Source organism: Trachurus trachurus, assembly GCF_905171665.1.
Source record: "Trachurus trachurus genome assembly, chromosome: 8".
In the NCBI taxonomy this organism is placed as follows: Eukaryota; Metazoa; Chordata; class Actinopteri; order Carangiformes; family Carangidae; genus Trachurus; species Trachurus trachurus.
Window position 1 is genome coordinate 965,877 of NC_139905.1, and position 72,089 is coordinate 1,037,965.

A 72,089-nucleotide genomic window follows, 5' to 3' on the forward strand; every position below is an offset into this window, starting at 1 on the left:
CATGGGCGCTACCAACACACAACTGGGAGGGGGGTGGTCGCAACGCTGCAAGCTCTGCCCCCTTTACCTTTACCTCCATCCACTAGCAAACACCTGAGCATGAACGCACTAGCATCGTCACACAACAACAACACATTTGCTAACTTTCATGTTCAATAATCTTATTACAGATGTTACTGGTTCAAATTTGCGGACTTCACGCGTGGTCCACGCGAGACGGCACAAGACTCAGGCATTTTTTTTCTTTGGCGAGACAAGAGGTTTTAATGAAAAGCCTCAATGTGCCAAAACAACCGCCAGGTGGCATCTGTGAGAACGGAGGACGACAGGCGGATGACTCAGTGATCTGTGCAGTAATCCACAGCTTAAACTCTAGGCTATTAAACTAGAACTAACTACTGTATACACTGCCTAAATCACAGAAACTATTGTAATATGATAAAGCCTGTCTTGCTTTATGACTTGATGATTATGTATCACATATCGCCGCGATTAGGAGTGGCGCTGTTCATGATACAGAATACAAGAGGATGAAAGGAGAACTAGCTGCAGACAGTAAATAATATAGTAGCCTAGTTTTTCAATGACAAAATGTAACGACGGCAGCTACAGTAGACTATAGCCCACGTCTCACTCTCTTTTTTCGGTCATCTGTCTCGTCATCTCCAAAATGTGTTTTTAAAATGAGCCAACTACAGTACTGTGCAGTAGTGCCGCAGATTTCTCACTCCGCACCTTGTTTGAGAGTGCAGCTGGATGATTTCTTGTGAATGAACGGGTCTGTGTCGCTTTGGGGCTGGGCGATAAAACATAGGATAAATAACTTTCCCTCGATAGAAGACGCGGCCGATACAAAGTGACACCGTCAGCCATGCAGCCGGCCTGGACTTTTTATTTTTAATTATGAAGGATCATCTGCGCAAGGCAAAGATGATAGCATCAACAAAACACGGCGTAACACACGCGGCTGTATGGGACAGGCTTTTATTTAATTCAGAACAAACCGCTTAGCAAAAATGGAAAATATAGTCTATAATAATTAATTGATCTGTTGTTTGGCCACTGTTTGAAAATAACCCGAATTATGAGCAAATAATCTGATCCAGAACAGCAGTCATAATCAGACTTCTTCTAAATAAACCTAAACATTAAATAACTGGGTCAGGTCGGACCATGGGGTTATTTTTTCTCTTCTTCTTCACAGGAGAAGAGGAGGTGCGCTGCGCTCACGGACGCGTTGATGTTTTGTGATTTATCTGCTGCCTTGACTCTGCCCTTTATACATGTGCGTTCAGATTAACAATAAGACAAGCCATGGTTGAGTTTATTGAGTTTTAGCTGCTCAATCTCATTGTTTCAAAGAAAAGGGATTGATTTTTATAACGAAATGAAACGAAAACAATATTATATTGATACATTGTTGTAAAAAAAATCCAAAAGAAACGAAAATGAACTAAAGAAAATAACTTTCACACACACACATTAAAACAGTGCGATTGGTTGAAAGCTGATAATTAGCCATGTGCTTATAAGCTGATTGGCCGAAACCAAGAACAAAGCCGCGTGAATGGCCAATCGCCATGTGTTAACATTTCCATATTCCGCACATTCTGTGACAAACTGTAAACTGTTTTCTTGTCTGTAACAACATCTATTGCACGTCTGTCCGTCCTGGGTGAGGGATCCCTCCTCTGTTGCTCACCCTGAGGTTTCTCCTGTTTTTCCCTGTTAAAAGGGTTTCCATGGAGTTTTTCCTCAGTCGATGTGAGGGTCTAAGGACAGAGGATGTTGCTACGATGCCATGTGAAGCCCTTTGAGACAAACTGTTTGTAAAAACGGGCTATACAAATAAAATTGCCTTGCCTTGCCTTGCCTTAACGGCCGACATGTAAATCAGCTGTTTCGATGGGCGTTATATGAATAGAGATGTTAATGTGGTACTTTGCACATAGCCTCCTCTTCTCCTGTGAAGAAGAAGAGAAAAAATAACCCCATGGTCCGACCTGACCCAGTTATTTAATGTTTAGGTTTATTTAGAAGAAGTCTGATTATGACTGCTGTTCTGGATCAGATTATTTGCTCATAATTCGGGTTATTTTCAAACAGTGGCCAAACAACAGATCAATTAATTATTATAGACTATATTTTCCATTTTTGCTAAGCAGTTTGTTCTGAATTAAATAAAAGCCTGTCCCATACAGCCGCGTGTGTTACGCCGTGTTTTGTTGATGCTATCATCTTTGCCTTGCGCAGATGATCCTTCATAATTAAAAATAAAAAGTCCAGGCCGGCTGCATGGCTGACGGTGTCACTTTGTATCGGCCGCGTCTTCTATCGAGGGAAAGTTATTTATCCTATGTTTTATCGCCCAGCCCCAAAGTGACACAGACCCGTTCATTCACAAGAAATCATCCAGCTGCACTCTCAAACAAGGTGCGGAGTGAGAAATCTGCGGCACTACTGCACAGTACTGTAGTTGGCTCATTTTAAAAACACATTTTGGAGATGACGAGACAGATGACCGAAAAAAGAGAGTGAGACGTGGGCTATAGTCTACTGTAGCTGCCGTCGTTACATTTTGTCATTGAAAAACTAGGCTACTATATTATTTACTGTCTGCAGCTAGTTCTCCTTTCATCCTCTTGTATTCTGTATCATGAACAGCGCCACTCCTAATCGCGGCTATCAGGCTGTCAGCATTGTCCCCAAAACGTCTGAGCAGTATTTAGTACGGTGCTGCCACCTAGAGGAAAACAGTTGTGGTGAAAAGTCACGCGATCACGCGATCCTGCAGTGCAGGAAAAACCCCGCAAATTTGAACCAGTAACATCTGTATATAATCGATTTCTTTTATTTTATTTTATTCTTACTTTTGGTTGCTTGCAAATGAAAATAAATCAGCTGGTAGATATTATTATTATTTCATGCACCACCATTATTTGATTGAAGTACTTGAATGAAACTTTGTCAAAAGGTTCAGATTCCTGGGGCTGCCTTTAGCTCACTAGGTAGAGCGGCCGCCCCATGTTGAGGCTGCAGTCCTCACTGCAGGCGGGCGGCCCTGGTTTGAATCCCGCATCGGGCAGCCCTTTCCTGCATGTCATTCCCCCTCTCTGCCTCCTCATTTCCTGTCTATCTCTCGACTATGCTATCGATTAAAGGCAATAAAAATAAAAGGCCAAAGACATACTTAAAAAGGGTCCAGATTCCTGTGCATTGTTTTATATCAGTTTCTATTCCAAAGTTCCAGCTGTTGTAGCACGGGGGAGCTTAATTAGTGAAACACACAAAGGGCCTGTCAGTGACGTCACGTCAAGGTCAATGCTGATGAATTGAAATAAAGTTTGGTGTAAAATAAATAAATAAAAATAAAGCCTATGGTTTAGTAGTAGTAGGCTAGTAGGCCTAGTTTTTAGATATATAAGCCGTGTTTCCACTGCAGAAGTTCCTGGTAAAGGGAGGGGGTAGGAACTTCTACAGGAACCGTCCTCTCAGTGGCCGTGTCTCCACTGCAGAGTAGGACCCCGCGGCGACGTCATAAGTTTCGATCGCCGCTTAATCGCTGTGCGACAGTTTCGACCGTGACGTCACCCAGGCAGGTCACAAGCACATGCACAAAAATCATAACAACAAGGAAGAAGGATGGAAGGAGCTGAGGCGGTAGGCGCGCTTCTGGTTTGTGTGTTTGTGTACATGGCGGTTGATTGTAATCCTGCTTGAGTTTTTTTTTTTTTTACTTTTCACGGCGTTGTTTTGCAGCATGATGGATCCCCAGTGTGTCGAGGTGCGCTGATATTTTCATTTCGCCGTGATGACTCAAACCCCCTCTGAATCTCCTCGGTGCTGTAGACTGCATCAATGCCTGCACCTCACCGTCGGTCCATTTGTGTACATCTTCCTGCTGTTTTCTTGTTGTTTACAGCGGTGTCTGCTAGGCTAATGCTCCCCTTCTGCTCCCCCTTTTAAAAATGCCGGTTGTTTTGGTGCTTTCTGGTAGCGTCAGAGCTGCTCTAGCTTTAGCCAATCAGCGCCGGGTTAACCTCGAGCCCCACCCAGGAGCTTTTCAGGGCCGAACGGAGTACCTACCCTGGAGTAGGTACTCCGTTGGCCCCCGTAAAAGTTCCTGTAAATGGCCCTGTGGGGGAGGTTCCTGCAGTGGAGACACGCACCAACGGGGCTGGCCCCATAAAATTACCCCGGAGTTCCTGCAGTGGAAACACGGCTCTTGAGTATCTTTGGTTGAACTACGACAGTTTCTGTGGTGGAGACACGTGTTGTGATGCTCTCTGTAGGCTACATGCTAAGCTAACAGCATTTTTTTATTTATTATGCATCAAACCACATGTTGACGTAACAACAGAGCTTTATTAACGTTTTACTGAATTTTACTGACAGAAACTACGATGTTTTTCATTTGCATAGTCTGTGACCTGCAGTAGCGTGTGTGAAGAAATTCTGAGCTGACCCTGATCGTATCGTTTCAGGAGCTGCAACATTGCGACATCAAGTGTAGCTGATTAAAACAAAAAAAATAAACATTTCCGTGAGAAACTCTTTCAGCAGCAGCTGCTATCAGGTCGGTCACAGTGACAGAAACCACAGGGATCTGATGTCAGTCAGAAAAGAAAATTCAAATGCATTGGGTTTATTATATCAAGTAGCCTACATACATTTTATGCATTTTATTTAAATTGGATTTTATGCATTAACTTGTTTTAAGCATTTCAAACACATTGGAGTAGTTCAGATTGAATACATAAACTGGTTCTTTTTTTTTCTTTTCTTTTCTTTTCTTTATTTCTTTATTTATTTTTTAATTCAAGTTTTTATTGAACTTTCCAACATGCAAACTTGTTATGTTTCTCCATATGAGAGCAGGTAGTCATTATTAAAGTATTTTTTTTTGGTGTTTTTGCCTTTATTTGATAGTGAGTGAGATAGACAGGAAAGGGGGAGGCAGGGAGAGGGGGAATGACATGCAGGAAAGGTCTGCCCGACGCGGGAATCGAACCGTGGACGCCTGCGTTGAGGACTGTAGCCTCCACATGGGGCGGCTGCCTTAACCACTGCGCCACGCACCGCCCCGCAGGTAGTCTTTATTACGAGTTAACTGTTACAGACTTAGCACATTTTTGTCTCTCAAAGGGCAGAAAATGCAAAAGACAGTGAGTACAAAATGATATCAACTAAACATATATCATATCTGTACACACACACACACACACACACACACACACACACACACACACACACACACACACACATCATAAAGACATGTTGCTGGGGTACACAGTATTACCAGATCCCCCCTGGGGGAAGTACACATAAACTGGTTCTGAAGTATTTGAAATACAATGGATTTGTTAATGATAAATACATAAATCTGCCATTTATGTATTGGGTAAAACACATTGGGTTTATGAGTATTTTTCACATAATTTCATTCTTAATTGTTTCATTTACATTTGAGTGAGAAATATGCAGCACATGAAGTTTATTGGTTTGTTTAGGTTAAATCTAAGAAATCCAAATGGATGGAAATTTTATATATAATTGAAATACATAAATTACTTAAATGATTGAATAAATTAGGCCCAAATACTTGTGTGAGTGTGGAAAGTTGTTTCAGCTGCAGCTGTTATCAGATTGGCCACAGTGACAGAAACCTCAGGGATCTGATGTCAGTCGTTGAGCAACAAGCAGCAGCTTGAGGAGGTGGGGGTCGGGTGTGTGTGTGTGGGGGGGGGGGGTGTTAATCGTTTAAAAAAAAAATGCCCAAAGGCATCGTTTCCAGAAATATCTGTGTCCACACGGATCCACTGAAAACGCTAAACACTGTAGTACAGGCACCAGGCAGAAAGTCCCTCGCTGAAATTCAGTAGAAGACTGTCTTACTGTATGTCTGTATAGCTGTATTTGTGTGCTGTTGCCACTCTAACCAATCTTTCACAGCCCCCTTCCCCTCCCCTTTAAGAAGCTTGTGCTTTTTGTCAGTCAGGCCATCACTGTAAATAAGAACTTTTTCTTAATGGAATAGTTCACCCAAAATTCAAATTTCACTCATTATCTCCTCCCCCTCATGTGGACTAAGGGCTGGGAGAAGTTTCAGAGTCCTCCGTGGCTTCTCTGGGTTACAGGGGGTCTCGGCGTAGCAGTGCATGTCCATATGACGGTTGCAAATGGATACCAACTGTCTTCATAACAAAAAGACACACCAAAAAACATCCAGATACCTCCATGCTGCTCGTATGTAATGTCCGTCTTGTATTGAAGCCCCAACATGAGAAATTGTTCCGAAAAAAATTAAATAAGTCTATGGGCTCTACTTTGGTAGACTAGGTGCAGGCGAGGCGCATCTGCCCTGCGCCTCGCCTTCGCTTCGCCAACGGGGAGTGGCCAGGAGCAGATTGCGATTTTGCTTCGAGACGCAGCGGAGCGCATCCCGCCTACTTCCCTCCCACCGGCGCAAATGGCATAGAGGGAGGAGAGAAGGCGTGGAGTGGGTTTGACACAGCCGAGTCAGATCTTCACCAATCAAATGAGCTCCTCTCCTCGCCTTTAAATCCGCCGCGCGCGCAAGGCGGACGTTTGATTTCACCGTGGAAGAGAAGATTTGAATCAGCACCTACAGATTACAGCATAGACAGTACATCGATCGTATCGATTGTCCCGTCACACTGATGACACATCAAAGGCTGCACAGATGAAAGATGAGGATGGATTACTGCTGTGTTGACACTACACGATTATCTGCTATATTTATGTATTTACTTATTGATTTATTGAGCCGCATCGTCACGCGACCATAACAAATAAAACCGAAAACAAATAAACCACAAGCAGCCTGGCATCATAGTGAGCAGATATTCACAACTCCATCTCAGGTAAATTCTAAAGAAAAAAGAAAAAGAGAGACGCTCCGTGATGCCTCCGTTACGCACAGCTGTTTGTTGTGATCTGTGCACACCTGTTTAAATATAGGTTACTAAATATGAGTGTCTTTATTAATGGAAAAGGGGTGTGTGTGTGTTTTTTTTGTTTTTTTTTACTGGGCAACAGCTCTCAATCTGTCAGAGCAAGTGAGACGGGAGGAAACTGATGTTCTGGTCCGGTCCAAGCTGGCAGTGTCCGGTCGCGCGAACAGACCTCACGGGCTGATGATGCAAAAGTAGTCTGGGAGGGAGGAGGGAGGAGGAGGGAGCAGGTCTATCTATCTATCTAACCTATATTTAAACACGTGTGCACAGATCACAGCATAAACAAACAGCGCTGTGCGTAACGGAGGCATTTCAGTTTTATTTGTTATGGTCGCGTGACGATGCGGCGCTGGCCCCTAATAAATCAATAAGTAAATAAATAAATAAATAGCTGATCATCTGCAACGGCACAGTGTGTAGTGTCAACACCTGCTCTTGGGACATCCACGGCTGTCTCAGTCCCTCCCTGGTTTCATCTGTGTTCATTCAGTCAGGCTGAGTTTCCATTACGCAAGCCTTTGATGGTCATCAGTGTGACGGGACAATCTATATAGATATAGGTGTATGTGCTGATTCAGATACAATAAATAGGGGTTATTGTGATGATTATTAGGGCCACGGGCAATCGCACCGGGCACTGATCCCTACAGCTATGAAATAGCTGCAGGGACCAGTGCCCGGGCGAAGCCCGGGCACTACTGTTATTGTGTGGATTTTTTCTTATTAGTGTGAATGCTGGAAGCATTCACACTATTGTTATTCAAATCTTTATACTTATTAGTGTGAATGCTGCAAGCATTCACACTATTGTTATTCAAATCTTTATACTTATTATTAGGGCCACGGGCAATCGCACCGGGCACTGGTCCCAACAGCTATGAAATAGCTGCAGGGACCAGTGCCCGGGCGAAGCCCGGGCACTACTGTTATTGTGTGGATTTTTTCCTAGTTAGTGTGAATGCTGGAAGCATTCACACTATTGTTATTCAAATCTTTATACTTATTATTCTTACTTCTTCCACCCTTTTTCAGCAGTTTTCTGCTCCTTCATACTTTGTGCTATTTCAACAATTCATATATCAAAACGTGCAGCTTTCTCAGGACAATATTGCTATGACTTTTCTCTTTCATACTATTTATACTTTTTAAAATATTTAACTTTTTCTGCAATTTTTCTCTCATAGGAAATGAATTGAAACAGTCTTCAAACTCTTCAAATCTTCTGCTTCATTCAGCCTCTAATAGCTTCAGCATACTTTCAGCTACAGACTTCATTCAACTTTTAAACTGTTCACAAACCTTTCAACTATTCAGCTATATCTCAGCTTATTGATATCTTCAACAGTTTCAGATATATGTATAGTTTTAAAATCATTAAAATTTCTGACAAAATTCAGATTTAACATGAAAGTCAATGGGACGGAATGTTCGGACGTTGGCAGTTGGCAGAGTGACAGAGGGTCTAAAAATCCTCTCACATTTTTCTCTCTATCCTGTCAGCACGGCCACAGATTACACTCTACACACATAATTTCCGCCACGTTTGTAGACAAGCTCATCCTCCATCTCTTCATGTGCTCAAAAAACCAGAGAGACGAACACAATTTAAACTCGGAGCCTCTGAGTGTGGCCAGTTCCCTCTCCTCCTCTCATTGACTCCCATTCAAAAGTAGGCGCTGATTTTCTAAACGTCCCAAAGTTTCCAACCTGCGTCACAATCAACAATTTTTACTCTAGAAACACCAAAGTGACATGGACGCGTTCAGCAAGGTCTTATGGTTCGGAAAATGTAAACCTTTTGCTCGTACTAAGTACAGATTTGTCGTACATTAGATCTGTTTGAGGGTGTCACAGAGCAGTTAAAGCCTATGGTTAAAGCTGCCACCATACCTTAAAGCCACCAGCCACCAGTTACATGGTAACCTCAACATGGCAACCTCACCATGGTAACCTCACCATGGCAACGTCACCATGGCAACGCACACACATTCTCTCTGTCTGACTGTCTGTCGGTCACACACACACACACACACACACAAATGGACACACACTAACTACCACACACACACACACATCCAACACACACACACACACACACACACACACACAAATTGACACACACTCACCATACACACACATCCAACACACACACACAAATGGACACACACTGACCATGCATACACATCCAACACACACACACACACAAATGGACACACACTAACTACTACACACACACACACACACACACACACACACACACACCATACACACACATCCAACACACACACACAAATGGACACACACGCACACAAATGGACACACACTCACCATACACACACACCCAACACACACACACAAATGGACACACACTAACTACTACACACACACACCATACACACACACATCCAACACACACATCCAACACACACACACACACACACACACACACACACACACACACAAATGGACACACACTCACCATACACACACATCCAACACACACACACACACAAATGGACACACACTCACCATACACACACATCCAACACACACACACACAAATGGACACACACTAACTACCACACACACACACACACACACACACACACCCAACAAACATACAACCACTTAACAAACACATACACAATTTACACAATTACACACAAACAGACACATATGCACACACAACAAACACACACACAAATGGACACACACTAACCATACACAAACAGACACACACGTTTCATACAGTTGTCAGGTCAGAACTTTTTGTATATCTTCCTCACACACACACACACACACACACACACACACACACACACACACACACACACACACACACACACACACACACACACACACACACACTTTTCCTACAGTTGTCTATGTTAGTGCTGGTTCATCAGTTTTCCTTCCTGTCAGGTTATAGCTGCAGATTTCAACTATTTAACCATTACATTTAAACATGCAGAATTTCAATGTTTTCTTCTCCCTTTAGCATTTCTACTGCTTTTTACCTTTAAAAAGGCATTCATCTCACACTACAAGTTACATGTTTCAGCTTTTTCCCTCCTAGGGATGAATAAAGTATTCCTCTACTCTACTCTACTCTACTCTACTCTACTCTACTCTACTCTAGCATTAGTCTTTTCAACATTGCTTTAGCAGTTTCTTCAGCTAATTTAGCGTTGATTCAACAATTTCTTCAGCTCATTCAGCATTGCTTCAGCAATAGCGTTCAGCTGCTTTCAGCATTCACACGCATTTTCTGCAGGAAATGCTATCTTTTTCTAGTTTTTATTATTTTTCATCTTCCGGACGCTTTTTCGATTCACGACTAGTCCTGCAACTCGAAGAGTTGCAGGACATATTATATATCAAAACGTGCGTCTTGATCGGGATCGCTATGCTATTACTTTTTTCAACAGTTTACGAATTTTTCGCGACGTAAGTCGCGAAAAACTGCGCAAAATTTTGCATGTAAGTCAATGGGACGGGCGGGAAAAAAAGAGCGAAAAAGACCAATCATTGGAGTTTAACAAACGTCTACTGCTCAGGCATACTTTCACCTAGAGACTCCATTTAAACTTTAAACAGTAGACACAAGTCTTGTGTATTGTCGTATTACTCCACGTTTTGATAGGTCATATAGTTTTTGATCAATCCCTGTTCAATGACCATGATCATTTTTGGAGAAATTATGAGATTATAATGGGTGTGTATTGCACGGAATGTTCGTGTCAGAGTGCGTGACATCGTCGGTTAGAGTGGGAGAGATGCCAGAAAAACTCCAGATTTTTTCTCTTTCCAAACTCGGCCCGGCCACAATTTACACTCTACACACATAATTTTTTCAGAATTTGTAAGACAAACTTGTCCTGTCACTCATCATCTGCTCAAAATATCAGAGAGACTTACAGAATTTAAACTCTGAGCCTCTAAGTGCGGCCACGTCTGTCTCTGCTCCTCATAGACTCCAATACAAATATTTTCTGAGAGAAGCAGAACGGCCTGATGTTTTAAAACTGCCAGCGTCGCCAAAATATTTACTGTAGAAACACCAAGTCGTACCAAAATTTTCAGTAAGTCCTTAGAGCAACGTTGATCTGTGTTTTGTTCTGATAGGAGTTACCGTTTTGTCATGCTAAGCCTAAATGTGAGACCGATGCAGAGGCAGAAAATGGCTCTTTTTCTCCACGTTTCTGTCTGTCTCAGCCTGCGGGGGCCCCTATCGCCATGGTAACCACCTGGAGTTGCTGTGGTAACCAGGCCAGAGCTCGTTAACTTCATAAACAATCCACCTGGCGCTCGTTTAAATGTTTATAAACAGAGACACAGCTAAATCAGACTGACACAGGATGCAGCTACTAACTAACTATGTGTCAAGTCAGTCACACACACACACACAGACTCTAGAGCCAGCTTCATGTGATTACAGTTACACACACATCAAAACACACAGGTAACATACAAATGCGCGCGGAAGCGCGCACTCCTCTCCCACACTCTAACACACACAGGTAACTTCATGTGACACACACACACACACACACACACACACATACAGTTAACCTAATGTGGTTACAGCTCCTCCATATCAGTGCTTATAGAAAGATGATCATGTGTCTGTCTGATCAGCTCTGTCTTGACCTTAAGATCGTGGGTTTGATTCCCATGTTGACAGAGATGGCACAACCCGCAGTAGCTCCCGTGGCCCATTCAAAATTTCCCGAGAGGAAATTTTCTAGTTATTATTATTATTCTTACTTCTTCTTCCCTTTTTCTGTGTTTTACTACTTCTTCATACTTTGTGCTATTTCAACAATTTATATATCAAAACGTGCAGCTTTTTCAGGACTTTCATGCTATGTCTTTTCTCTTTTTAACTATTTATACTTTTTAAAATATTTAACTTTTTCTGCAATTTTTTTCCCATAGGAATACATTGAAACAGTCTTCAAACTCTTCAAATCTTCTGCTTCATTCAGCCTCTAATAGCTTCAGCATACTTTCAGCTACAGACTTCATTCAACTTTTAAACTGTTCACAAACCTTTCAACTATTCAGCTATATCTCAGCTTATTGATATCTTCAACGGTTTCAGATATATGTATAGTTTTAAAATCATTAAAATTTCTGACAAAATTCAGATTTAACATGAAAGTCAATGGGACGGAATGTTCGGACGTTGGCAGTTGGTAGAGTGACAGAGGGTCTAAAAATCCTCTCACATTTTTCTCTCTATCCTGTCAGCACGGCCACAGATTACACTCTACACACATAATTTCCGCCACGTTTGTAGACAAGCTCATCCTCGATCTCTTCATGTGCTCAAAAAACCAGAGAGACGAACACAATTTAAACTGGGAGCCTCCGAGTGCGGCCAGTTCCCTCTCTCCTCTCATTGACTCCCATTCAAGTGTAGGCGCTGATTTTCTAAACATCCCAAAGTTTCCAACCTGCGTCACAATCAACAATTTTTACTCTAGAAACACCAAAGTGACATGGATGCGTTCAGCAAGGTCTTAGGGTTCGGAAAATGTAAACCTTTTGCTCGTACTAAGTACAGATTTGTCGTACATTAGATCTGTTTGAGGGTGTCACAGAGCAGTTAAAGCCTATGGTTAAAGCTGCCACCATGCCTTAAAGCCACCAGCCACCAGTTACATGGTAACCTCAACATGGCAACCTCACCATGGCAACCTCACCATGGCAACGTCACCATGGCAACGCACACACATTCTCTCTGACTGTCTGTCGGTCATACACACACACACACACACACACACACACACACAAATGGACACACACTAACTACCACACACACACACACACACACACATCCAACACACACACACACAAATGGACACACACTCACCATACACACACATCCAACACACACACACACACAAATGGACACACACTCACCATACACACACATCCAACACACACACACACAAATGGACACACACTGACCATACACACACATCCAACACACACACAAATGGACACACACTCACCATGCATACACATCCAACACACACACACACACACAAATGGACACACACACACACACACAAATGGACACACACTAACTACCACACACACACAAATGGACACACACTCACCATGCATACACATCCAACACACACACACACACACACACACACACACAAATGGACACACACTCACCATGCATACACATCCAACACACACACACACACACACACACACACACACACACACACACACACACACACACACACACACACACACACACACACACACACACACACAAATGGACACACACTCACCATGCATACACATCCAACACACACACACACACACACAAATGGACACACACTAACTACCACACACACACACACACACACAAATGGACACACACTAACTACCACACACACACACACACCATACACACACATCCAACACACACACACACACACACACACACAAATGGACACACACACACACACACACAAATGGACACACACACACACCCAACAAACATACAACCACTTACCAAACACATACACAATTTACACAATTACACACAAACAGACACACATGCACACACAACAAACACACACACAAATGGACACACACTAACCATACACAAACAGACACACACGTCCAACACACACACATTTCATACAGTTGTCAGGTATATCTTACACACACACACACACACACACACACACACACACACACACACACACACACACACACACACACACACACTTTTCCTACAGTTGTCTGACTGTTTTGTATGTACCTCTCTATCTTCCTGTTGTAGTTAATGGACTCGTTGCTGTTAATTTTGTTCTTTAGCTATTTAAACTGAAAATACACATTTCCCCATTTTGGTCATGTTGAACACATTGTTTTACACGTATCCTAAACTACTGAGGCTCTTCTCAACCATTTCACACCATTAAACCCGCTGTTTACATGTTCTACTCCTCAGCTAATGCTCCATCTATATTATTCAACAATTTTCTTCTGCTGTCAGTTTACAATGTATTTCAGTAGGCATTAACTTTTTTCCTAATTCAGGAATTTTTCAAACTCTTCTTTGACAATTCAAGTAATTTCCAGCCATTTCATACAAAGTCTCACATCTTCTACTTTTAAATCTATTCTCAGCCATTGCTTCGGCTATGTTAGTGCTGGTTCATCAGTTGTCCTTCCTGTCAGGTTAGCTGCAGATTTCAACTATTTAACCATTACATTTAAACATGCAGAATTTCAATGTTTTTTTCTCCCTTTAGCATTTCTACTGCTTTTTACCTTTAAAAAGGCATTCATCTCCCACTACGAGTTACATGTTTCAGCTTTTTCCCTCCTAGGGATGAATAAAGTATTCCTCTACTCTCTACTCTACTCTACTCTACTCTACTCTACTCTACTCTACTCTAGCATTAGTCTTTTCAACATTGATTAAGCAGTTTCGTCAACTAATTTAGCATTGATTCAACAATTTCTTCAGCTCATTCAGCATTGCTTCAGCAACAGCGTTCAGCTGCTTGCAGCATTCACACGCATTTTCTGCAGGAAATGCTATCTTTTTCTAGTTATTAGTGTGAATGCTGCAAGCATTCACACTATTGTTATTCAAATCTTTATACTTATTATTCTTACTTCTTCCACCCTTTTTCAGCAGTTTTCTGCTCCTTCATACTTTGTGCTATTTCAACAATTCATATATCAAAACGTGCAGCTTTCTCAGGACAATATTGCTATGACTTTTCTCTTTCATACTATTTATACTTTTTAAAATATTTAACTTTTTCTGCAATTTTTCTCTCATAGGAAATGAATTGAAACAGTCTTCAAACTCTTCAAATCTTCTGCTTCATTCAGCCTCTAATAGCTTCAGCATACTTTCAGCTACAGACTTCATTCAACTTTTAAACTGTTCACAAACCTTTCAACTATTCAGCTATATCTCAGCTTATTGATATCTTCAACAGTTTCAGATATATGTATAGTTTTAAAATCATTAAAATTTCTGACAAAATTCAGATTTAACATGAAAGTCAATGGGACGGAATGTTCGGACGTTGGCAGTTGGCAGAGTGACAGAGGGTCTAAAAATCCTCTCACATTTTTCTCTCTATCCTGTCAGCACGGCCACAGATTACACTCTACACACATAATTTCCGCCACGTTTGTAGACAAGCTCATCCTCGATCTCTTCATGTGCTCAAAAAACCAGAGAGACGAACACAATTTAAACTCGGAGCCTCTGAGTGCGGCCAGTTCCCTCTCTCCTCTCATTGACTCCCATTCAAAAATAGGCGCTGATTTTCTAAACGTCCCAAAATTTCCAACCTGCGTCACAATCAACATTTTTTACTCTAGAAACACCAAAGTGACATGGACGCGTTCAGCAAGGTCTTATGGTTCGGAAAATGTAAACCTTTTGCTCGTACTAAGTACAGATTTGTCGTACATTAGATCTGTTTGAGGGTGTCACAGAGCAGTTAAAGCCTATGATTAAAGCTGCCACCATGCCTTAAATGCCCAATTACACACAACAAACACACACACAAATGGACACACACTAACCATACACAAACAGACACACACGTCCAACACACACACATTTCATACAGTTGTCAGGTCAGAACTTTTTGTATATCTTCCACACACACACACACACACACACACACACACACACACACACACACACACACACACACACACACACACACACACACACACACACACACACACACACACACACACACACACACACACACACACACACACTTTTCCTACAGTTGTCTGACTGTTTTGTATGTACCTCTCTATCTTCCTGTTGTAGTTAATGGACTTGTTGCTGTTAATTTTGTTCTTTAGCTATTTAAACTGAAAATACACATTTCCCCATTTTGGTCATGTTGAACACATTGTTTTACACGTATCCTAAACTACTGAGGCTCTTCTCAACCACTTCACACCATTAAACCCGCTGTTTACATGTTCTACTCCTCAGCTAATGCCCGATCTATATTCTTCAACAATGTTCTTCTGCTGTCAGTTTACAATGTATTTCAGTAGGCATTAACTTTTTTCCTAATTCAGGAATTTTTCAAACTCTTCTTTGACAATTCAAGTAATTTCCAGCCATTTCATACAAAGTCTCACATCTTCTACTTTTAAATATATTCTCAGCCATTGCTTCGGCTATGTTAGTGCTGGTTCATCAGTTGTCCTTCCTGTCAGGTTAGCTGCAGATTTCAACTATTTAACCATTACATTTAAACATGCAGTATTTCAATGTTTTCTTCTCCCTTTAGTATTTCTACTGCTTTTTACCTTTAAAAAGGCATTCATCTCACACTACAAGTTATATGTTTCAGCTTTTTCCCTCCTAGGGATGAAAAAAGTATTCCTCTACTCTACTCTACTCTACTCTACTCTCTACTCTACTCTACTCTCTATTCTACTCTACTCTACTCTACTCTACTCTACTCTACTCTACTCTAGCATTAGTCTTTTCAACATTGCTTTAGCAGTTTCGTCAACTAATTTAGCATTGATTCAACAATTTCTTCAGCTCATTCAGCATTGCTTCAGCAACAGCGTTCAGCTGCTTTCAGCATTCACACGCATTTTCTGCAGGAAATGCTATCTTTTTCTAGTTCTTACTTCTTTCACCCTTTTTCTGCGTTTAACTCCTTCTTCATACTTTGTGCTATTTCAACGATTCATATATCAAAACGTGCAGCCTTTTCAGGACATTTATGCTATTATTTTTCTCTTTCATACTATTTATACTTTTTAAAATATTTAACTTTTTCTGCAATTTTTCTCTCATAGGAAATGAATTGAAACAGTCTTCAAACTCTTCAAATCTTCTGCTTCATTCAGCCTCTAATAGCTTCAGCATACTTTCAGCTACAGACTTCATTCAACTTTTAAACTGTTCACAAACCTTTCAACTATTCAGCTATATCTCAGCTTATTGATATCTTCAACAGTTTCAGATATATGTATAGTTTTAAAATCATTAAAATTTCTGACAAAATTCAGATTTAACATGAAAGTCAATGGGACGGAATGTTCGGACGTTGGCAGTTGGCAGAGTGACAGAGGGTCTAAAAATCCTCTCACATTTTTCTCTCTATCCTGTCAGCACGGCCACAGATTACACTCTACACACATAATTTCCGCCACGTTTGTAGACAAGATCATCCTCGATCTCTTCATGTGCTCAAAATATCAGAGAGACTTACAGAATTTAAACTCGGAGCCTCTGAGTGCGGCCAGTTCCCTCCCTTCCTCTCATTGACTCTCATTCAAAAGTAGGCGCTGCATTTCTAAACATCCCAAAGTTTCCAACCTGCGACACAATCAACAATTTTTACTCTAGAAACACCAAAGTGACATGGACGCGTTCAGCAAGGTCTTATGGTTCGGAAAATGTAAACCTTTTGCTCGTACTAAGTACAGATTTGTCGTACATTAGATCTGTTTGAGGGTGTCACAGAGCAGTTAAAGCCTATGGTTAAAGCTGCCACCATGCCTTAAAGCCACCAGCCAACAGTTACATGGTAACCTCACCATGGTAACCTCACCATGGTAACCTCACCATGGCAACGTCACCATGGCAACGCACACACATTCTCTCTATTTGACTGTCTGTCGGTCACAGACACAAATGGACCCACACTGACCATACACACATATCCAACACATACACACACACACACACACAAATGGACACACACTGACCATACACACATATCCAACACACACACACACACAAATGGACACACACTGAAAATACACACATATCCAACACACACACACACACACACACACACATGGACACACACTGACCATACACACATAGCCAACACACACACACACACACAAATTGATCCAACACACACACACAAATGGACACACACATATCCAACACACACACACACAAATGGACACACACTGACCATACACACATATCCAACACACACACACACACACACACACACATGGACACACACTGACCATACACACATATCCAACACACACACACACACAAATGGACACACACTTAAAATACACACATATCCAACACACACACACACACACACACATGGACACACACTGACCATACACACATAGCCAACACACACACACACACACACACACACAAATGGACACACAAATATCCAACACACACACACAAATGGACACACACTGACCATACACACATATCCAACACACACACACACACACAAATGGACACACACTGACCATACACACATAGCCAACACACACACACAAATGGACACACACTTACCATACACACATAGCCAACACACACACACACACACACACACATGGACACACACTGACCATACACACATATCCAACACACACACAAATGGACACACTCTGACCATACACACATATCCAACACACACACAGACACACACTGACCATACACACATATCCCACACACACACACACACACACACACTTTTCCTACAGTTGTCTGACTGTTTTGTGTGTACCTCTCTATCTTCCTGTTGTAGTTAATGGACTCGTTGCTGTTAATTTTGTTCTTTAGCTATTTAAACTGAAAATACACATTTCCCCATTTAGGTCATGTTGAACACATTGTTTTACACGTATCCTAAACTACTGAGGCTCTTCTCAACCATTTCACACCATTAAACCCGCTGTTTACATGTTCTACTCCTCAGCTAATGCTAATGATCTATATTCTTCAACAATGTTCTTCTGCTGTCAGTTTACAATGTATTTCAGTAGGCATTAACTTTTTTCCTAATTCAGGAATTTTTCAAACTCTTCTTTGACAATTCAAGTAATTTCCAGCCATTTCATACAAAGTCTCACATCTTCTACTTTTAAATATATTCTCAGCCATTGCTTCGGCTATGTTAGTGCTGGTTCATCAGTTGTCCTTCCTGTCAGGTTAGCTGCAGATTTCAACTATTTAACCATTACATTTAAACATGCAGAATTTCAATGTTTTCTTCTCCCTTTAGCATTTCTACTGCTTTTTACCTTTAAAAAGGCATTAATCTCACACTACAAGTTACATGTTTCAGCTTTTTCCCTCCTAGGGATGAATAAAGTATTCCTCTACTCTACTCTACTCTAGCATTAGTCTTTTCAACATTGCTTTAGCAGTTTCTTCAGCTAATTTAGCGTTGATTCAACAATTTCTTCAGCTCATTCAGCATTGCTTCAGCAATAGCGTTCAGCTGCTTTCAGCATTCACACGCATTTTCTGCAGGAAATGCTATCTTTTTCTAGTTATTTTTCCACTTCCGGCCAACTTTCGGTTCGCTACTAGTCCTGCAACTCGAAGAGTTGCAGGCCAAATTATATATCAAAACGTGCGGCTTGATTGGGATCGGTGTGCTATTACTTTTCTCAACAGTATACGAATTTTTCGCGACGTAAGTCGCGAAAAACCGTGCAAAATTTTTGCATTGAAATGAATGGGACGGGCGGGAAAAAAAGAGCGAAAAAGACCAATCATTGGAGTTTAACAAACGTCTACTGCTCAGGCATACTTTCACCTAGAGACTCCATTTAAACTTTAAACAGTAGACACAAGTCTTGTGTATTGGCGTATTACTCCACGTTTTGATAGGTCATATAGTTTTTGATCAATCCCTGTTCAATGACCATGATCATTTTTGGAGAAATTATGAGATTATAATGGGTGTGTATTGGACGGAATGTTCGTGTCAGAGTGCGTGACATTATCGGTTAGAGTGGGAGAGATGCCAGAAAAACTCCAGATTTTTTCTCTTTCCAAACTCGGCCAGGCCACAATTTACACTCTACACACATAATTTTTTCAGAATTTGTAAGACAAACTTGTCCTGTCACTCATCATCTGCTCAAAATATCAGAGAGACTTACAGAATTTAAACTCTGAGCCTCTAAGTGCGGCCACGTCTGTCTCTGCTCCTCATAGACTCCAATACAAATATTTTCTGAGAGAAGCAGAACGGCCTGATGTTTTAAAACTGCCAGCGTCGCCAAAATATTTACTGTAGAAACACCAAATCGTACCAAAATTTTCAGTAAGTCCTTAGAGCAACGTTGATCTGTGTTTTGTTCTGATAGGAGTTACCGTTTTGTCATGCTGAGCCTAAATGTGAGACCGATGCAGAGGCAGAAAATGGCTCTTTTTCTCCACGTTTCTGTCTGTCTCAGCCTGCGGGGGCCCCTATCGCCATGGTAACCACCTGGAGTTGCTGTGGTAACCAGGCCAGAGCTTGTTAACTTCATAAACAATCCACCTGGCGCTCGTTTAAATGTTTATAAACAGAGACACAGCTAAATCAGACTGACACAGGATGCAGCTACTAACTAACTATGTGTCAAGTCAGTCACACACACACACACAGACTCTAGAGCCAGCTTCATGTGATTACACACACATCAAAACACACAGGTAACATACAAATGCGCGCGGAAGCGCGCACTCCTCTCCCACACTCTAACACACACAGGTAACTTCATGTGACACACACACACACACACACACACACACACACACACACACACACACACACACACACACACACACAGTTAACCTAATGTGGTTACAGCTCCTCCATATCAGTGCTTATAGAAAGATGATCATGTGTCTGTCTGATCAGCTCTGTCTTGACCTTAAGATCGTGGGTTTGATTCCCATGTTGACAGAGATGGCAAAACCCGCAGTAGCTCCCGTGGCCCATTCAAAATTTCCCGAGAGGAAATTTTCTAGTTATTATTATTATTGTTGTTAATTGCATTTAAATGTGCCTGGAAGTGTGGAAACCTGCCTGTGAGGTCTTGGTGACGTGGGCGCACTGCGCGCTGGGCAGTCAAAATACCAGTCCGCTGGCTGCGCTTCGCCTTGCGCTGAGAGTAGACCAGGTTGGAGCTGGCGAGCTTTCGGCGCACTCTCCGCGCGGTCTATCGGCAACAAATTGTCACTGCGCCACGGCGAATCTGTCGACACCTCCCCCTGCTGCGCGGCCACTCCCATCTCAGCGCACAGCAGTCTGCCAATTTCCCGAATCCGCTGCGCACCTTGTTGAACTGGAGGAAAATACCACTTCGCCAGCTGCGTCAGGGCTCGCTTCGCTGCGCCACCCTGAGTTGCGCCACTAAAATAGGGCCCTATATATTAAAGGTACAGTATGTAATAAATCTAAAGCAACTGGCTGTAAAATCGTCCTAATATGTAACAGAGACTCAGGAATAATGTTCATATAACATACTGAACTCACCAACAACAATCCTACAGCCAAGATATTCGCATTAAAAAAAATTTTTTGCGGACCGCAAATCATGTTTATGTTTTGAATTTCTATGGTTGGCTTGTGTCGCCACCCAGCGCTCTCTCCCTGTCACAGCGTCTGTGGCATTTCAGCCTCCGGGTTGCCAGTTAGCTTCCACTGAGCTGCAAATACGGCTGGGAGATAAAACGAGATCATGAAAAAAAAGATTGTGTTTTATTATCGGTTATTGGTCATATTTGCTTGATATCACACGGTAGAAGCGGCTTGTCGCTCTGCCGTTTAATAGGCTACACAGCTTGCTGTTGTGAGCATGTAGCCTAGTTAGTTTGAGCTGCTGCTAACGCTAAAGCTAAAGGGAAGAATTACAAAGTGAAAGTTAGAGAAGAGGGAGGAAATGTGGCGAAATGGAGCCGATGGTAAATGAAGTGATTGTGAACGTGTGGAGCGGTTCATGAGAGGAGTCTGTCCCGGTCAGGTCGCCTGTCTCCGGTCCTCATGTTTTATGATCCGACGTCAGAAAGTGGAGGAGAACCGGAGCGGCTCGCGTCGTTTATTCTGCGGTAAGACGTCTCATATGTTGGCTCATCTACGGCGTGATTAACACGCACTACGGCTCCGGTAGATGCGGGGTTACAGTGTGTGTGTCTGTGTGTGCGTGTCTGTGCGTGCGTGCGTGTGTGTGTGTGTGTGTCAGCGCTGCAGACACAGCGTCGAAGCGGTGAATGTAACAATAACTTGCAGATCACCTGAGTGACGTGAACTCCGCTCGTTACTGTGAGTCAGAGCAATAAAACAGTGAGGTTGTTGATGAATATTTAGCTTGTTACTCTGCTTTGAGACTGACTGAGTGAGCAGAGCGGAGGTTAGCGCGTCGCTGTCTGGCAACCTGGAGTCTGGTGGGTAGGGGAGGGGGGACAACGCGCTGCTGTGTTTTGAATTTGACTGCAGCAACAATTTTGGCCACATTCTTACATATCGTACCTTTAAGCTTGTTTGTAGCGGAAGCTCCCAGTGTTGCTCTGCCGGAATCTCGTGCGTTTTGCGGAGCCGTGAACTGGGATTTGCACTGACACAGGAAGAGCAGTGAACTGAGACACTGGGAGCTTCCGCTACAAAACAAGCTTAAAATATAGACTTATTTAATTTCTTCGGAACAATTTCTCATGTTGGGGCTTCAATACAAGAAGGACATTACAGACGAGCAGCATGGAGGTATTTGGATGTTTTTTGGTGTGTCTTTTTGTTATGAAGACAGTTGGTATCCATTTGCAACCGTCATATGGACATGCACTGCTACGCCGAGACCCCCTGTAACTCAGAGAAGCCACGGAGGACTCTGAAACTTCTCCCAGCCCTTAGTCCACATGAGGGGGAGTAGGAGATAATGAGTGACATTTGAATTTTGGGTGAACTATCCCTTTAAGCAGACTGGATTCAACTACAGTGTCTGAGCGACTCCACGGTAGTCGGCCATTGTTGTTGTTGTTGTTGTTACATCATTATAGTGTTGGCTACTGTAGCGGTGTGTGTCTCAGAGTTTTTAGATTTTCCACTCTGCGACCCATTTCCAAAAAATACAGTTTTCACCCCCCGAAATCTGGACGCAACGTCAAGACGGATTTTAAAAAGCCGTATCCGTCTGGACGGGGCCTTCTTCCTGTCTGATTTGTCCAACCAGAGAAGGGACAAAGAAACTTTTTCAGTCCATTTACATTTGTATTTCTTTGAGTTCAAATCCTCATTAAAGGGTCTGATCTGTGACTCAATATGCAGCAGATGAACTATGTGTGACCTGAGCTGATGTCCTGATAAAGCAGCCGATGTGTTTCTGTGAAACCGTCTTTCAGGAAATAACAAGTCATGTGATGTTTAATAAGATATGGAGCTAATAACGAGATAAAAGCTGAGGTTAACAGAGCAGCAGAGGACGAGTCCAGCAGTCAGAGATGAAGACAGACATCTACATGGACATGGATCACCTGCTGCTGCTGCTGCTGCTGCTGCTGGGGAGCTCAGGTAGGACTGAGGGACAGTGTTGAATTACAGGGGAGTTAAGGACAGGGCAAGGCATCTTTATTTATATAGCGCATTTCATACCAAGGCAACTCAACTCAATGTGCTTTACATAAAGACAAAACATTTTTTTAAAAGAACAGCATATAACAGTATAAAAACAAAATAAAACACAGAATTAAAAGAAGGTGCAAAAAAGTAAAAGAAAAGAAAATAGATGTGCGTGTCGTATGTTGTTCGCTGCAATCGACCGTGCTCATCGCCATTCAGGGTTAAATTAGACTCGCCGATCGGAACCGGTACCGATTTGATTGGCTCCAGGAACTCCTGTCAATCAAAATCTGTAAATAAACTGCAAGTGGTATAACACTGTATTCATGCTCTGTCTGTGTTTTATTTATGTTTGAAGTTACTCATACAGTAGATCTCCTGTTTTGGAGGCTTTTTAATCTGAGGGAAAAAGAAACGGGGTGGGGGTTACACAATGATGCAACAAGTGAGTTTTTGAATAAAATATTGAAAAAGAGTGTTTCATGTTTAAAGCAGAAGTAAGTGGTCCGGTCGTTTTGGCTAATGCTGCGTTCCAGGCAGGCTTTTGAAATCGTAAATTACAGCTTCAAGTCACAACTTACGACTTTGTAGCGTTCCAGGCAACCCACTCGTGTTTCTCCGACCTGTTTTACCTGTGAAAGTCACTATAACGGCCACTCGTAACTTCTGACCGGTGAACTCGTACCAGATCGAACTGGTACCACTTCACGGTCGGAAAAATACGAGTTTCCTTGAACGCACCATAACAGTCCTCGTCCCTACGTCACCACATTCACGGCGTTCCTTGGCTGCACACACAGCCCTGCATGCCGTTCTCTCTCCTCATTGGATAAAAACTGTAGGATACGATAAATGTTTTCTCCTGGGCTCAGAGCAGAGCAGAGTGACTGACAGACCCGTGTTTCAGACCAAACACTCTATGTAAGTGATTGCTGTCGGAAGATACAACTATTTAAGACTTAGATTAACACAAATATATCACTTACTTCTGCTTTAACTTTATGTCTTTTGGAAATCATTTCATCTTCCACTTGCTGAACTGTTTAACACATTAACAGACATTTTGATCAGGAGAAACTTTTGCATGCACAACTGAGAGCTGACACTTGTGCAAAATAATTGATTATGTTTTCTTCTGTTCTAAATTTGTATAATGGTACATAATTTGAATTAGAACAATTTTCTTATCATTTATAATGTTTTTCAAGAATTATTTTAATTATTTTATGAGCATTAACACTACTAAAGGAGCTATAGGCTATGTAAGAATTAAGCCACCCAATATGTGACCAGAGACCATGACCCAGACCATTTTAATAAATAAATGAATTCCTGTTGTGCATGGGGATGTAAAAAGCAGTGGTATAAAAATGACACGGTTATCTACCGTATACATTTCCTTGTAATACCGTGTCACGCTGTGTGTGTGTGTGTGTGTGTGTGTGTGTGTGTGTGTGTGTGTGTGTGTGTTGAGCCTAAAGCCGCTGCTGCTCCGCTCTGTCTTTCACTGAGGGAGGGGCTGAGAGAGAGAGCTGAGCAACTGCTCCTGATTGGGTTTTACCTGCAAACTCATATTTACACTGTCAACTAACTGATACTTGTTCTGTTTTGTTCTGTTTGTGATTATTATCATTAATTTATTCAAGTATTCTTGTTCTGGTGTTGTAACGTTTTGGCAATATTGTATACAGTCATAAAGCTTATTGAAATTGAGAGAGAAAGAGAGACAGAGAGAGAGAAGTCCATGTGTGCTGCACATACTAGATGAGACGTGACAGTGCAGCGACTTAAAGTAGCACTATCACAAATACAGCAGTAATAGCAATAAAAACAACTGAAATATGCAATAAATAAGTCCAGGGGAGCATTAACTATGTGTGCTTAGCTCCGCCTCCTGAGCGGCTCGCTGTGTAAAGAGGATGAGGATGTTTATATCTGATACGCTGCACCACCGGCCCCATCTAGTGGCCAATAGAAGTATTGGAATCCTCTCGTCATTCCTTTATTTTGTTATTAAGGCCTGAAAAAAATAAATCGGCACGTGCTGTGTATGCATACTGCCATTTTCTGACTTTGAGCCCTGTCCCTCTATAATCATGTGCACGTCCCTGCAGAGACTAAGGAATCATGTTGGAAGCTACAATCCTCACTGCAGCCGGCTCTGGATCGAATCCTGACTCTGGTGGCCCTTTGCTGCGAGTCATTCCCCCTCTCTCTGCTTCCCCATTTCCTCTCTCTCTTGGCTACGCTATCAATTAAAGAGCAAAAATATATGTAGTGGCAAACGTAGATTTTAATTCCAAAGCCACTCGATTTATTAGCAGTAGGCTGGTACAGCCGGCTCGACTCGTATGTTACTGTCTTGTGTTCCTTAACTACTCACAAACCACCGGAGAGTCAGGTCGTAGTTTTGTTGTTTTATTTCTCGTTGCAGAATCCAGGTATTTCCATTAATACACACCATTCCAAGCTTCTCTTGGTTTTCACAACGGTCCACGACATCTTAACGTAACGGTAACATCTGAAAGTGACGGTCAAAAAACCTTTTTTCCCTGTACCTATTACCACTCTGCTAATCCACGTCTTGTACTTTGCACAAGTTCTTCAAAACAAAACAATGCGCATGTGCAGCGCCTAACGCAGTATGCATGAGCAGCGCCTACTTCAGGTGCTGTGGTAAATTTGACATCTATGCAATAAAAGGCAATAATGTCATAACACAACCAAAACTAATATAAAACACGCTGTAATCTACAGTAAAACTCTCAACTTTCTTTAACATAATATTGGCTCCTACAATTTACTTGAAAAAAATAAAAGAACACGGCTATTTCTGCTCCATTTCTGCAGTCTAAGAACCTTCATTAATCTGACTGTCTTGTCTTAAGAAATTCCTTAAGAGAAACTTCAGAATGACTTGTTCCTAACCTGTGTGATGGTGCGACTGTTTCTGCTTCTTAGTGACGTGGCTGTCTTCACAGACCTCACTGATGTCTCCTCTCTGGTTTTCTCCTCAGGACTCTGGGCTGAAGGAAGACACAGCTCCACAGGTAAACAGAGAGGATGAGGACACATGAAGGTGCTGGTGGATGGATGAGTGTGGTGAAATGATTTCACTGTCAACACTGATCACCAGCTGATGGTCCTTCACCTTCCTGGTCACAGACCATCTCCTTTACATTTAAACATCAAGTGTCTAAATTGTAAAACCTTGAGGAGATTTCCTCCCATACATTTTGTGGCCATGGTTGATGAACTTTTGCAAATAGCTGAAGTTCAACAATTCAAAAATGGGATTTTTTTTAACACCAGTTTTTTTTTTTTTTTTTTTTTTTTTTTACTTATGGAGCAAGTCATTGTTAAAGACAAATGACCAACATCTCCATGCTGTCAAGATGCCTTATATAGGAGCTAAATGTGTTCTGAGGTAATGGTGTAATTCACTCTGTATGTGAGTGTGTGTGTGTGTGTGTGTGTGTGGGGGGGGGGGGGGGGGGGGGGGTTGCTGTGCTATCACCTGGGGGGTCAGGTGATATAGGAAGCATTGTTCACTCATTGTCAGGTGTTTGACCAGGAAGGGCAAACGGTTTTTGACCGCTGTGGTGTGGAGACGCTCATCATGCTGCTGTTTTCTTTGTTTTCTTTGTTTATGGACATTTTACACACACAGCAATAAAGCCACTGTGTTGCAACTAAAGGAACAGTGTGGCCATTCACTCAATCAACGGTAGGAGAGCATCGGTCAAGGAGAAGCGTGTCAACCAGGTTGTTCTGGAGTTAAATACCTCAGTAGCACTAGTATCAGACTGAACTCCTTTAATACCATACGTGTATTTTCATTTTTCTGTCTTGACATCAGTTTGAAATCTGCCTTGACAGCTGCTGCCATCCTGGTGTTTGACTTAGTCATTTAGTGAAGCCACAGATAAGATCATGTTTCCCAATCAGCTCAGTGAGATGAAGGCTGCTCCTTTGCTCCTTGTGTCAGAGGTTGTGACTTAAAAGGATAGTTCACCCAAAATTCAAATTTCACTCATTATCTACTCACCCTCATGTCAACAAGAGCTGTGAGAAGTTTCAGAGTCCTCCGTGCCTTCTCTGAGTTACGGGGGCTCCGCGCAGCAGTATTTGTCCATATAATGGTTGTCAATGGATACCAACTTTCTTCGTCCAAAAAGACACACCAAAAAACATCCAAATACCTCCATAGTGCTCGTCTGTAATGTCCAGAGATGGGGACTCGAGTTTGCGACTCGAACTCGAGTCGCACTTAAGTCGCACCCACAGAGACTTCAGACTTGACTTGGACTCGTGCCCTAAAGACTTCAGACTCGACTCGGACTCGTGTTTTGAGACTCGTGAACAATCATTATTTTTTTTGGCTCGTGCCTCCCTCCTGACAGGATGACCGACAATCTTTCTTTTTTTTTCTTTTTTTGCCGTTAACACACCACTAGCGGAGCAGCGCCACATGGCCGGTAACGTTATTCAGATGGAGGTTAGATCTTCATATTGAACTCCTACAGAGTGCAGCCAAACACCAGTGTCTAAAGAGAGAGGAACAGCAGAGCTCCTCTGACAGCGCAGTCAGCTGCTGTGGGTGAGTGACAGGTGACTGTGAACCGGCTTCTTTTTTTTTTTTTTTTAATAGCGGCACCGTCCATAGCCAACATGTGAGGTACAATGTCCGTTTGTTGTCAGACCTTCCTTCACGGGGACTAGCTGCTGCATAACTGGCACATATCAGGCTACTGTAGGCTAAATCCTCCTGTTTATTTATGTTTTTACTGCGAAATATGACTGAAGGCACGTATGGAAGTCTGCATGTGTCGACACGCCCCCATGAGTTGACGGAGCTAATTAAAAAAATAATAACAACCAGTTCTTCTCTCAGAAACATGCGGTTCCAGAAAGGTTTTGCTGCACATAAAGATGTGAACTATAGGTACCATACAGATCTTATGACCTATAATTAACAGCCTAAATCATTTTCCATGTTGTTCATCTGGGTTTTCTGAATTCAACAAAGCAAAAAAAAAGAGAAAAGGCCAGTGCAGAGGGGCAGAGCAGCTTTGATTCTTTATTGACTCAGAATACAGTTTCCTTTAAAGGAAAGCTTTCATTGTGTGTTTTCTTCATATTGCATTGCAATATCCTGTTTAAAGTGATCATATAGGCTAATAAACAACTAATCAATACTGTATAGATAAAGGAGTGATAATAATCTACAGTAAATGCTTTGAATCTCTTAGATATAGCTGTGCAGTATCTTTAGTAGTAATAGCAGCAGATGATAGAAGGCTCATTACAACCAGAAGAGACAGGAGACTTTTATTTTTTAGAGACTTGAGACTTGACTTGGACTCGTGACCAAAGACTTGAGACTTGATGAAGTCTCACCCCTCAAAGACTTGAGACTTGACTTGGACTCGTGACCAAAGACTTGAGACTTGACTTGGACTTGCAAAAAAAGACTTGTGAACATCTCTGGTAATGTCCCTCTTGTATTGAAGCCCCGACATGAGAAATTGTTCCGAAAAAAATTAAATAAGTCTATATTTTAAGCTTGTTTTGTAGCGGAAGCTCCCAGTGTCTCAGTTCACTGCTTTGCCTGTGTCTTTGCACTGACCGGCGGAACAAATTCTCATGTTGGGGCTTCAATACAAGAGGGACATTACAGACGAGCACTATGGAGGTATTTGGATGTTTTTTGGTGTGTCTTTTTGGACGAAGAAAGTTGGTATCCATTGACAACCATTAAATGGACAAATACTGCTGTGCGGACCCCATGAGTGAAATTTGAATTTTGGGTGAACTATCCCTTTAAATGTACATAAGGCGCGTTTCCACTGCAGGAACTCCGGGGTAATTTTACGGGGCCGGCCCCGTTGGTGCGTGTCTACACTGCAGGAACCTCCCCCACAGGGCCATTTACAGGAACTTTTACGGGGGCCAACGGAGTATCTACTCCAGGGTAGGTACTCCGTTGGCCCTGAAAAGCTCCTGGGTGGGGCTCGAGGTTAACCCAGCGCTGATTGGTTAAAGCTAGAGCAGCTAGGCTCTGACGCTACCAGAAAGCACCAAAACAACCGGCATTTTTAAAAGGGGGAGCAGAAGGGGCATTAGCCTATAGCAGACACCGCAACAAGAAACCAGCAGGAAGATGTACACAAATGGACCGACGGTGAGGTGCAGGCATTGATGCAGTCTACGGCACCGAGGAGATTCAGAGGGGGTTTGAGTCATCGCGGCGAAATGAAAATATCAGCGCACCTCGACACACTGGGGATCCATCACACCGCAAAACAATGCCTTGAAAAGTTACAAAAACAAAAAACAAAAAAAACTCAAGCAGGATTACAATCAACCGCCATGTGCACAAACACGAACCAGAGACGCGCCTACCGCCTCAGCTCCTTCCATCCTTCTTCGTTGTTGTTATGATTTTTGTGCATGTGCTTGTGACCTGCCTGGGTGACGTCACGGTCGAAACTGTCGCACAACGATTTAAGCGGCGATGGAAACTCATGACGTCGCCGCGGGGTCCGACTCTGCAGTGGAGACACGACCACTGAGAGGACGGTTCCTGTAGAAGTTCCTACCCCCTCCCTTTACCAGGAACTTCTGCAGTGGAAACACGGCTATTGTAATAGCAACTCTCTTGTCTTCCTACTGTGCCTCTTGTTGTCATTGTTTTTATATCAGTGTCATTCTTCGTGCCACCACAAGATGGAGCCAAAGTAATTAATCTTCACCTGCTCAGGTACAAGTGGAGCTACAGTTTGGATTTGTTCATTTCTGTTTGAATCAAACTCACTTCTTTTACTCTTCACTCTCTTCTCTGTGTTCAGAGCCTGTCAGGTTGGTGGGAGGAGCCAGTCGCTGTGCAGGTGACCTGCAGCTGAAACTAGGAGAGTGGAGACCAGTGGACAGCTACACCTGGAACCTGAAGGCAGCATCTGTAGCCTGTAGAGATCTGGACTGTGGCTCTGTTGTTTCAACAAGAGGAAGAGAGGAGTCCTCAGGGAGGTCTGTGTGGTGGATCAACACTGACTGTGTTCAGTCTGGATCTACCCTGAGGGAGTGTTCATATTCACGTTCCTCTTCCTCCACCGTGGAGATCACCTGTTCAGGTGAGTCCATCAGTGACATCATCAGTGACAGTCAGGTTCAGTGTCTTCCTTCCTTTGTTGTGGAGACAGAAATGTTCAGTAACTTGTTCCTTTAGTATTTAAGTGAGTGAAGGTGAAGGTCTGGTGGTGATAGTCTCCGTGGCGACCAGGTGAAGCTCCTCCCGTCTGTGCAGGAGGTTTCATCACCACCGTCTCCTCTTGACGATGAGCGTGCCGTTAGCCCGTAGCTCCTGTCTGCTAGAACACCCAACACCTCAACTGTGATGGAGTCCCAACTCACACACTCACAGAGCGTCGTCCGACAACAGTTCACAGTCCGTTACTGATCAAACACAACGCTTACCACACACAGTCCACTGCTGTCGACTCCACGCCATTAACTCTCAGCTCCTCCTTCTTCCTCATGCTCAGCTCCACCCAGAGGTTTAAGTCTTATTATATTTAATAAGTCACACATTTTAAACTGAAATTATTTGTACATTTTAATTAGGGCTGTCAGAGTAAACGTGTTAATCGTGATGCGATTCATTAAAAAAATAACGCGTTACATTTTTTTAATCGCTGTTAATCGCGGCCCATTTTGTCCTCTGTCTGCTGGACTGGAGGACTGGAGTGTGGGACCTCCAGTCCAGTAGGTGGCGGTAAGGCACCTTCAAGTTGGTTGCTACACAAATATACACAGTCTAACATATATCCACAGCTCCATCCATTGATTTTTTGACGGCTTTGTTGTAAACAAATGCACATGGCCATGTATTGATTTTTTTGACGGCTTCGTTGTCAACAAATGCACGTGGCCAGGCAGAGGTGTAGCAAAGTAACGGCAATTTCCACTGGATGCAATTCGTTTCAATTCTGTGTGAGTTTCATGCATCATGTGTTATGATTAGGTAGGCCTACTAGGTCTGGTCTAAAAGTTGTTTGTCTAGAGATTTGGCTTGGACTTTCAACACTTTGGAGTGTTGAAAGTCCAAAGCGCCATATATAATATTTTTAATAGAGATTAATCGCAAGTTAACTATGGAAAAAATGCGATTAATCGCGATTAGAAAAATTAATCGTTTGACAGCCTTAATTTTAATATCTTATTTATCTCAAAGTGTTATTTATGTAAGAAGAAAAAAAGAGAAAATACCAAGGCATTCATCTTGAATATAAATATTAAAATGCCTTTATTGCATTAAGGGCCAAACTTAGTAAAAAAAGACGCTATTATTTATGTAAATTTAACTTCACCATAATAACTGGTGTTTTATCTTGAACTTATTCCCCGGAGAGAATAAAATTAAATAAAAACAACTGATATTTAAAGGTCGGGTTGGAGATCCTGGAACAACGGTTCCATCAGGCCACATTTTGAAAATACATACGTCAAAAGTCCAAGCCCCTTTCCTCAGACTTGACCGCAGCTCAACTTTATGCAAATGAATCCGTCAGACGTGAGGTCACTGTCCAATGGGGAGCGAGATAGAGAGCAGCTCGACGGTGTTCATCCACTGTTCATGCCTCTTCAGTAACACGCCATCAGTGTTCCCGCCTTCCAAAACGTCTGTTTTTAGAGAGGCGTCTTGGTGAGGCCAGTGGCTACTAGACGTCAGAGGAACAGACACACAGCCCACTGCTTCAGAGCAGCTACAGTGGAGAGGCAGGAGAGAGAGAGTGTGTGTGTGTAACGTTGTGAAGGATCCTCGGTGTGTGTCCAGAGGTTTTCAGCCTCTCTCCCCGCGGTGACTGATGTTTATCACAGTGAATACATTAACACTGTAAACTCGTTATATGAATGAACCAGACAGTAGTGGTCTCCTCTGTGTGTGAACATGAACTACGTTTAGTTAGCTGCTGTTTCACCTTTCAGCAGGACTCAAAAGCAAGTGGGAGGAAAACCATGGAAACCAGTTTGCTGAATGTATTTATACCTAGAGCGCAGCAGGGGGCGGGGTTATAGTTTTAGACCCGCCCATTAAATCCTGAACACAGAGATGGTGAAACACGGTCTCTGAGGCCGAGCTCCACAAGGAAACTATGAATGGCAAAAATACTTTTTACATGTTCTGTGAGACACATTTAAAGGACAATTCCGGGCAAATTCAACTCAGGGCTGTATTTTCCTAACATTTTAGGCAGGGTATGAAATCAAGAAGATTTTGGCAATTTTGGCCCCCACAGTCCAAAAAGTGGGGGCATTTTCAAAATGTTTGGGGGCCATCTAAAAAAACAAAAAAGGCTTAGATCTTAAAGTTATTTTTAGATTGAAATGCACAAAGCCATCACTACTTTGCCACCTGCCAACCCAAATAAATATAAAGCTTACCTTTTCCCTTTTAGAGAGAAGTGTGGAAGTAGTAGCTATACATTTACAAATACCCAATATATTTACAAATACACATTTATTTGTAAAAACCAAAATACAAGTTACAAATTAGAAAATTGTATTTGTGGATAGCAAAACACGTGTGCAAACCAAGGGACATTTGTAGATCACCCTCTGTGCGTTTACAGGTATAGGCTATATGAGACAAAAATAAATCCATAAACATATTTCATAATCCTTTATATCATAAACATTAAGGCATATTTTTTTTACAAGAGGACATTTAAACTTACCGGTAACAGACAGCTAAGTTAAACTTAACAACAGTGTTTGTCCTCTATACAATATCATAAACATTAACATTTTCACAACAGTACATTTTAAACATAACTCATGTGCTTAAACCTGTGTATGATAAACATAAGGCATATTTTTCACAAGAGGACACAGCTGCTTAGTCCCGTTTGTCATGAACATGAAGGCTACATTTCACTATCAGACTCTGTTGTTGTTGGTGCAGCTGCAGCAGTTGATGTGAAGGACTGTGGCCTTTTACCATATGGTTTTGTTGATGGGCGCCTTTTCCTTTGTGAACTTTGGAACCATTTCTTCACTGCAGCTTCCACGATTCCAATAGCATCCTCTTCTTGTGGTCCTTCTAGAGAGATGTGCATGAGGTTTTCTATTGGGGTTGTTTTGAGGTTAATTTTCCAGTCTGTCTTGACTCTGTTCAGAAGAGAGAAAGCTCTCTCAACTTTCGATGTTGACACTGGCAAGACCTGAATGATCTCAATGACATGAAGCAAGTTAGGAAACTGCTCAGACCAATTTTGGGAGATCTGAGGCCACAGGTCTCCCCATGTGACACCTGTATAGTTTCTTTTAATTACTTTTTTTAGACGTGCCCATTCAGGCATTACACACTCTGTATCACATCGATTGGAAATGAGAACATCCTTGAAGTGTTCCAGCAGGAGTGCAACTTCTTCATTACCATATGTAGCTAAATCATCACTGGATTCAGGCCATAGCTTTGTGTCAAACTTCAACATTGCTTGAAGAGATTGCAACAAAGGATAGGGAGGGACGCAAACGGCGGACAAAAAATGATAATTTATTGAACAAAAATGTTCAAAGTAAACAATACAAACAGGTGGGATGTGTAAGTCAGTGATATCAGTAGTGTGAATGTGGATGCATGTGAGAGCGTAATGTGTGCGAATGTTGTAATGTGAAATAAAACAACAAAAAGAAAGAGCTGGCTGAGCTGCTGGGTCGAAGCAAAGGAAGAGGAAGAGATCATCAGAGGCTTAAGTAGCTGCAGAACACCGGGCCCAGGTGCTCCACATCAGGTTGCAATCAGTCCATGGCAACCTCGGAGAAACCCAGGTCTTAGACAGACCCACCAGACAGTAGCTGCGTTTCCATTACAGATTTTCGCAAAATAAAAGCGATATTTCTGAAACTTCGAAAAAGTGCAATTGCCATTTGCGGGTGTTTCCATTGAAAGGTATTTTGCGAATGAGCCGTAATGCGTCTCGCGTTTCTATGGTGACGGCACAGCGATCTCAGCTGCCGACAGCTGTTGCTGTTATTGTTTTTAACAAAGACGAAAACAGCGCTTGATTGCTGAAAGGCAAAGCCTGTGTGGCGCTGCAGCGGCCACAAGTAAGGGCACACTCAGGGCCAGTTGTTCCGCACCGTGCTGAAGCACGAATGCCCCCTCCTCTGTCCCCCGCTGGCCCGCACTCACACCACCTCGAACCCAAGCTGCTCAAGCACGGTTTCCTCCGTTGATATAGAGGGATTATTTGTTTACCAACACGGCGGATGTGCGCTTTAACCTGACTGCAGAAAGAACGGAGCCTTTTAACACCAGCGGTGATGAGGCGCTGACAACAAGGTGGTTGTGTGTGTCCACACACCCGTACTGGTTTATGTGACTTAAGGTGACATTTCGGCGCAGGAGGGAGTGGGAGTGTGGATCTCCTTCAACCATGCACGAAAAAGGGGAATGATAAAGGTTTTTCTAATTTAACGAGAAACAATGCCCAGGTCAGCAATGCATGACAAAAAACATGTGGTTCATTTGTCCGCTCAAGTTACATAAACCAACACAGCTTGGACACACACAACTCCGCTGACGCCGGTGACGTGTAGAAAAGCGAAAAAAAGTGTTTCCATTACACTTTTGCGATACACGTTTGTATCGATACGTCTCAAAAACCACCTCATAAGAGCGTAAAAACTTTTTTGCGATATTTGAGAGTTTTTTCGAAATGTAGGTGTTTCCATTACCAGTTTTTAATTTCGATATTTAGGTTTTGCGCATTTCAAGGGGTAATGGAAACGCACCTACTGTCACACAGACACCTACACAGGGGTCATCACAATATTTTTATTTTACTTGTGCACATCATTTTCAATTATACACATTTTTGGTGTTTTGTATGATATAAAATGAAAAATCTTGACATATCATCATAAACATATCATGCTGGAGCTTTACACTGCTGACAAGACATGCCCTGTGATTTTCAGCTTAAATATGCAAGGAGGCTGACCATCAGGTCTGTTCTCATGATACAACTCATCATGTGTTTTCTACAGTGGGTACTAGTTTCATTTGGATTTTTTCTGTGGGAAACACTGATCAAGCTGTGCGTACGCACAACTCTCCGCAATATTCCATTGATAAATCACACCGGACCCAAGAATGGTGCGGACATGAACACACCTCATATTCCACCCCCAGAATGCATCAGCACAACCATATATGGTCAGCACGTGCATCGGGTCCGAGCTGCTGGCACAGACGTAGCGATCGTGGGCTATGAGTGGATTGTTACATTCACCAGAACTTGCAGAACTCAAACTACTCAAACTTGGAGCCAGACCCGGCCAGGCTACAGGAGAGATCAAAAATATGCAGGGGACCCCCAAAAGACTGAGAACCATTGATCCTGTTGAACGTAGGCTGCTGTAACCACTGTGAAACAATAAAAAAACAACATTGATCTGATTGACCGGCGTAGCGGTCCCTCTCTCCATCCACTCTCTAGCTCTCTCGACCACAGCTGCAAATGAAGTACCTATGACCTATGAACAGCGCCACTCTCCATTGCAGCAACGTTGTGGTCAAACGTGGAATTACCCCAAAATCTTTTGAGCTGCATCTCAGTACGATGCTTCCACCTAGTGGCTACAATGTGACCTACAATTTCACGCAACGCGTGAATCACGCTTTCCGTGAGGGAAACGTCCAAATGAAACTAGTACCCACTGTACATCTCGGAGGCGACGTCTTTCCTTTTGAAAGTTGCAACAACAACAAACAATTCAGTCATTCGCTCACGTTTCCGTACAATAGAAACAGGCGACGTCTTTCCACACACATTTCGCCTTTCAAACGAGGCAGAGCTCAGTGGGAAACAGTAGGAGAGACACAGGCCGAAGGCAGTGGGACACAACACCGGGGGAGAAGCAGGTCCGTGCGTGCAGCTGTGCGCCGCGGACGTGCATGGAAAAACAACCGCGCGCCATACGGCTTTTGAGTTGGGAGCGCAAGCATGTCTACATTGCATGGGTTTGAGCGCGCGCAAAAGACGCTTCATCTCAACGCCCCCCCCCCATGCATGATGCACACGGTTGAATCAAGGCGGCGGCCAAAGTCACCCATAGCCTTTGCAGACAGGGAAAACCCTGCAGTCCAGCCGACTCCCCAGCATGGTGATTTGGGTACCTGGGCGTTTCCTTATGTGTTTCCGTGGCCCAGCGCATTCACTTACAGGCGCACACAGACGGAGAAATACAGTACGTACACTATTATAACTCGCGGGCCCGATTGGAAGGTTCGGCGGATGTTTTCACGGACCCCTTGCAATTACACCACGGCCCCCTGGTTGAGAACCACTGTCATACGGGATGTTGTCAGAGAGAAGTGTCCACTGAGCTTAGAGTGTCATCAGCAGGTTGAACAGAGACACAGAGACTGGAAGAGTCACAGAAAGGCAGAGAAGTGGACGTCCTTTGGTCACATGACAACTTGTTGACACCCATCACTGTTGTTAGCTTTTATTTAACACATTGTTTGAGATTAAGAAATTACCATTACATAGTGAGTGGTGTATGCTGATGACTTTAAATTGATATGACAGTAAATAAAGGTCAGGATCAAAGTTTAAATGTTGTGTCTCTCTCTGCAGACTCTGTCAGGCTGGTGAATGGGACCAGTCTGTGTTCAGGCAGACTGGAGGTCAAGTCCAACCAGTCTGACCAGTGGTGGTCCTCAGTGTGTGAAGATGACTTTGACCAGCAGGATGCAGAGGTGGTCTGTAGGGAGCTTGGCTGTGGGGCTCCTTCAGTCCTCCAGGGGGCGCTCTATGGAGCAGTGGAGGCTCCAATGTGGACCAAAGAGTTCCAGTGTGGAGGCAACGAGTCAGCTCTCCTGGACTGTAGAAGCTCAGGCTCAACTAGAACCAGCTGCTCACCTGGCAAAGCTGTTGGACTCACCTGCTCAGGTACAAGTGGAGCTACAGTTTGGATTTGCTTCATTTGATCATTTCTGTTTGAATCAAACTCACTTCTTTTACTCTTCACTCTCTTCTCTGTGTTCAGAGCCTGTCAGGTTGGTGGGAGGAGCCAGTCGCTGTGCAGGTAAACTGCAGCTGAAACTAGGAGAGTGGAGACCAGTGGACGGCAGCAACAGCTACTGGAACCTGAAGGCAGCATCTGTAGCCTGTAGAGATCTGCACTGTGGCTCTGTGGTTTCAACAATAAGAAGAGAGGAGTCCTCAGAGAGGTCTGTGTGGAGGATCGACCCTGACTGTGTTCAGTCTGGATCTACCCTGAGGGAGTGTTCATCATCATCATCATCATCAGGTTCCTCTTCCTCCACCGTGGAGCTCACCTGTTCAGGTGAGTCCATCAGTGACATCATCAGTGACAGTCAGGTTCAGTGTCTTCCTTCCTTTGTTGTGGAGACAGAAATGTTCAGTAACTTGTTCTTTTTGTATTGAAGTGAGTGAAGGTCTGAAAACCAGACATTTAATATCTCAACATGTTACATCATCGTTAAGAAGTCAATTTCCACTTTCCACTTACATTTAGACAGTTTGGAGATGTAGGAAAACATTTTCAACAAATCAACTTTCAAACTTTGATGCAGTTCAGCTGATCAAATATGGGACCTATGTACAAACTAAGTGAGGAATATACAGTAACTTTTGTGTTTGGGGCCGGGCTGGTAAATACAGTAACACAACAATCCTCAGCAAAATCCACTAACACACTTACTAGAAGAGATTAAGGTTTAACACAGTGCCAAGGTTACATAAAAGTCATATCATGTGGAATGTCAACTGCCTCTTTGGCATATATTTTTATGAGTAGCCTACAATATAACCTAGTAAACAAAGACAACAAAGTCCAAATCAAACAATTAATCAGCTATCAGGGGACAGCCTTTGAATACATGTTCACAGAACATGCACGCACTGATAGACGCAATGTATAATACAGTCCAAGAGTATAGTTCCTAATAAGCAATCACATAATATTCAATCAATCAATTTGTTTATTTCGGGCATGTCAATTTAAATCATCATCATCACACTTCATCTTAGTTCAAATAATACAATACACATGGCCGAAAGGGAAAGCGGGAGAAGCTAAAGCTTATCTAGTCCCGCCCCCATTACCCACAGGATAAAAATCTTTATCATAATATTTTCTCTTCTTTTTGCTTTTGCTGATGCCAACCTAAATGGCTGGCATCAGTATATAGAGTAAAAGGGAGCATGAAGTCAGCATATGCCAGAATTGGGGCTTTTAGCAGTTCTTGTTTTAGCGACTGAAAGGCTGTCTCACACTCATTAGTCCAGTTAATGGGCAACGACCCACACCTTTGTTTACGCCCTCTACCCAATAACAGTTCATGAATGGGTTTAGCGATTTTAGAAAAGTCTTTAATGAAACGCCGGTAGTAGCCTACAAATCCAAGAAAGGAATGTACCTGCTTTGCTGTTGTTGGTGGGCTCCATTCTTGGACTGCAGCCACTTTCTCGGGGTCAGGCGAAACACCTTGTCCACTCACCACGTGTCCAAGGAACTTCACTTCCTTCTGGAAAAACTGGCACTTTTCTGATCTCAGCTTAAGGCCATAGTGCGCCAGGGACTGGAAAACTGTCTCCAGATGGTGAAGATGTGTTGTAAAATCAGGAGAAAAGATTACTACATCATCAAGATAAACCAAGGCAGATTCAGTTAATTGATTACCCAAACATCTTTGCATCAGTCTCTGGAATGTTGCTGGTGCGTTGCATAGCCCAAACGGCATCCGTTCAAACTGAAAAAGACCAAGTGGGGTGGTGAAGGCTGTCTTCTCCTTGTCTCTCTCCTCTAGCTCTACTTGCCAGTAGCCGCTGGCGAGATCTAATGTAGTGTACCATTCGGCTCTGGTCAGACTGGTGAGGGAATCTTCGATGCGTGGGAGAGGGAATGCATCCTTGTGTGTCACACTATTAAGTTTGCGGTAATCTACGCAGAACCGCCAGGCACCACATTTCTTCTGGACTAGGACAATTGGTGCAGCCCAAGGACTGCAGCTCTCCTTGATAACACCTTTGTCCAACATACCTTGTAACAGGGTGCACATCTCCTTGAGAGGATAGGGGGCAGGGGTCTGAACCTCTCTCAAATAGGGGCAGCATCACCTGTAGGGATATGATGTTTAGCAATGTCAGTCTGACCATAGTCTTCCTCATGAGCTGAGAATATGTGTTGCCACTTAGCCAAAAGTTGTTGAAACTGATGTTGCTGTTCCTCACTCAGGTGGTCACTCTGTGGTGGAGGGATAGTCAATTTGTTTGTCTCCTGACCAACCTGGACAGCCCCTACCTCTACTACCCCAGGACTCACTTCCATGAGGGACACATCAGCGCCCTCCCTCATACTTAATGGGTCAACAACAGAAACTGTTGCCAACTTTTGAAGTCTGTATAGAGAGACTGGGTAGGGGTTAACATTACGTACTCTCACAGGGACCCTCCCCCCTTTCACTGTCACCGAAGTCCTCGATACCTCAACTCCAATGTCTCCTCCAAAAGGCTCCACGAGGGCACAGTGGTTCTTGAGGTGTGATGGAGCTGACACTCTGGCCCACAGTAGGGCCTCACTCTGGGCTGGAACAGTCACGGCATAGCGGCAGGCCACCCGAGTGGTGCCATCCCACTGTTCCCTCGTCGTGGCAGCCTGGACTCTCCTACAATCTGTGAACACATTGTCCCACTCTTTCCCAAAATTTTGCACCTGGGGGTTAGGGCAGAGTCTGTCTTGGTTTGTTCCCAACATCCCAAGATTACATTCATCCCCATAAGGGCTTTATGTTCTTTTAAACAGTCATCTTTCACAATTACAATCCCACGTGATGGCACTGTTACCCCCCCAACAATGAAATCTGCAACCATATATCCAACATAAGGGATTTCAAGTCCATTGGCAGCCCGTAAGGTTAACCAAGGGAGATCTCCATTATTTGTCTGTTTACCTTTGAAAAGTTCTTTACATAGGTTTTCACTAAATAGTGTGACCTGGGAGCCCGTGTCTACCAAGCATTTAAAGCAGAAGTAAGTGATATATTTGTGTTAATATAAGTCTTAAATAGTTATATCTTCCGACAGCAATCACTTACATAGAGTGTTTGGACCGAAACACGAGTCTGTCAGTCACTCTGCTCTGCTCTGAGCCGAGGAGAAAACATTTATCGTATCCTACAGTTTTTATCCAATGAGGAGAGAAAACGGCATGCAGGGCTGTGTGTGCAGCCAAGGGACGCCGTGAATGTGGTGACGTAGGGACGAGGACTGTTATGGTGCGTTCAAGGAAACTCGTATTTTTCCGACCGTGAAGTCGTACCAGTTCGAGGTTCTGGTTCTGGTACGAGTTCACCGGTCGGAAGTTACGAGTGGCCGTTATAGTGACTTTCACCGGTAAAACAGGTCGGAAAAACACGAGTGGGTTGCCTGGAACGCTACAAAGTCGTAAGTTGTGACTTGAAGCTGTAATTTACGATTTCAAAAGCCTGCCTGGAACGCAGCATTAGCGAAAACGACCGGACCACTTACTTCTGCTTTAACTATCTATGTTGTCTACTTTAACCTCTGCTACAGGGCACGCTCTGGCAATGGTGGCTTCTGCAAGCTTGTGGATAGGGTCGCATTTGGGGGGTCCGGCCACCTGACCCACAGTGGCCGGTGCAACTAAAAACCCTGCGGGGCTTCTCTATGGGAACAGTGGCGCCTAATATGGCCTGGTTCCCCACACTGGTTACAAATTGGGCGGCCACGTGGATCCCACTTAAAATCCTGGTTATTTGATGAGGTTCTAAACCTCTGTCTTGTCCTACCAGAGTCTTCTGAATAAGCCCTAGGCCGAGCTGTGGGTACAGGAGGACATGGAGAACCATTAATCTCTGCTCGCAACTCATTTACAAGTACTTTTGCAGTTTCAGTCAATTGTTCTTTAACTTCTTTAAGTATTTCTCTACGAAATTCTTGCTTCCAGTCAGCAGCACTATTTTGTGGAGAGGGGTTAGGCCTGTTTACAGCTAAGCACGAAGGCCCTGCTGACCAGCTATCATCCTGTTCTTCTTCTAAGGCAAGAGATTCTAATTTTACCTCATCAAATGATAGGGCTCGATGTTTCCTTACTTGACGCCTGAGCTCTTGCTTTATTGGCCCCTCTCGTAGTCCCATAATAAACTGGTCACGCAAAAGAATGTCGCTATGTTCCAGGCCTGCATCATCTTTGCGTTTCAACCTAAGAAACAATTCTGAGGCGGAGAGAAAAGGATCGAAGAGACTGGTTAGGTTCCTGCCTGCAATTAAAGAATTGAGCTCTTAGAACAGATACATGGGTCGAGTCTCTGTACAGTGTAGACAATACAGCAAAGATTTTTCGTGGAGTATTTCTACATGTTTTCTCTAATGTCAAAATTTCGCTTTTTGCCTCACCATCTAAGAACCCCATTATCAAGTCCTCCTTTTGCACATCATCAATTGACTGGAAGTTTAGCATCATCTCCATTTGTGCCTGCCATTCTCCCAATTTGACCTCGGAGACCAGCCCACCAAACCTCTGTACCCATGGCATTCCCATTATGAAGGGCATCATTGTAGCTTACTGATTAGCAGCCCCTCCTGCAGCCTGTTCCTCCCCTGGCATGTTGTGAGGTGTAGTCGCTCAAACCCTACAGAAATCCTGCCAACAACGCCAAAATGTCACCGAGTGGAGTGACTGAGACAGGGTACAAGACCACAATGAAAAAGAGTGAAGCACCCACAGCCCTCCCCCCAGCGCTGCTCAATTACACACGTGCAAAGCATCAGGTAATTAGTGCTGCAGGTACGCAGGCAGACACACCCACACACTCTCAACCTGTCACCCTGTGACATCTCTCTCTGCAGACTCTGTCAGGCTGGTGAATGGGACCAGTCTGTGTTCAGGCAGACTGGAGGTCAAGTCCAACCAGTCTAACCAGTGGTGGTCCTCAGTGTGTGAAGATGACTTTGACCAGCAGGATGCAGAGGTGGTCTGTAGGGAGCTTGGCTGTGGGGCTCCTTCAGTCCTCCAGGGGGCGCTCTATGGAGCAGTGGAGGCTCCAATGTGGACCAAAGAGTTCCAGTGTGGAGGCAACGAGTCAGCTCTCCTGGACTGTAGAAGCTCAGGCTCAACTAGAACCAGCTGCTCACCTGGCAAAGCTGTTGGACTCACCTGCTCAGGTACAAGTGGAGCTACAGGTTGGATTTGTTCATTTCTGTTTGAATCAAACTCACTTCTTTTACTCTTCACTCTCTTCTCTGTGTTCAGAGCCTGTCAGGTTGGTGGGAGGAGCCAGTCGCTGTGCAGGTCAACTGCAGCTGAAACTAGGAGAGTGGAGACAAGTGGACAGCACCTTGAACTGGATCCTGAAGGAAGCATCTGTAGTCTGTAGAGATCTGGACTGTGGCTCTGCTGTTTCAACAAGAAGAAGACAGGAGTACTCAATGTTGTCTATATCGAGGATCAACATTGGCTGTGTTCGGTCTGGATTTACCCCGAGGGAGTGTTCATTATCATCACCATCACCATTACAAATATTAGTTACCCCTCCCTCCACCGTGGAGATCATCTGTTCAGGTGAGTCCATCAGTGACATCATCAGTGACAGTCAGGTTCAGTGTCTTCCTTCCTTTGTTGTGGAGACAGAAATGTTCAGTAACTTGTTCTTTTAGTATTTAAGTGAGTGAAGGTCTGAAAACAAGACATTTAATATCTCAACATGTTACATCATCGTCTTTAGTCAAGAAGTCAACTTCCACTTTCCACTTACCGTATTTTCCGCACTATAAGGCGCACTTAAAAGCCTTTAATTTTCTCAAAAAACGACAGTGCGCCTTATAATACGGAGCGCCTTATATATGGATCAATTGGTTAATTGGTTGATTCATACTCAGCTCCATCTAGGGGATGCATAACGTAACCCCAGTTTGACTGCAGTATCTTCTATTCTACCGTATATGACCAAATAATCGCCCGCGTGCAAATACGCGCCTGTGCTCTAATAGCCGCCGGGGTCCGAGCTCATTTGGCAAAATAAACGCCGGTTCAATTAAACGCCCGGGCGATTAAGTGTTTACCATAGTCTTGCACAGAAAACAAAAGTTTTTTTTTAACAGCGCTTCACCGGCTCTCACCTCTTCTGTCAGTCAGCCCCTCCTCTCGCTCTCTCTCTCTCGCATGCAGGCGTGCGCGCACACACACACACACACACACACACAGACACACAAACACAGGCGAGCTAGACTGAGGGATATAGGGATATAGATAAATGCGCTAATGTACAGTGTTGAAATTACCGCGATCGACCCCCCCTTCCGTTATCGTTCATAACACTGCTCTGATCAGCTCCCTGTGTCGCGGTAACACAGACAAACTGTCTTTTTATTTATTGTCTGATGTCAATAAAGATGCGTCGGGGGAAAAAGTAGTTTTGTTCCAGTGGTGCTATGGTAAAATCCTTGTTCTTTGCATGATGGTCTGGTGCTGCTCATTGCAAAAATAAATTGTAGCCTGTTGCAATTGCAAATACGCGCCTGGTTCTTATAAACGCCTGGGGTCCAAGTCGATTTAGCATATTAACTGCTACTAAATGGTCATCTACGGTATGCGCCTTATAATCCGGTGCGCCCTATATATGAAAACAGTTCTAAAATAGGCCATTCATTGAAGGTGCGTTTTATAATCCGGTGCGCCTTATAGTGCGGAAAATACGGTACATTTAGACAGTTTGGAGATGTAGGAAAACATTTTCAACAAATCAACTTTCATACTTTGATGCAGTTCAGCTGATCTAAAAGTACTATAAAGCAGCCCCCCCCCATGGGCTTCTTGCATGTACAGGTGTAGGCAGCCCCCTGGTCAGTGCTAGAGAGGAACAGACCTCATGTATGATAAATAATGAAGAAAGCTCTATGTCCTAAAGTAGTGGTTCTCAACCAGGGGGGCGTGGACACTCTCCCGGGGGGGTACGAGCACCGGACGGGAGGGTGGGGGTCAGCTCCCGGTCGGTAATTTCTCCCGCTAATCAGTGAAAGAAAAAAGTAAGATTGTGGGGGATATTTTTCGCACTATCTGGCAACCCTGGCCTGCCTGCGCGTATGAGCCCGGTGACGTGATTCTGTCACTTTCTGGAGGCAGTGATACGCCAAGTAGCGTTTGGTCTCTTGCCGCTGTTGACGTCTGCTTGAGCGGACTAGTTGGTCCAAGTGGCCGCGGTCCGAGCAGACGTGGCGGCGCGCATTCGGTATCGTTTTTTTTCCGTGCATGTCCGCGGTGCACCACTCCACGGACGTGCTCCCCCATAGCAGAGGAAACGGGCACTGGAATGGCTGGTACAGACAGTGTTGGGAAAGTTCACTTTCTACATGAACTAGTTCAAAGTTCAGTTCACTAATTTTAAAATGAACTAGTTCAGTTCATAGTTCATAATTCAAAATTTTGAACGAAGTTCACGGTTCCAAAACTGAACTAGTTCATAGTTCTTTTTTCGTTTCTTTTTTTCCAATGTGTTTCTACAAGCTATTATTTTTCAAAATGATTGCCTCAGCCCATATGGAACCAGACAGCTATTATTTTAGCAGTTTTAACCAGTAGTATTAGTTATAGTTACTACTTTACTTTACCAAAAAAGTAACTGAGTTAGAACGTGACAAAGAGTCCAATGTGCGTACGTTTGTAGCCTATTTGTGTTTATTAATCCAAACAGAGCGTGAGAGAGAAACACAGACACACAGACACAGACACACACACACACAGCTGAGGGGCAGAAGCGCTTCTCGACCGCACGGAGAAGCGTCTGATGTGAACAGGAGGGCCGCGGCTCGCGTGTCCGGTGTGGCCCCAGCGTAACCCCCGTTTATCTTTTACCAAAGACGGTTTATAAAAATAAATAGAGTATCTTTACTTTTACTAACAACTGGGTCAGTATTCCTCCAGACAGACAGGCTCCGCGACGCGCTGTATCACTCCGTCTCTTCCATGCGCCGCTGATCCAAACAGCTGATAGGTGTTGCCAGATTGGGTGGTTTTTCCGCTACATATTAACGCCTGTTTACAGTGTGTTTTAGCTGGGTTTTCTATGGAAATCTGGCACACTCCTGAACGAAGTCGAGAGCGGCGTTCACAAACGCCAGAATGAACGCGTTCACAATAACGTTCATCAAGCAGAAATACCTACGTTCAGTTCACGTTCGCCCAAAATATGAACAAGTTCATGAACGATCGTTCATTGAACGCGTTCAGGCACAACACTGCAGACAGACCCCAAGATTTAAAATATGAGATTCGTTTTTGCTCCCCAATAGACCAGTTTTGATTTCAATTTAAGTTTCATACACTACAGCCATACTTGCCTTGTTGCCTGATAGGAACCTCAGTCAGTACTCAATGTGCGTTTTTTTTTATCTGAAACAAATGTTCCCTTCATTTTCTTAGAGTACACCAGAATGCTTAATATATGTGTTAAAGGTGTACAGAAAAGAAAATTGAATTTGAGCCCACTCTGGATCATAACATTTGTGTAATAAGTCATCTATCAGACGTTGTAGGCCAAACTTTGTGCAAAATTCAATTTTTTAGTAAATCCGAGATGAAAGTGTGTATTTTTTTTTTTCGCATTGGATAATGCGCACGGATTAAACGTCAGCCTGTACACGATTCATCAGCCACTGATATTGGATCCGTAATCCGTCGTTCAAACGTCTGAGACACACACACACACATGGAGCTCGGTCTCGCCCCAAGCTTTGAATATCCCGCCCCCTCGATAACGACCAATCAAATTTGTTTTCCTTACTCGGGTAAACTCGTGTTGCAGCTCGTGACAACTCGGCGTGACAAACAGGACAAACGGCCATTTCTGTACATCTTTAAAATCACAATTTTTTCTGGGGGTGATGCCCCATGACCCCCCTACAGGGATTTGGTGACTCACCTTTTACACCCCTTCTGAGTTTGCAGGCATACAGTATGCATATATGCACCCCTACCCCTTGGTCAGCCTTCTGGTCATTTCAACAATTAAAACTGCTAAATTTTCATTGTTCTCAATGGTAAACATAATCTTTTATTTAACATCAAAGAAAGAACATTTTTAGAACAAGATTCCTTCATCAGGTTTAAAATACAAGGCAAGAAATTACGACAATTTATATGCACACCTGGCGAAGGGAGGGGGGGTGGGGGGCAGCATTGAACCAGCTTGGGGGGGGGGGGGGGGGGGGGGGCGCTTGCAAAAGGTTGAGAACCCCTGTCCTAAAGGAAGCCTTCACTGTAGTGAGTCGTCTTCCTCTCTCACTGTCATTCCTCTGCATCAGCCTGTCATTCCTCTGCATCATTATTTTCTTTAACATCAACAGTTGTAACCCTTTACTCTCTTTGAGCTCATCATCGTATGGATGTTTAGAATGCTATGTAAATTGATAATTCTTATATTTCTATTGTTCTTATTCACCTGCCCAGGGACTACGGATGGAAAGTAGCTAGTAAGCTAAATCCGGTACAAGGCATATCGTCTCATCTCTGTGTAATGTTATTTTGTACATTGTCCCTGATACAAATAAACTTATTAAACTAAACTAAATCTCTGACAGATCTCATTCTTCAGAGTTTGACAGATGTCTCTCTGGTTTATTTCTGCTGTAAAGACGTCAGAGACACTGTGAATCCTTTTCACTCCTCATGAATTTATTTAATCTGTAGCAGCAAATCACATCACATGACTCTTCAGAAACTCCTGTAGGTTGAAGTCCAGACCGTTGGTTGACTTGAGTCTTTGACTCAAGAGCTGGACTGTGAGTTTAATGGTTGTGTTGGGGACAGAGAAGGAACTCATTTCTGGACACATGCTGATGACTTTAAAGTTGATATGACAGTAAATAAAGGTCAGGATCAAAGTTTAGATGTTGTGTCTCTCTCTGCAGACTCTGTCAGGCTGGTGAATGGGACCAGTGTGTGTTCAGGCAGACTGGAGGTCAAGTCCAACCAGTCTAACCAGTGGAGGTCCTCAGTGTGTGAAGATGACTTTGACCAGCAGGATGCAGAGGTGGTCTGTAGGGAGCTTGGCTGTGGGGCTCCTTCAGTCCTCCAGGGGGCGCTCTATGGAGCAGTGGAGGCTCCAATGTGGACCAAAGAGTTCCAGTGTGGAGGCCATGAGTCAGCTCTCCTGGACTGTAGAAGCTCAGGCTCAACTAGAACCAGCTGCTCACCTGGCAAAGCTGTTGGACTCACCTGCTCAGGTACAAGTGGAGCTACAGGTTGGATTTGCTTCATTTCTGTTTGAATCAAACTCACTTCTTTTACTCTTCACTCTCTTCTCTGTGTTCAGAGCCTGTCAGGTTGGTGGGAGGAGCCAGTCGCTGTGCAGGTGAACTGCAGCTGAAACTAGGAGAGTGGAGACCAGTGGTCAGTGACATCTACTGGAACCTGAAGGCAGCATGTGTAGTCTGTAGAGATCTGGACTGTGGCTCTGCTGTTTCAACAAGAAGAAGATATGAGTCCACAGAGAGGTCTGTGTGGTGGATCAACACTGACTGTGTTCAGTCTGGATTTACCCTGAAAGAGTGTTCATCATCATCATCATCATCATCATCACTATCATATTCCCTTCCCTCCACCGTGGAGATCACCTGTTCAGGTGAGTCCATCAGTGACATCATCAGTGACAGTCAGGTTCAGTGTCTTCCTTCCTTTGTTGTGGAGACAGAAATGTAATGTAAATGTCAGTAACTTGTTCTTTTAGTATTTAAGTGAGTGAAGGTCTGAAAACAAGACATTTAATATCTCAACATGTTACATCATCGTCTCTGGTCAAGAAGTCAACTTCCACTTTCCACTTACATTTAGACAGTTTGCAGATGTAGAAAAACATTTTCAACAAATCAACTATCATACTTTGATGCAGTTCAGCTGATATAGTACTATAAAGCAGCACCCCCCCCATGGGCTTCCTGCATGTACAGTTGTAGGCAGCCCCCTGGTCAGTGCTGGAGAGGAACAGACCTCAAGTATGTTGTGCTGTGAATCCTTTTCACTCCTCATGAATTTATTTAATCTGTGGCAGCAAATCACATAAATGACTCTTTAGAAACTCCTGTAGGTTAAAGTGGACTAACGAGGTTGTTGACTGATGATGGTAAAGTTGTTTCTGTGAAGATGTTGAAGTCCAGACCGTTGTTGACTTGAGTCTTTGACTCAAGAGCTGGACTGTGAGTTTCTTTAATGGTTGTGTTGTGGACAGAGAAGGAACTCATTTCTGGACACATGCTGGGCAAGGCAAGGGAATTTTATTTGTATAGCCCATTTTTACAAACAGTTTGTCTCAAAGGGCTTTACATCCCATCATAACAACATCCTCTGCCCTTAGACCCTCACATCGACTGAGGAAAAACTCCATGGAAAACCCTTTTAACAGGAAAAAATCGGAGAAACCTCAGGGTGAGCAACAGAGGAGGGATCCCTCACCCAGGACGGACAGACGTGCAATAGATGTTGTTACAGACAAGAAAACAGTTTACAATAGAGAATGTGAGAAACATGGAAATGTTAACAACAGCTGAAGGAGGAAGCTTCTGGTAGGCATGGGCGGTTGTTGCAGAGAGCTCCGGTGGATCTGTGGAAACACAGAGAGTGCGAGACACCAAGGCCAAACTACAAAGTGCAACAGTTCAAAATGTGCTGAGAGGAGAGGAGAGGAGAGGAGAGGAGAGGCAAGGCAATTTTATTTGTGTAGCCCGTTTTTACAAACAGTTTGTCTCAAAGGGCTTCACATGGCATCGTAACAACATCCTCTGTCCTTAGACCCTCACATCGACTGAGGAAAAACTCCATGGAAACCTTTTTAACAGGGAAAACCAGGAGAAACCTCAGGGTGAGCAACAGAGGAGGGATCCCTCACCCAGGACGGACAGACGTGCAATAGATGTTGTTACAGACAAGAAAACAGTTTACAGTTTGTCACAGAATGTGCGGAATATGGAAATGTTAGCAGGAGTTGAGGAGAGGAGAGGAGAGGAGAGGAGAGGAGAGGAGAGGAGAGGAGAGGAGAGGAGAGGAGAGGAGAGGAGAGGGCTCCATGTAACCAGATGTGTCCCCCAGCAGTCTAAGTATATAGCAGCGTAGCTATAAAATGGTTCAGAGCTACCTGAACCAGCCCTAACTAAAAGCTCTGTCATAAAGGAAGGTCTTAAGCCTAGACTTAAATGTAGTTAGAGTGTCTGCCTCTTTGACCCATGGAGAGAGCTGGTTCCACAGTAAAGGAGCCCAGTAACTGAAGGCTCTACCTCCCAGTCTGTTTTAGAGATACTGGGAGTCACTAACAGACCTGCATTCTGGGAGTGGAGTGCTCTGGTAGGACAGTAAGGATTGGAATAATGAGTTCTTTAAGATAGGATGGAGCTTTATCATTAAGAGTCTTATAAGTCAGCAGAAGGATTTTGAAGTCTATTCTAAATCCTACAGGAAGCCAGTGGAGAGAAGCTAAAGTGGGAGAAATGTGCTCTCTCTTCCTAATTCCTGTCAAAACCCTCGCTGCGGCATTCTGGACCAGCTGGAGACTCTTTAGAGAGTTTTTCGGACATCCTGACAGGAGAGAGTTGCAGTAGTCTAGCCTAGAAGTGATAAATGCATGCACCAGTTTCTCAGCATCACTCTGGGAAAGGATATTCCTAATCTTAGTGATACTGTGCAGATGGAAGAAGGTCCTAGTCACATGTTTTATGTAGGAGCTGAAGGAAAGGTCCTGGTCAAAAATGACTCCAAGCTTCCTTGCAGTTGTACTTGAGGTCTGGGTGATGCCATCTAGAGTAGCAATCTGATTAGAGAACATGTCCCTGAGGTGTTTAGGTCCAAACACGATGACCTCAGTTTTATCTGAATTCAGTAGCAAGAAGTTAGAGGACATCCAGGTTTTATGTCTTTCAGGCAGTCTTTCAGATTGGTGAGCCGACCTCTGTCATCTGGCTCCATGGACAAGTAGAGTTGCGTATCATCCACATAACAGTGAAAATTGATTGAGTGCTTCCGGATTATGTCACCTAATGGGAGCATGTAAAGAATGAAGAGAATTGGCCCTAAAACAGAACCCTGTGGTACACCATATGTAACTCTGCTGTACTCCGAATGGTCGTTATTAACATTAAAGGAGCATTATCGCAAATACAGCAGTAATAGCATAAAATAAGCTGAAATATGCAAAAAATGGGTCGGGGGGAGCCATAACTAAATTTACAAAAAAAATCGCCAACAGTAAAGTGTTCGTGGGGCAAATGCAGCATTTGTCTTTGTTATGATCCAAGCCGGCCCGGCGCTTGCTGCGTTCAATTGCACTCGGAACTCGCAAATCCGACCTCCGAACCGGAAAAATGCAACAGTAAATAGTAATGTAGCAGTGTTAGGCTGCTTACAGTCACTGAATATCTCGGTAGAACACTTTGTCTCCACGTCCCTGTGTCTTTCTTCAGCTGTCCTCTCAGCGTTATTAAGGAGGAGGAAGTTGCAGTTGCTGTTGTTGTCGTTGTTGTGGTTGTGCGCGACGTAGAGCTGCCGCTTCCACTAGCGAGTTTTCTTTTTCCCGCGATTGCACGTTCATTCAGCCATGGTGAGGGAGGAGGAGGAGGGAGGAGGAGGAGGGGGGGGGAACTAAACGAGGCTGCTCTCTCTCTCTGACAGCTGCCCACTTGTTTATATCTGATAAGCTCCGCCTGGCTCCATCTAGTGGCCGAATTAAGAATTTGGATTTGCGATAATGCTCCTTTAATGAATTAAAACCTGTCAGATAAGTATGGCTTAAACCATTTTAGGGCAGGTCCTTTAATCCCAATTTCATGGTCTAGTCTCTGTAGCAGGATGCTATGGTTGATGGTGTCAAATGCAGCACTGAGGTCCAAAAGTACAAGAACAGAGACGAGACCTCTGTCTGCAGCTATAAGAAGATCATTAGAGACTTTGACAAGTGCTGTTTCAGTGCTATGGTGTTCTCTGAATCCAGATTGGAAAGCTTCAAAGAGCTCATTGCTGTGCAGATGTTCATGTAGCTGCTCCAGGACAACCTTCTCAAGGATCTTGGAGATGTAGGGGAGGTTGAATATAGGCCGATAGTTGGCTAAGACATCTGGGTCAAGAGAAGGTTTTTTAAGTAAAGGGTTAATGACAACCACCTTAAAAGGCCCGTGGCACGTAGCCTGTGACTAGGGAAAGATTGATTTGGTTCAATATAGAAGTGTTAACTAAGGAGAAAGTAGTCTTGTCGGGACTGGATCCAGCAGACAAGTGGCTGACTTAGAGGAAGTAATTGCAGAAGTTAAGTCTGACAGGTCGATGGGGGAGAAGCTGTCCAAGTGTGTACCAAGTCTGGGAGGTGCTTCTATGGGTACCGTAATCTGTGCTCCATTACTGGCAATCTTCGTTCTAATATTAACTATCTTTTCAGTAAAGAAAGTTAGGAAATCATTACTGCTGAGAGATGGAGGGATGGATGGCTCAACGACACTATGGTTCTTGGTCAGCCTGGCCACAGTGTTGAAGAGGAACCTGGGGTTGTTCTTATTCTTTTCTATTAAAGATGAATAGTAATTGCTTCTAGCATTACAGAGTTCTTTTTTATATATTATTAAACTATCCTTCCAGGCTTGACGGTCTTCCTCATGTTGGCTGGAATGTGTTTTCCTTTCCAGCTGTCTGGTCTTCTGTTTCAAAGCGCGCAGGTTTGGGCTGTACCAGGGAGCTATTCTTTTCTGGTTGATAACTTTCTTTTTCAGGGGGGCTACAGCATCAAGTGTCCCAAGGAGTGCTGCTGCAGTGCTATCCACAAGATAGTCCACCTGTGTGGGGGTGAAATCAGCATAACTGCCCATTATATTGTTGCAAGATGTGGCAGCAAGCTCTGCTGGAATTAGCTCTTTAAATCTAGAAACAGCAGTGTCAGATAGACATCTACTGTAGCGGGATTTTTTCCCAGGTAGGATATCATTTGTTAAAGTAAATTCAAATGTGATTAAGGAGTGATCAGACAAGACGAAGTTCTGAGGAAGAACTGTGACATGGTCAGCTTCTATTCCATAAGTAAGTACTAAGTCAAGGATATGATTAAACGTGTGAGTGGGTTTGTTTACCCTCTGAGAGAAGCCGACTGAATCCAAAAGTGACTTGAACGTGGTAGCCAGAAAGTCATCATCAATGTCCACATGAATGTTAGAGTCACCTACTATAATGACTTTGGCTACGTTCACACCGCAGTTGCAAGTGGCCTGAATCTGATTTTTTTTCAGAGACCCATGCAGGTCCGACAGTGCAGCGAGGACAGTAGGTGAGGAAGAGGAAGATTAACTAATGAACAATGAGCTTGGTTGCTAATGAAAATAAACTGGGGGATTTAGAAATAAAGGCCGTCAGCCGTAGCATCACACTGAGCTGTCAGATGATGAGCCAGGCAGGCAGACTGCATGTCACATCAAAAGTCGGTGAGTTTAAATTCAGACTCTTTTTTTTTTTTTTTTTAAGTGTAATGCTGTGGGAGGCTGATGGAGTGCAGGAGGGGTGGCGGGTTCGAATCCGACGTGATTTATTTTTATTTTTTTTAGCATTAAGCCATAAAGTCCTACAATACCGGTTGCCGTTGCCATGGTTGCTTCCGTAAACACCGTTGTGGCGTGATGTCACTGCGCATGCGGGTCACTTCAGGAGCTTGAGCTGTTCACACAGCAATCCATAGACAGGCCACATTTAAAGACGTAATGTGAACAGCCAAACAAAAAATCGGACTTGAGCAATAGATCGGAATTGAGCATTAAGACCTGCGGTCTGAACGTAGCCATGACTGAATTCAATGCTAAGTTTGACAGAAAGTCAGGGAATTATTCTAAGAACTCAGAATAAGGTGCAAGAGGACGATACACCATAGCAAGTAAGAGTGGTTTCTCTGTTTTCCAGTCTGGGTGAGTAAGGCTTTCAAATGAATTATATGAACTATTAGGTCAAGGGTTAATAAGCAGATTTGACTGATAAATAGCAGCCACTCCTCCTCCTCTGCCAGTGTTACGAGGTACATGGTAGTTAATGTAACTAGGAGGGGAAGATTCATTTAAACTAACATATTCATCTTGCTGCAACCAGGTCTCAGTAAGTGTTAATACATCAATTTGGTGATTTGTAATTAAATCATTCACCTGGAGAGACTTGGATGGGAGAGATTGAAAATTTAGCAAACCACGTTGATGAGTTTAAAGTTGATATGACAGTAAATAAAGGTCAGGATCAAAGTTTAAATGTTGTGTCTCTCTCTGCAGACTCTGTCAGGCTGGTGAATGGGACCAGTGTGTGTTCAGGCAGACTGGAGGTCAAGTCCAACCAGTCTAACCAGTGGTGGTCCTCAGTGTGTGAAGATGACTTTGACCAGCAGGATGCAGAGGTGGTCTGTAGGGAGCTTGGCTGTGGGGCTCCTTCAGTCCTCCAGGGGGCGCTCTATGGAGCAGTGGAGGCTCCAATGTGGACCAAAGAGTTCCAGTGTGGAGGCAACGAGTCAGCTCTCCTGGACTGTAGAAGCTCAGGCTCAACTAGAACCAGCTGCTCACCTGGCAAAGCTGTTGGACTCACCTGCTCAGGTACAAGTGGAGCTACAGTTTGGATTTGCTTCATTTAATTTCTGTTTGAATCAAACTCACTTCTTTTACTCTTCACTCTCTTCTCTGTGTTCAGAGCCTGTCAGGTTGGTGGGAGGAGCCAGTCGCTGTGCAGGTGACCTGCAGCTGAAAGGAGGAGAGTGGAGACCAGTGGACGGTGACATCTACTACACCTGGAACCTGAAGGCAGCATCTGTAGTCTGTAGAGATCTGGACTGTGGCTCTGCTGTTTCAACAACAAGAAGATATGAGTCCTCTGAGAGGTCTGTGTGGAGGATCGACACTCGCTGTGTTGAGTCTGGATCTACCCTGAGGGAGTGTTCATCACCACATTCCTCTTCCTCCACCATGGAGATCACCTGTTCAGGTAAGTCCATCAGTGACATCATCAGTGACAGTCAGGTTCAGTGTCTTCCTTCCTTTGTTGTGGAGACAGAAATGTTCAGTAACTTGTTCTTTTTGTATCTAAGTGAGTGAAGGTCTGAAAACAAGACATTTAATATCTCAACATGTTACATCATCGTCTTTAGTCAGGAAGTCAACTTCCACTTTCCACTTCCATTTAGACAGTTTGGAGATGTAGGAAAACATTTTCAACAAATCAACTTTCATACTTTGATGCAGTTCAGCTGATCTAAAAGTACTGTAAAGCAGCCCCCCCCCCCCTCCTCTCTCTCTCTCTCTCTCTCTCTCTCTCTCTCTCTCTCTCTCTCTCTCTCTCTCTCTCTCTCTCTCTCTCTCACACACACACACACAGACCATGATCTAGGATCTAACCCTAACCCTAAATAATGAAGAAAGCTCTATGTCTGACTGTTAACATTCAGCCAATCATCTCTCTGTTGACAGACCTGCTGGTCCAGCCAATCATCTCTGTGTCCTCCATGTACGGGGTCTCCCAGGCCCAGCAGCAGGGTTATTCAGGAGTGTTGATGGGCTCCAACTTCAGCATCAGCTGCTCCATCCAGCCACAGTACCCAGGAGGCTCCTTCCAGCTCACCTTCACCTCCTCCAACACAACGGACAACTACACCCAGCCAGCTGTCAATCACTCCGCCTCCTTCCTGTTTCCTGCTGCAGAGCCCGCCCACCAAGGAAACTACAGCTGTGTTTATCACCTCTACGTTTTCTCTCATGACTTCTCCTCTGAGAGCCGTCGACTGTCCCTCACCGTCTCAGGTGAGTTGAAGCACATTTCACCTGTCTGTGCTCAGGGGCCCACTGTCTCTGTGAAGGTACATGAGCACCATGATGGTGAGAAACTGGGTTTTACATGATGAGTCAGACGTCAGCAGGATGACTCAGCTTCACCAGGATCATGTTTGGTAAACTGCCTGTAAAGACGGTGATTAACACTCACCTGAGACATTTCAACCAGACACAGGCTGGAAGGAGACAAGAAGCTTCAGTTCATCCTTTCAGACTAACTCTGTCCACCTGTTGTGTCTGTCCAACATCGTCAGACGACCTCATTCTCTAAGACAGCCTTTCTCAAAGTGGGTGCCGCGGCACACTGGGGTGCCGTCTGACTGCGTCAAGGGTGCCGTGAAAAAAATACCTCTTCTGACATTTCATAGAATACATTATCTTTATATATGCAAAGGTGCCGTGTCCACTGTTTACTTTCCATTCAGATCCTATGGAGCTCGGAAAAAAGCTGTCGTGCTTTCCTTTTTTTGTCACGGCGCTCAGAGCGCTCAGAGTTGAAATATACACTATGCTCCAGCATACCATCGAGCAGGTTGCCCTGCGCGGTTACGCGGTCTTTATGACCAGCCTCAATGAGTTAAGGCTAATGTATGTCAATCAGGTTCTCATGATAATCTTCAAGGTTTCCTTGAATTAATTGATGCTAACAGTCCAACCATTATTTATACCACTTCTTGTCTTTTTACATCTCACTCATGGTTGCGATAGTGACGCAGACTCTCATCAATCCAGACTACTAAATGATTTGGTAACACTTTACAATAAGGTACACAAAATTAGAGTAGTTAATGAGTAACTAATGAAGAACTAATGAGGAACTAATGAGTAGTTAGTGAGGAACTAAGCTACACAAAATTACAGTAGTTACTGAGGAACTAAGCTACACAAAATTACAGTAGTTACTGAGGAACTACTGATTAATTAACTATTAGTTAATGGTCAGTTCTTCAGGAACCCCTGATCAAATTTCAGAGGAGTAGTTACTGAGGAACTAATGAGTAGTTAGTTAGGGAAATGAGATACACAAAATTACAGTAGTTACTGAGGAACTAATGATTAACTAACTATTAGTTAATGGTCAGTTCTTCAGGAACCCCTGATCAAATTTCAGAGGAGTAGTTAATGAGGAACTAATGAGGAACTATTAATGATCAGTTCTTCATTAACTCATGATATAATTTCATAGAAAGTTAATCACAACTTGATGATTAGTGAACTAGTTACTTCATCAGTACAGAATCATTACTCAGTAACATGTCCAGTAGTTAACCTTTATGACCTAAAGTGACACATAATGAGTGGTTTTTCATTTCTTCATCTTCATCTTTACATTAGTAGTTCCTTAAAAAATCACAGACAGCAGGATTCTTGAGAAGATTTTATTCATTAATTTCAGACCACATACACATCAATATGACCATCCATGTTGCCTTCGAAATAAATATGATAGTTTGTCACATGTTTGGTAGGCTAAATGAATGTATCATTGGGCAGTGTAGTACTGTATACTGATCTCACCGTGGTTCACAGTAAAGTTGTTTGAGGTGCACAAAATTTAGAGTAGTTATTTACTATGAAACAAATTTGGAATGAATGAGGAACTCACTATTAGTTAATGGTGAGTTCTTCAGTAACTCCTAATCAAATTACTGAGGAACTAACTATTACTTAATCATTAGTTACCCTTTTTGTGTACCTTAAGGTAAAGTGAGACATCAAAATGAGTAGGTAATGAGTACTGAATCATTATTGAATCATTAGTTACTCTTTTTGTGTACCTTATAGTAAAGTGAGACATCAAAATGACTAGGTAATAAGTACTGAATCATTACTGAATCATTAGTTACTCTTTTTGTGTAAGGTACACAAACATTACAGTAGTTACTGATGAACTAATGAGGAACCAAAATAATCATTTGCCTCCATGTGCACCAAAATGACATAGAATGTAAAACAACAACAAAAACCTTTGTAACTTACTTGCTTAAAAAAAAAAAGTAATTTGTCTTTTATTTTGGAAACAAGATCTTCAATTCCGGTGGCTCACCTGTGCAGCTTTACTGTGAGGAGTAGTGAATTAATTTGACGACGATGAGAGAAGAAATGGACAGAGCAAGGAAGAGCAGAAGCTCCCATCTCAACTATATCAGAGACGTTCTATATCTCGAGGATGAGGATGTGACCGTAGTATAAGTACATTTTAATGATATCTCTCTCTTTTTTTTAATATATACAAATTCGGTAAGATTGCTCCTCAAATTTACTGTAAGATAACTTTGTCCAAAGTGAATTTAGCCCTCTAAAACCGACTGTAGTTTGGTTAACCGAACGTTACATTGATGCTACGCTTGCACATGTTTTACAAAACATTAAATAAACTTATGAACCGTTTATGATAGAGACGAGCTGTGAACAGCATCTGAATCGGGGGGGTTATCCGCTTTCCAATGATCCTTGAATGGTGCCTCTACGACAACACGTGACACTGGAAGAGAGGCTAAACCGAGCATAGCATTGATGCTGAGGTTGCACATTTTTGTCAAAATATAATAACTTATGAACCGTAAATGATAGAGACGAGTTGTGAACAGCATCTGAATCACTGGATTTTTTGAATGGTGCCTCTATGACAACAAAGGACGATATGCGTCATGTAACCACATGGTAAGGGAACAGAGCGAGCATCAATGCAACACTTGAGCATACTTTCATAGAGGCACCATTCAAGGACCCTCGGAAAGCAAAGAATCCCGTTATTCAGATGCAGTTAACAGGTTATTTAATGTTTTGTACAACGTGTGCAAGTGTAGCATCAATGCTACATTCTGTTAACCGACCATAGCATCGATGCTATGCTAGGTCACTTTGGAGAAAGTTAGCATAGTAAAATTTGAGGAGTCATCTTACACATCTTCCAAAAAAAAAAAAAGACAGATACCATTAAAATATCACTGTACGGTCACACCCTCATCCTCGAGATATCGTCGAAATGGGATTTTCCTTCTTTTGCTTTTCCCTGCATGGTCCATTGCTTCTCTTGTGGCATGGTCAATTGCTTCTCTTGTGCCAAGTGAATTCACTGCTCCTCACAGTAAAGGTGCACAGGAAATGATGATCTCGTTTCCAAAATAAAAGACAAATGACACTTTGTAAATGACCTTTAACTCATTGAGTGCCGCGCTCCTTTCCAAAGTTTTAGTCAAGTGTACCGGCAATTTAGACCATTTTTGACTTTTTATGTAGAGCCACAGTGTATTCTATATTATTGCCACCAACACATACTGTGGCTCAATTGAAAGGTTTAACTTAATGCTTCAAGTGGCCACAAACCGTTTGTTTCTACGTGCCTCCGTTCCTGAGAAAAGTCAAGCTAAACATGGCTGGGTTTCACCAAAATCCCTCCTTTTTTTCTAGAAAAGGAGATAGAGCGTCTTTTATGAAAGGTGCGCTGTTTGTGTCTGTCGCTCTTCTCACACTCGCATTTCTGGATCAAAGGGCTCGTATAAGATAAATATACACAACAATGGTTGTTCTATTCACAAAACCACCAGCGGGGGCGGGGGGGGGGCGCCACTAAACAACAATAACACAGACGCACCGTGCCGTGTCACAGCTTCTCGCCGCGGAGCGTGAGGGTCAGTCGGCCACCGCGGCTCGGGAACACCGGTCCCGCCGGTGGTCGCGGTCCTTCTGTGGTACGGGTCGGTGATGCCGGTCTGCTTTGGCCCAGAGACCATCAGATTTTACCGCGGGAGGACTTTGGGGAGGACACGGTGTTGCTCCAGCTGAAGACCGGGCGGACTGTCGGCTGAGAGCTTCCTGTTTCTGCTCCGAGCAGCTCGAGCAGCTGGAGCAGCAGCGCGGGTGAGAGCAGAGCAGCTGCTGCATCTGCATGCAGAACTCCGTTTGCAGAAGCCGAGTTATGATAAAAACTTCCAGATCATGAGCTGTCATGTGACTTTGATCGTCATCTATTTCAGTTCTCCTCGTCGTAGAGTCCCCAAATTTACATGTAATGTGTATTAAAGTGTCTATTTTCATAATTAAAAAAAAAAAGCAAAAAACGTAAAATTACGTTGTTGGCACTCAACGCATGGGAACGAAAAACGAGAAATTACGTGGTTGGCACTCAATGAGTTAATATGATAAGAACATTACTTCATTTGTTGTTTTTATGTTTATTTATTTAGTTTCTGAACATTAGTCAAGGCCAGGGCTTTATTTCTTATATTAAGCCGACGTTATATTCAGTGCTTTTATTTTGAAAGCTCCTCGCCGAGACCTCATAAACTTCCGGTGCTACGGATTTTACCGGCAGTGTGTCTGCAAGGCCAGAGTGTCTTCAATGCTAAAAGTGTGCCTAACTTACACGAAACGCCCTAGCACCTGGCTAATAAGGGGCACAAGGTTTGTTTTTGTTACCTTTTCATGTTATATTTATGTCCGGCTCGAGTTTGGTCGCCGTTGATAGTCTCATGTATGGAACATGTTGTGGTTAGCGGTAGCTATTAGCATTGGCCAGCTCGGCTTAGTTAGCTTAGCTTAGCTCCATCTCACTTCAATACATTGAAGTGAGATGAAGCTAAGCTAACTCGTTGATTGTTTTATTAATGCAACAGGACTGTTTTGTCTGTTTGATGTGAGGTCTGGTAAGGTTAAAAACAGTTTATTGGATTAAAAAAAAACGGTTAAAAATATTTATTTCATGGTAATACAGCACTCCATTTGGATATTGTCTTTTGATTAAATAGATAAAAAGGGAGTCAACTTACATGATTGTTTATGTGATAAAAGCAGTTAAAAATAATTTCATTTATGTAAAAGGAAAGGTAACTGTATTTTATTTTCTTCTTCTCATAGCTCTTACGGTGTGTCTGCAACTGAATGGTCCATGGAATGAAGGAATGTGAACCATCAGTTTCATCATTTGTGACCATCATTTAGCTGGGGACGCTACACACTTGTTATTTTTTATTAGGCTATTATTAAAACAAGAAAGCTACAAAGGTTTTTCTTTTCTTTTCTTTCTCTTTTTATTTATTCATTTTTTTACATTCTATCATATTTTCTTGTGTGTGGACATAAAAAAAATGTTATTTTGGTGTACCTGTGCAGGTAAAATCTTATTTTGGTGCCCGTGAAGACAAAAGTTATTTTGGTGCACATAGAGGCAAATGATTATTTTGGTTCTTCATTGGTTCATCACTACTAACTACTGTAATGTTTGTGTACCTTACACAAAAATAGTAACTAATGACTAGGTAATGATTCAGTACTTATTACCTACTCATATTGATGTCTCACTTTACTATAAGGTACACAAAAAGGGTAACTAATGATTCAGTACTCATTACCTAGTCATTTTGATGTCTCACTTTACTATAAGGTACACAAAAAGGGTAACTAATGATTCAGTAATGATTCAGTACTCATTACCTACTCATTTTGATGTCTCACTTTACTATAAGGTACACAAAAAGGGTAACTAATGATTCAGTACTTATTACCTAGTCCTTTTGATGTCTCACTTTACTATAAGGTACACAAAAAGGGTAACTAATGATTAGGTACTCATTACCTAGTCATTTTGATGTCTCACTTTACCTTAAGGTACACAAAAAGGGTAACTAATGATTCAGTACTTATTACCTAGTCCTTTTGATGTCTCACTTTACTATAAGGTACACAAAAAGGGTAACTAATGATTCAGTACTCATTACCTAGTCATTTTGATGTCTCACTTTACCTTAAGGTACACAAAAAGAGTAACTAATGATTAAGTAATGATTCAGTACTCATTACCTAATCATTTTGATGTCTCACTTTACCTTAAGGTACACAAAAAGGGTAACTAATGATTAATTAATAGTTAGTTCCTCAGTAATTTGATTAGGAGTTACTGAAGAACTCACCATTAACTAATAGTGAGTTCCTCATTCATTCCAAATTTGTTTCATAGTAAATAACTACTCTAAATTTTGTGCACCTCAAACAACTTTACTGTGAACCACGGTGAGATCAGTATACAGTACTACACAGCCCCATGGTACATTCATTTAGCCTACCAAACATGTGACAAACTATCATATTTATTTCGAAGGCAACATGGATGGTCATATTGATGTGTATGTGGTCTGAAATTAATGAATAAAATCTTCTCAAGAATCCTGCTGTCTGTGATTTTTTAAGGAACTACTAATGTAAAGATGAAGATGAAGAAATGAAAAACCACTCATTATGTGTCACTTTAGGTCATAAAGGTTAACTACTGGACATGTTACTGAGTAATGATTCTGTACTGATGAAGTAACTAGTTCACTAATCATCAAGTTGTGATTAACTTTCTATGAAATTTGATCATGAGTTAATGAAGAACTGATCATTAATAGTTCCTCATTAGTTCCTCATTAACTACTCCTCTGAAATTTGATCAGGGGTTCCTGAAGAACTGACCATTAACTAATAGTTAGTTAATCATTAGTTCCTCAGTAACTACTGTAATTTTGTGTATCTCATTTCCCTAACTAACTACTCATTAGTTCCTCAGTAACTACTCCTCTGAAATTTGATCAGGGGTTCCTGAAGAACTGACCATTAACTAATAGTTAATTAATCAGTAGTTCCTCAGTAACTACTGTAATTTTGTGTACCTTAGTTCCTCAGTAACTACTGTAATTTTGTGTAGCTCAATTCCTCACTAACTACTCATTAGTTCCTCATTAGTTCTTCATTAGTTACTCATTAACTACTCTAATTTTGTGTACCTTATTGTAAAGTGTTACCAATGATTTTTGTTTAGCCTCCTGTCTTTATCTAATTCTTTTTGTTCAGATATAACTGAATTTTCATGTCCAAACATATAAAATAACCAGCAATGTTTGTTCTTTCTTAAATTGTAGAATGGCTCAAAGCCTCATGGGAAATGGGAAACGCGCTAGAGAAAAGTCACTGAGAAAGTTATCATTAAACTAGCGGCTACGGCTAAAAATAGAACGACTCACGGAAGCTAAACAGCAAAGCTTATCAGTCCTGCCCGTGTGTCACGTTATTTATAAGTTATATTAATTTAACAAGACAACACAGTCCGTGCTAAGTGGGCCAGTACGTCGGTACCGTTACTTCTGGATTTTAACCACTTGAGAGTCGGAACCCATGGGCACCGAAGCATGTTGGTGAGTAGGACAAGACCCGAAACCGTGGCGTTTGCAGCGCTGTCAGTAAAATCCATTCGCAGAGCAGAGTAGGGAGGGGGAAATATACCTGACTGGATGTAATGTTATGGTCAGCAGCGTTAATGCTTGAGTGGCACTAATTGCAGCTCTTTCACCCCATTCAGCATTTCTGTAGCCTACTTTTAATACAAATCCATGATCTAACTGGTGCCCACTTCTGAAGGAAATAGCAAAATATAGCTACCCATATTTCTTATTTTTCTTATTCTAACCCTGCCCCACTCCACCCCTGATATATAGCTACAGTCTATATCAAGCTGCGCTGGCGGCCCGTTTCTGCAGCGTTCAGAGAGAGAGAGAGAGAGAGAGAGACACCGCTCCGTGGACACGGCCGTTGGTCACGGGCACTCAGAGCAGTAGGGTCCGTGTCCACCGGACGCTATGAAAAAAATGCGTCGTACCAGGCTCATGTCTCACATTGATGGTGAGTCACAGCCTCTCTCCTCTTCCACCGGTGGAAATTCTCTGATTGTTCGCAACGGAGTGAGAACGGAGCGGAGACGCCGGTGGATATTCATGTGAACGCGTGCCTGCGCGCATGTAGACCTTTCTCTCTTCCTCTCACGGATTATTGTGTGCGTGTGTGTGTGTGTGCATATGTAGGCTACAGAGGCACCTATGTATAAATACTGTAATACTGTCCCGTCTAAATAAACAGGACATTTACATTTAGGCTATGCAGTGTCATTTTGAATTATATTTTACACAGGGGTGCCGTGAGATTTTATGCACTTTTGAAAGGTGCCCTGACTGAAAAAAGTTTGAGAAACGCTGCTCTAAGAACTGACTCAAACATGTTGAGGTTTGTTTAATGAAGCTGTTGTACTCATGTCATGTGATCTAACGTGATGACTGAATGTGTCTCATCAGATCCAACAGGTTATATCATCAGACTGGTCATCCTGCCACTCAGTCTGCTGATGATGATCGCTGTCATCTGTCTCAGCCTTAAGGTACCAGACTCTCCTTTGTTGACCTGAGCTCTGTCTGACATGAAGCTCTCAGCTCCTGTATGTTGAACTGAAGTCTCATGTCTGTGTGCTGCCACATCTCTCCAGGCCACCAGGGGGCAGAGTCCAGTCCAACAGGAGGCCATAGAGCTGCAGTCTTTCAACCTGGGTGTTTCCACAGCTGACGGAGGGCCAGCTGAAGAAGAAGGAGTCCAGGCTGCAGAGGAGGAACTTGTCTTACATCCAGACTCGTCAGCTGCCACACACCTGTCCATCAGCTCAGTCAACGATCCAGCATCGTCCCTCGGATGTTCCCTTTAGAGTTTCACTGAGATCCAGCATCGTCCCTCGGATGTTCCCTTTAGAGTTTCACTGAGATCCTGCAGGAGGAAATCATCTGTGGTTTCATCTCTCCTCTCAGTCTCATGTGATCAACAGGTTTTTGCAGCACAGAATATCACTGATTTATTGGTTTAGAGCAGGGGTGTCAACGTTATTTTAGTTCAGGGGCCACATACAGCCCCGGACCAGTAAAATGATGGCATAATAACCTGTAAATAACGAGAACTCCAAATTTTTCCCTTTGTACTAGTGCAAAGTACGTTATTAAGATGCTTACAGTTTATGAACTATCCAATATGAACAACCTGAAATTTCTTGAGAATGCAATAATATGTAATATTTCAACTAGGGCTGGGCGATGTACCAAAAGTAATATTGCAATACTTTTTAACTGAATGGCAATATAGGATATACAGTATATCATGTTTCTGTGAAGTAACTAAGAGATTCCCTCCAATTAGCCACGTTATATTCAAAATTAAGAGCTTCTTGTCAGTACAACACAGCTCAATCCCAATAGCCCAATCAACTCCCAGTCTTATAACATTAACTGGTCATATTTTTTATTCCACATCATGGCTACTCCCCCTGGGATCCTACACCCAATGATTTTATCACTTAAATAATAAAATCGTCTATAATCATGTTAATACATTTATGTTGAATAATTTCATATTATGCTTCATGTAACTCTTCTATAATCATGTTAAAACATTTACTTTAAAGGCCCCATGGCATGAAAAATGTGATTTTGGTTATTTTTTGGTGCTTGGGGAGGTCTCTGGGCCACGTATATACTGCCCCATGCATCAAACTGGTCATAAACGGAGAAACGCACACCGTCCATTTGTAGGAACTGTCTCTTTAAGACGAGCGGATAGCACTTCCTCCTTTGAGTGATGTCATCGCCCACCGCGACCAGTTTTTTTTTTTTTTTTCAATTTTTATGAATGCAGCTTAGGTTTCAGTTACTTGCCTGTGATTGGCCTGACCACATGCCACTCAAAAACAGTCAGCCAATCAGAGGAGAGGTTCTCATTCTCTCTTCTGATTGGCCAAATGACCTGTGCCTGCTCGAGCACCAGAAAGAGGCAACAGAAAGGGGCAGTATAAAAGAATATGAAGCAGATCACAGGTACTCAAAACCAATGATACATCTTGTTAGGGATATCAGCAGGTAAATAAACCCAGAGAAAAGTGCACAGCATGAGGCCTTTAAATGACTTCATGTAATTCATCTTTAATCATGTTGATACATTTAACGTTGAATGACTTTATGTAATTTTTAATGTTATTCTTCTATAATCATGTTAATATAGTCACGTTGAATAACTTCATGTAACTCTTCATATAATTCTTCTATAATCATGTTAATAAACATTTAATTCATTAATTTAATTATTTTGTGAAAATGCTGTAATGTTGTAATTGTCTCTGATTTAATGTGGACCCCAGTAACAAGTCTTCATTTCAATGACGACTGATTAAAATAGGGATCAAAAAGATAAAATAAACAATAACTGTTAATAAACGGTGGACAAAGTCACAGCTGGAGCTCTCCCTCTTCTTCCTCCTGTGTAAGAAGAGTAAGAGTGGAAGAGCTGGAGACTTTTCTTTCTTTTTCTCCTGTTTTCTGTCCTTTGTTCTGTGTTGTATTGTTAGTTGTGCTTGTATTGGGTGTTTTTCTTGGACTTTAGTTTAAAGTTGTTTTGTTTATCTCAGGACTCCGTTGAGTCATTGCTACTGCTGTTAAATTAGCAACGTTTTAAGCTTTTAGCTCCTAGCAACAATGTGAGGTTTTGTGAATAAATGTTCTTGTTTCTTATTCCACCGGTGAAATGGTGCAACAGAGCTCAGCTTCATTTTAAACCAGGACCATCTCATTCTAAAGCAGGTTTTACAGAACTTTGATTCGAGTCCAGCCCCTCAGTCACTTGAACGTCTCCTGAATCTTTAACACTTGTACCGATGGTGAACAAATAGAAACTTACAGAGTACACCACTGGCTGTGTGTTGCTGTAACAACAGGATGTGGTTAACACTTTGCTTTCATTTGCAATTTCCTGAAACAAGATGGAGGAGCAGCAGCGGGTGAAACCTCTCTCTCTGTCTCTCTGATGGACAAAGTCCTGCTCTGACGTCTCAACTGGGTCAGTACAGTGGTTCACATACACATTGTGTAGTGTGTGTTGTGGTGTTGTGTTTCTTTTCATGTGGGACATGACCTGCTCAGATGAGACAAAGTCTCTGTGGTTACAGTATTTCTACATTAGTTAATGTGAGCTGCTTGAGAGCTGCAGGAGAGCCAGCAGCAGAGCTCTCGCCTGCAGAAACATGAGGTCACTGAAGAACTGAGGTCGAGACCAGGCAACAGGACGCTCAGCAGGATCATGGCGGTGGCCATCGAGCTGCTGGAGGCTCTGGAGGATCTGGGAGATAGAGACCTGAAAAAATTCAAGTGGTACCTGCAGCAGCCGGACTTCCTGAAAGACGTTCCCTCCGTCCCGAAGAGCCAGCTGGAGAAGGCAGACCGGCCAGACACAGTGGACGTGATGGTGGAGACTTACAGCCATCAGTGTCTGGACGTGGCCACGAGGGTGTTGAAGAGGATGAGGAGGAACGACCTGGTGGAGCGTTTGTCAAACATCGGCTCAGTGTTTACATCTGCAGGTGGCGAGGCGGGTGCAGCATCTGGAACAGGTGAGTGCTCAACTCAGTATTAATCCGACAGTGACGAGAACATCTCCAAACATATCACAACTAAACACAGTAATGATGTTATTGACCACTAACTAGTCTCTGATGACACAGCTTGAAGTGAATTACTGGAGCTCTAGCAAATCATCAGAAAACTAATCATAAAGATAATCGATTGAAAAATAACAAATCAAATCCTTTAGTTCAGGTTGAGATTGATTCTTTACTGGTTCCTTTGTTTAGACATTAAACACATCATCTCACAGACACTGAACACGTCATGGCACCTAATAATAGTTAGAAACCAGAAATAGTTTTTCAACAAAAACAATGAACAGTAACAGTTTGATGTGTCTCTGTCTCAGTGGAGGCAGCTGAGGAAGATGATGATGATGGTGGAGGAGAGTCTTCATCTGTTGGGCCACAGGTTGCTCCGCGCTTTGACCTCTCTGAAGGTAACCTGCTACTCTGGTGATTGATTGATTGATTGATTGATTGATTGATTGATTGATTGATTGATTGATTGATTGATTGATTGATTGATTGATTGATTGATTGATTGTCAAGACTCAGACTTGTGTCAGTATCACAGTGTCTCCAACATGAAGCAGAACTGTATTAATTAGTAGATTATTGAATGATGAACTAATCAGAATATCCACAGCACAGATAAACAATAATAATAGTAGTAATAATTGATCACACAACCATGTGACCTGCTGATCTGTGTCTGTTAGAGGAGGCAGCTGATGAAGACAATGATGATGAGGGCGATGATGATGATGGAGAGTCTTCATCTGTTGGGCCACAGGTTGCTCTGCGCCCTGACCTCTCTGAAGGTAACATGCTCCTCTGGTGATTGATTGATTGATTGATTGATTGATTGATTGATTGATTGATTGATTGATTGATTGATTGATTGATTGATTGATTGATTGATTGATGTTTGTGAGTCTAGACTCAGACTTGTGTCAGTATCACAGTGTCTCCAGCATGAGGCAGAACTACAGAAGTTCCACAGCACAGATAAACACATCAATTATGTGACACAACCATGTGACCTGCTGATCTGTGTCCGTCAGAGGAGGCAGCTGATGAAGACAATGATGATGAGGACGATGATGACGATGGTGGAGAGTCTTCATCTATTGGGCCACAGATTGCAGGTAACCTGCTCTGAAATGAAAATGGGCAGCTTCAGATTCATGTTTCTCACGGAAGCTTCATCAGTCCAGTAACAGTCCTTCAGGGTCGTGATTGTTTTACTGCTCCTAAACAAGTCGCAGCCTTTTTACACACAAGGACCAACTGACCTTGTGTGTCTGTCCCATGATTTTAAAATCAGTTAAAGGTGGGGTTGGAGATCCTGGAAAAACGGCTAGAAGCCCCGTCCAAGCCCCTTTCCTCAAACTTCTCTCTGGCCTTGTCCACACGAGCCCGGGTATTTTTGAAATCGGAGTTTTGCTCCGCGTCCACACGAGTGGTGTAATAAAAACACTCCGTACACACGCAACCGTGGAATCCGCTACCAAGTGACGCAATGCATGTGTGGAAGGCTGTTTTAACCAATCAAAATACAGTGGAAACCGCTTATGGATCAAAAGGCTTTGGACGGAATAATTTCTATACAAATGCTGTTTAAATAATTCGTTATCAAGAAATCCGCATATAGTGTTCATTTTTGGTCATTTTATGGATGAAAACATGCGCAAAAACTATTTCAAAACTACGTGTAGCCTATTTATTTTATTTTCGGCGGTGTCCCTTTGACGTGCACTGCTGCAGCAGCCTGCACATGTTGCTGCGCTGTGTCTTGACTCTTGTGCTGTGTGCATCACCTGGCTGCTGAGCCACATGACTGTCGGTTCGGCGAAACTCATTATCACTGGCTGTTGTGTTGTCTGTCAAAACATGGATGAATGAAACATATCCACTTTATATCGACCGCGGACGTCACAAATACATTTTCGGCTTTTGGCTCGTTCCGTTCATCTCCGCATAGGCTCTTTTTATCACTGCATGACAGCAGTGCGACCCCCCCTCCCGTCGTACCCGGTCTGACAGTGACATAGGCTATTGCCTGTTCATTCATGAAAATCATCCTCTCAATCAAACAAGGTGGGGAATAAGAAACTGCGGCACTACTGTAGTAGTTCTATAATTTTAAAAACACAACGGCAGCGGCCCCAGCTGATCTCGTCACTTGTTACTGTAAATGATGCTGTGTGGAAAACCAGCTGTGGTCTGTGACTGAGGGTGAGTTTGGAGCTGACAAGAGGATCGCCCTGACGACCGTTTCGTTATATTTTTCTCATCGAAAAACTATACAAATAGCTTTTAGATTATGTAAAAAAAAAAAAAAAAAAAAAAGTGATAAAAATCCACTTTGTCACCTCCATTTTTGCGAGCTCACGTCAACTTCTGCAAACAACCTCTGCGAGCTGGCAGTGTTTACATCAGCACGTGTGCAGCTATGACGTAAACGAGAAAAACAATCACGGTTGCAGTGTCCACACGCACCCGGTGAAACCAACCCCGGCCAAAAACCCCACCCTGGACTCCGGTTTCAAAAAACCACGGTTTCAGGGTTCCAAAAGCGCGGTTGCGTGTGGACAGGACATACAACCGGGAACATATGTTCACGGTTTCAAAAATACCCGGGCTCGTGTGGACAAGGCCTCTGAAGCCTCCAGAGCTCAGCGGGGGGCGACCGCCATTCCGAAAATTTCCGAAGGTCCGTCATTCTGAATTTCCGGGGGGCTGCCATTCCAAAGGTGTCAATCGCAGTGTTTTATTTTGAAAATTGACCGGATTCTCTCATGTTTCTTTGTTTGACTTCCTGCCTGGCTTCGCTTGCGGCAAATAGACCAGACACTGAAACGATCGCTGCAGGGTGTGAGCCGGCCACGGAGGTGCGCGCCACGGCGCGTCTGGTGTGAACAACACAATCGGTTATGGGCACCGGAAAGAAACTGCCGCTGCTTCGCGACTATTTGCGGCGATTCCACGTCCAGTGTGTCCCAGGCTGGCTAATAATCAAATGACAAAAAAGTACCAGCATGCACCCCTCCTGGGATTCAATCCCGAGCCACCCATGCCATAGGCGACTGCTCTACCCACTATACTATTGCAGCAAGCACTTAATAAGCTTGACCCAGCAGCACACTTAACCAACCTTTTGAAATGGCAAACCTTTTTTCAGGTTCGGAATGGCGCCCCTTTTTCAAATAATTAAAGTAAACATTCGGAATGGCGCACTGGAACCAAGCTCAGGAACACTCAGCACTTGTTCAGCGTTGGGTTCACATCAAGGTGAAGCTGCGATGGTATTGTGCTCATGGCGCGATCCAGTGTAATCCCAATTTGAGCAACGCGATAATGTCACGTGTCACTGCACAGCATCGCTAACTTTCCACCAGCTTTTCTCACGGCTCATTCAGGTGAAAGAAAACACCTGACAAACCACCCAGCATCCAGCTCAGAGCTACATCACCACCTACCAGACTTCAGTGTGGTACAATCACTGTTGTCTTTTCTACGGTCGTAACTCTTAACTCTGATTAGTGCGGTAGAGTGGTACGTGCAGAGGAGGGAGAGAGATGGCAGCTTGATTGACACGTTCACGATGATTGGATAGTGTTTTTACAGGATTGTCTGTCCCACAGGGGACTGACTTTTTTCATTTTTGTGAAGAAGCATTTAAGTAATTAATTGCAATCGGGGTGTTAAGAGGATTTAAAACAGTTTTATAAAAGATGCTCCAGAATAGGATTTCCAACCCTACCTTTAAGAAACCCGGGGAAATTTCAGCTCTGCTTCTGGTTCCCCAGTTCACTATTTGCCCCAGGGAGCAGGTCTGACACAGCGGTTGGGTTGGTTTTATGCTTCACATTCTCAGGTGTGTCATTTTGTTCTCCACAGACCTGATGGTGTCAGTATCACAACCTCCACAACCCAGCACTTTGCTGCAGCTCGCGGTGCAGGCCGACCTCCAGAGCATGTTCAAGTGTGCGCGGGGAGGCTGGATGGAGACGCAGCATCAGGGACTGTTGTGTGATATAAACCTTGAGCTGCTGGTCAAAGACGGTTTGGATAAGGGGCAGCATCAGTTCAGGAAGGTGGAGACGCAATCAGGAAAACCAGCAGAATCACAGAGACAAATTCAACCCAGCAACATCTTCCAGCACCCATCCATCAGAACCGTCCTGACCAGTGGGGCCGCAGGTATTGGCAAAACCTTCCTTGTACAAAAGTTTTTATTGGACTGGGCTGAAAAACAAACCAGTCAAGATTTGCACCTGGTATTTCCTTTCACTGCCCAGCAGCTAAACTTATGGTGGGAAGAAAGGTTTCGACTGGCAGAGCTGATTCACACATGCATCCCAGAAACCAAGTGCATCAACGAGGAGACTCTGAATGACATCTTCACAACTGTACAGAAGTCCAGCTTTGACAGAAGTGACTTCAAAGTTCTGTTTGTGTTCGATGGGCTGGACGAGAGCCACCTTCAACTGGACCTCTGGACAAACAAGACCGTTGACGTGACCAAGGCGACACAAGTGGAGGTGCTGCTGACCAACCTCATCAGGGGGAAACTGCTTCCCTCTGCTCGCCTCTGGATAACCACACGACCTGCAGCAGCCAATCAGATCCCTCCTCAGTGTGTTGACATGGTGACAGAGGTCAGAGGGTTCACTGACCCACAGAAGGAGGAGTACTTCAGGAAGAGGTTCAGAGATGAGGAGCAGGCCAGAGAGATCATCTCCCACATCAAGACCTCACGAAGCCTCCACATCATGTGCCACATCCCAGTCTTCTGCTGGATCACTGCTACAGTTCTGGAGGAGCTGTTGAAGACCAGGGAGGGAGGAGAGCTGCCCAAGACCCTGACTGAGATGTACATCCACTTCCTGGTGGTTCAGATCAACAAAGCAAAGGAGAAGTACATCTCAGAGAAGTGCTTACAGTACATTCAGTGTCTGGCCAAGCTGGCTTTTCACCAGCTACTGAAGAGCAGAATGATCTTCAACGAGGACGACCTGACACACAGAGGCATCAACACCAGAGCAGCGTCAAAGTATTCAGGCCTGTTCACACAGATCTTCACACAGGTGTGTGGGCAGAGGGGTGACGACCAGAAAAACGTCTTCTGCTTCACTCACCTGAGCATCCATGAGTTTCTGGCAGCTGTTCACGTGAACATTTCGCTCTTCATCTACAATAAAAATGTAATGTCTGGGCGCAGAGTGAAGGTCCGCAGCCTGCTGACATGTTTCAACAACACCTCTGCAACCAATGTCCACAAGAGCGCTGTGAACAAGGCCTTACAGAGTCCGAATGGACACCTGGACCTGTTCCTTCGCTTTCTGCTGGGTCTGTCACTGCCAACTAATCAGACTCTCCTACAAGGCATCCTGACACTGACAGGAGGACGTTGCTACAGCAACCAGAACACAGTCCAATACATCAAGAAGAAGATGAGGGAGAACTCCTCTCCAAAAAGAACCATCCTTCTGTTCCACTGTCTGAATGAACTGAATGATTGTTCTCTAGTGGAGGAGATCCAACAGTACCTGAGATCAGGACGTCTCTCCACAGATAAACTGTCTCCTGATCAGTTGTCAGCTCTGGTCTTCATCTTACTGTCATCAGG

At 43.2% G+C, this 72,089-nt stretch overlaps 2 protein-coding genes across 2 annotated transcripts in view; both read left to right on the forward strand.

Moving 5' to 3' along the window:
• Positions 1 to 23,232: 23,232 nt before the first annotated feature.
• LOC310989768 (CD5 antigen-like) lies at positions 23,233 to 55,283 on the forward strand (the record flags this gene model as incomplete). The annotated part of the gene is made up of 6 exons (XM_083976916.1): positions 23,233 to 23,302; positions 26,368 to 26,400; positions 30,202 to 30,483; positions 37,000 to 37,314; positions 37,412 to 37,711; positions 54,856 to 55,283. The coding sequence occupies 6 exons, from the start codon at positions 23,233 to 23,235 to the stop codon at positions 55,281 to 55,283; spliced, it is 1,428 nt and encodes a 475-aa protein (XP_083833042.1).
• A 10,846-nt stretch (positions 55,284 to 66,129) lies between these two features.
• Positions 66,130 to 72,089, forward strand: part of LOC310989769 (NLR family CARD domain-containing protein 3-like) — a gene marked incomplete at both ends in the record, with an annotated part of 15,329 nt that continues 9,369 nt past the window's right edge. Inside the window, 5 exons of the mRNA XM_083976917.1 lie at positions 66,130 to 66,439; positions 66,802 to 66,891; positions 67,174 to 67,275; positions 67,519 to 67,602; positions 70,358 to 72,089. The exon at positions 70,358 to 72,089 is cut by the window's right edge and continues 96 nt beyond it. Of these exons, the coding sequence (XP_083833043.1) occupies positions 66,130 to 66,439; positions 66,802 to 66,891; positions 67,174 to 67,275; positions 67,519 to 67,602; positions 70,358 to 72,089 (2,318 nt within the window). The remainder of the gene's footprint in view (positions 66,440 to 66,801; positions 66,892 to 67,173; positions 67,276 to 67,518; positions 67,603 to 70,357) is intronic.